Raw genomic sequence first — 62509 nt, 5'->3', positions numbered from 1 at the left:
TATAAGCTGGAATTCCAAACTGCCTTTTCAAGTTTCTTTTATTTTATATTTCTTCCATGTGTTGTGCACTGCACACATTAATAAAATGTTTTTTCTCTGGTCAATCTGTCTTTTTGAGTCCCAGATGAAAACCAGAGATGGGCTGAAGTAAAGCTTTGACTTCCCTAAAGAAGGTTCCAGGCTGAAATTGCATATTTGCAAGCAATTCTTGGAAGTTGTTAACTCATTAATCGCAAAATAAACGTGGCTTCAATAAACTATAAATTAATTTATCTTTCAAAAAGTCATGTCCTGAGATAAACAATGCAGGAATTGCGTATAACTTGTACATTCATTAGGGAGATTTGCTGTAACTCGTTGCTCTCCACCTTTTCAAAAGGAGGATTCCACTATGTAGTTGATGACAACACTGTGATATTTTCCAGCTTCTTCCTACCAAGAGCTGTAGGTCACTTCTCTCTATTTTGAACCTAGGGTGGCCTTAGAATCACATCAACTCTCATAGCTGTGTCCTCCCATCCCAAGGTCTTTATAATTACTTTTATTTCAGTTGCCTTTACTTTATTAAAGAGGATCACATATAGAATCCAAATAATTTATGTCCACACACCCCACAAGGAGGTAAAGCTTAACTCCCCATTCCTTAAGAAGCTACACTTAGTGATTTGCTTTCCAAGAGAACAGTATGAAAAGAGAGAAAAAGTCACTCTAGAGAGGAAAAGCTTGATAAGTACTCCTTAGGCAGGTGACAAAGGTTAACGATGTCAGCAGTGCCGATGGTACACATCCTTTGTGCCCTTGAGATAGTGTGTTGAGGCCTTCACCTGTATGGCCTTCCTTCCAAAAATCCAAAATCCCAGTCTGGTCATAAGAAATTTTCAGACAAACCCCAATTGAGAGTCATTTTACAAAATAACTGACCAGTACTCCTCAAAACTCAGGATTATCAAAAACAAGGCAGGTCTGAAAAACTGTCACAGTGTAGAGTAAGCTAAAGATGCATGAGAATAAAATGGAATATGATATCCTGAGAGTTTTCCTGAAAAAGAAAAAGAACATTAAGAAAATGCTAAGAAATCTGAGTAAAGTATGGACTTTAGTTATTAAAAAAAAAAAAAACAAATTCTGCATGTAATATTTTGGGACTGACTTTCTCTCCTTAATATATTATTGCTCAGATTCTCTCACTGTGGATATATCTATAATTTTTTGATGCCTAATCTGTTGTGTAAAAACATCAGTTTTAATTGATCAAAAATCCTATTGATTTCTGGAATTTTTATCTTGTTAGCTTTGCTGTCATCAATATCCTTACACATATGTTCTCCACTACATGTGTAAGATCTTCTCTTGGGTATCGGTTTGGGAACAGAGTTTTGTGTCATAAGATCATAAATAATGCTATAAGACGTAATGACAAATGCCCCAAATTTATTTACACTACCAAATGTAATGTAAAATAGAGCCTGCAGACCAGTCACAGACTCAATATTACTTTTTCATTGTTTCCCCCAAGAGCCTATTCTGTACATTTTTATAATCACCACCATGAAATGTTAACACTACAAACATACTGCATAACTGTTTGTATAATGTGTGTATATATATACTGTGCATATATAACTGCATAACTGTATAATGTATGTATATGTATAATGTTTCTATATATATAGGATTTTTATTCCATGTGTAAATTAAAAGGATATGATAAAAAGAAAATTTTTACATTGAAAAATAAGAAAAATAAGAACCAATTTTTTGCCCCCTTACAGAAAATACCCTCCTGTTGAAAATGTATGCTGTGGACCTTGTGTTCTCTAGCATTGAGATGGTCAGACTTTTTCATTTCTTTCTGATTAAATAGGGAGTGTCTCCTGGACCCGCAGGACTGCTGGCCACTGTGGCTCTAGGGGCTAAGTCAAGTATATGGCTTTTTCAGGATCTTTGGGGGTGCAGACGGAGTGTTTCCTGCTTAGTTCCTGTGTCAGCAGGACAATTGATGAACTGCTGCTGGGGCAGGCTGGAACCCTGTTGCAGAACTACTCAGAATCTACAGTCTGACCCATTTGGTGGGCTCATCTCCAGGGGCCCTCAGACTCTGGCCGGGAGGGACTCGATCTGGTTTGGCAGCTCCTTCGGGTCCACAGCTAAGTGGCGGTCTGCATGCCTCTTAACCAACCCGTGGATGGACATGATTCCCTCTGAGTGCCCTTCCATAAGGTACTGGTCACAGAGTCAAGTCAAAGGGGCTGTATTTGAGTCCTCAGGGGTATGGAGCTGATTCCAGCACTGTAGCTGGGACCCCGTCGTCAAGTCAAGCTGCTTGGGTGTAGGCCTGTGATCTCAAAACGGTTCTCTATGGTCTTGGGCTGCTGCACCAGGGTTGCACAGTCTCCTACCTGGATCCCTACCTCCCATGAGGGGGGCAGTTTTGTCTACGGATGGATGCCAAATTATCATTCAGGAATATAGAAAGATGATGGCTTATTTCATCATCTTCTGACATCACTCTTCCTTACTTTCTTCTTTGTAATTTTTGAATGATGCTTTTCTATTGCATAATCCAAAAAATTTTATAATTTTCCACTTTGAGATCATATACCTCTTTTGCTGAATTAGCTAAACCCTTGAGAATCTTGGATACACATATAATGGTGCAGGCTTTTAATTAAATATTTTAGTTGTTCGCAACAGTTCTAGAGATATGAAATTGATTTTTATGTTGGTCCAGACATCTATATAAACACTTCTTTCATTTTTTCTTTGGAAATAATCATGTTTAATAAACAGTTTAATCCTACTCTTAATCCCTTAACTTTAAACTTATTATCACGTTGCTCTTACTAGGTATAATAAAATGGTGAACTGCATTAGGGATAACGGAGATTTTGTCTTTTTCTTAATTTTAAAGAAAATACGTCTACATATTCCACTTTAGAATGTGTGTTCATTCAGTTTTTATAACTATAATTTGACAGATTGATGTTTTCTGATTTCACTGTTTTTAAAATCATAAAATAGAGTAAAAACAAATATTCTTTTATCTATGAGACAATATTGTTTTTATATTTAATCAACAGTAAAAAGTTATCATCTAAATAAGTCAAGTATATTGGAATAAGAAAAATCATCTAAAGAATCCTTAATATTAAAGTAAACAGAAAAATTATTTTTATAATACTGAAAACAAATACAAATCACATGGAAAACTGTGTAAAAGTTTTAAATATGTCATTAAAGTAAAAACAAAAAATTATTTAATCAAACATTCAACATATAAGTTCAGAAACAAAAATGTAATAGAACAAGAAGATCTTAAGTAAATGAGTTAAAATAATTATGCATATATACAAATGTATATACAGATGTTACATTAATGAATCTAATTAATGAGTATGTATCAAATTTATGAGTTGCAATTTTAGATACATCTAAGCAAAACAAAACTAGAAAAATAAACCTATGCAACAATTAGATATCACACTATAAACTATCTTAAAAATAACGACCAGAAATTCAAAATTCTAATGGCATGAAGTCAAACCCATGGCAAATTTAATTAAAGAATATAAATAGGATAAAGTTCTAAAGATTATTACAAATCATAGCTAACCACAGACATTGAAAGAATTAAATTATTGTAAGATGTGATTTTATGTCACTCTATGGCAATAAATTTTCAAATCTAGAGAAGAATAAGGATTTTTCAATCAGTATACAGGTTGGGGAAAATGATCCCAAAATATAAATAGACAGTAATGAGACCAACAAGCAAATAAGCATGAGTGATACTGGAAAGATTATCAAACATTTGTAACTAAGACCCCCATGACAAGACAGTTTTATAGCAACCACATCACTTTTATTTATTTTTTATTTAAGAATCATTCGTTTTTGGATGATAGAAGGATATTATTAAGGATATTATTGGTGTAATACTTTGTATCAATTTGTATAATTTAGAAAAAGCCAATAATTTACATTGCCATATCACTGTGAGTATGCATTTGCGACACATTGGACAGCGGCAAGCTTGGTTATGATTTGGAGAAAACAAAGAGCATAAAACATTCAGTAATGTCTCTCTCACATGTCTCCCTATACGTGGGGAGACATATAGATGGATATGTAAATATTTACACATATCTATATTTGTAAATATAAACAATTTATAGATATAATAAACTACAGGTATATATTAATTTAGTACACTGTATTTTTAAATTGTAACTTTGCATACACCTAAGAAAAATAAAACATAAACAGCAAACCTACATGGTAACTAGATATCACACCATGGAATAATTTGGTAGGATTATGAAAAATCTATGTTGATTTTTAAATTCATTCCTAAAGAATCTATTGATGTTATAAAGATAAAATAACCTTTGATTTTCCAAACTTTTAGATGGCTTTACTTGAAACTATTCTATAACACATTATTGAAAATATTGCTTTTAGTCTAACATACAGTTTTATACATGGCTGGCATCAATGAAAAGATACTTTTCTCAACAATACCCTTTTCACAGCATTTTTCACCTCCTTATTCCTTAGGCTATAAATCAGTGGATTCAACATAGGGATGATAAGAGTGTAGAACACAGCTATAATCTTGCTTTTCTCTGGGGAGGAGATGGCCCCGGGCTGGGCGTACATGAAGAACACGGTCCCATAGAACAAACTCACCAGAGTGATGTGAGGGCTACAAGTGGAGGTCTTACCTCTGCCATGGGGGGAGGGGATCTTCAGGACAGTGGAGAGTATGTAAGCATAGGAAACCAGGATGACACTTGTAGTGACAATGATGAGGGAGGAGAGAATGAACAGCACCATCTCGTTCACAGACCTGTCTACACATGAGATCTTGATCAGGGCTGGGACATCACAGAAGTGGTCCAGTCGGTTTTCTCCACAGAAACGCAAGCTGAAGGTGAATCCTGTCTGGACCATGGAGTTGATGCCTCCACATATGTAGGAGCCAATTACTAAGTGAACACAAACCTGTTGAGACATACGGACAGGATAGAGGAATGGCGAGCAAATGGCTGAGAAGCGATCATATGCCATCACAGCCAGAAGAAAGCCTTCAGTCCCAACACAGAGAGCAAAGGAAAAGAACTGTGCTGCACGGCCATTGTATGAAATTTTCTTGTCCTTGGACAAGAAAGTAGCCAGAGCTTTAGGAGCAATGACTGTGGAGTAGCAGAGATCTAAATAGGACAAGTTTCTAAGGAAGAAATACATAGGCGTATGAAGTCTGGAGTCCATCCTGATGACAATTATCATGCTGATATTTCCCACTACGATGACCATGTAGACCAGCAAGAAGAATAAGAATGAGATGATCTGTATGTCTGAAGCTGTTCTGAAGCCCAGTAGAATGAACTCAGTCACTTCTGAGGAATTCCTGTTCAGCTTTCTTCATAGCTGAGATCTATCTGAGAAGATGAGGGGGTGATCATGAAGCCTGTGGAATGCCTTTCGACTCCTGAAGTTCTCAATGAGAGAAAAAGTGCTAAGAGGTGTCCTTGGCAACGTATCTGACAGAAGAGCCTTATTTTTCTAATATATTTCTTGTCCTCATGCTGTGGGGAATGTAGATGGGCAGGGATGTCTGGGACAGTGATGACATCAGCCATCCTATGCCCTTTGCTCCAAGCTATGGAATCAGGTCCACTGAGTCTAAATTATACCTCTTTCAATCTAATAGATCTAAGATAACTACTTGAACTTCCAATGCCTTGAAATCTTTTCTCAGATGGAAGATACTAATAATACCTACATTAGAGGACCACTGTGAAGGTAACATGAGAGAGTAGGAAAAGAAACATTTCAGTTACTAGCACACCTTAAAAGCATAATAAATATTAGCCAAATAAATAAATCAGCAAATAGGCACCTAAAAATTATTTTTGCATTAGGAATGGAAAAATGAGTGAAACACAGATCATTTCCTTCCCCACCACAAAGGCAGTTAATTTGGTTCTCAAAACATTCCACTATTTAAAAGACATTAAGAGGGATGCCTGGGTGGCTCCGTGGTTGAGCATCTGCCTTTGGCTTGGGTCATGATCCCGGGATCTGGGATCCAGTCCCACATCGGGCTCCCGGTAAGGAGCCTGCTTCTCCCTCTGTGTCTCTGCCTCTCTCTGTGTGTCTCTCATGAATAAATAAAATATTTAAAACATAAAAAATAAAAATAATAATAAAAGGCATTAAGAAACATGAGGTCACTGCTTCATGAAGGCGAATGAAGCATCAGTCTCAAAGTCACGTGAAATGATCAATCAGACTCCTACATGAACATGCTCTGTTCAAACTCTACTTCCTACTTCATCTACTTTGAATCTCTGCTCTCTGATTCTGGTACCTCCACGCCCATGCTGCAGCCAAACTCCAGCAAGTCTTTTTTTCTTTTCCTGTCAAATGCTAACATCTTAGTTATGGAAATTATTCTGTTTACATAGAGAGACATAAAATGGTTGAAGTACAGGATTAACTTCTCTAACAAGAAGTGGTTTCTCTCCCTACATATATTGCTAATTTAATTGAAGACATTATAAATAGAGAAAAAAATATCAATATTACATAGGTTTTGTTTTTTTGCTTTCTTAAATGACTATCCATCCTAATAACAATAAAAAGACAAAGAAGCACATGGATAAAATATTAATAATTCTAAGTGTAAATAATATTTTTTATCAGAAGAAATTAAATCCATAAAAGAAATTTCATGTTAGAATTGTGTAGTTCCATTACTTTACTTAATTTCTGAACTGACAAAATTTTGTTTTCCTTTCAAGGAACTTATTGAAGTCACACTTTTATTTAGAAATTTTCATAAAATTAGAGTCAGAGGTGAAACTGATTCAGCTTCTGTTACTCTTTTTTGTGTATGTGAAGTCAAAATGTATTTTTAGTTAAAAGTACGGCACTTCAATTCATATAAATCTGAGTTTTATTCTTGTCCTGCCACTCACTGATTGACTAATCTTGGGTAAATTGCTCAAATTCCACAATCCTCAGTTTTCTCATTAGCAAACTGTGTCTTAGGACATTTACCCCACTGGATTGTTGTTATAAAGATTAAATTAAATGATGTGCATAAATTAAATGAAATATGTAACATCTGAGAAGAAAAAAGTGCTCAATAACTAATGGACCTATGAAAGATTGAACAGAAAAAAGAATGTTTGCTAAATTGAGAAAAATGGTCTTCAAAAAAAATTGATTTTCAAAAACCATGTACCTTACTTGGGATCCAGCAGATTCCAAAGCATCACTGAAGAATGTTAATAGCCTTTAAAAAAAGCTTTGAGGAAAGTGTAGTAAATTATAAAAATGCTTCATAGTGTATGTAGACTTATTCTACTGAGTACACTCAATCAGTAGATTTTTTTTATTTCTAAGTTTCATGTACCTCATTTTTACTTATTTGAACCAAAAGAGAATCTTAGTTTGGGTCTTCAGTTGGAAACTCAAGAAATATCTTACTCTTTATATTCTGCAAAGACTGAATACAAAAACAAAACAAAACAAAAAAAACAAAAAATTTTATCTGCCATAAGTTTCATCTAGCCACATAGTTTATTCTTAAACACAAGATGGGAGATTAGAAATACATATATGTAAATGCATAATGTTTATGAAAAGTAAGAAGGCCCAAGAGGTCAATTAGGTCAGATTTTGCCAAACTTCCCCCTACCTCAGAGTCACCTGGGGAGGCTTTGTTTTGCTCTGCTTTAATACTGACTCTTGGACCACATCTCATTCTTAATTCACCGAATATTGAAAATTATCTATTAGTGAGATGAGTGTAGAGAAACATTTGTTTATATTTTAAGATTTCCATCTGACTAAAAACAAATCAGTCCCTATGTAGAAGTTTGAGGATCAGTGAATTTGGTCTTCTTCTTACTTCCTGGAAGAATAGTGATTTTCTCCATCAAAGTCAATCAAAATTATGGTTAATTATAATGTTTCCTCTAAAAGTACACTTTTGACCCTTCATTGCATTGTTTTAAAATACTACCCCCAAGAATTTCTATCTTTATCTAAAACAAATATGTAATAAATACAACCCATTTCTTGCTTTTCTGTTGCAATGGATATTTATTTATTTATTTTTATGTATGATAGTCACACAGAGAGAGAGAGAGAGAGAGAGAGAGAGGCAGAGAGAGAAGCAGGCTCCATGCACCAGTAGAGGGAGAAGTAGGCTCCATGCACCAGTAGAGGGAGAAGTAGGCTCCATGCAACCGGGAGCCTGATGTGGGATTCGACCCCGGGTCTCCAGGATCATGCCCTGGGCCAAAGGCAGGCCCTAAACCACTGCGCCACCCAGGGATTCCTGCAATGGATATTTAAAGTAGATTGCTACAGGTTTATTTAAACCAAGTTCACTTTCACTTCCAAGGTATTCCTTTACTTTCTTGACATTTCCACTCTCTACATCTACTTTTATCGTGGGTTCTAAAAGATCATATAAATAATGCCATAAAAGTAGAAAGTATATTTTATATAAAGCAAAATGTCTTGGTCTGGAATATTTGAAGAAGCTCTGAGATTTTATGAAACCTCAATAATTTTAAATAAAATTCTGCAATTTAAATGACATATGTTTAATGATTTATATCAAATTCTAAAAACAACTCCTAATCTAAAATTATTAGCAATAAAAGTTACAAGTGAAGGGCACCTGGGTGGCTCAGTGGTTTTGAGTGCCTGCCTTTGGCTCAGGTCCTGATCCTGGATTCCTGGGATTGAGTCCCACATCAGGCTCTCCACAGAAAGTCTGCTTCTCCCTCTGCCTGTGTCTCTGCCTCTCTCGGTGTCTCTCATGAATAAATAAAGTCAAAGAAAGAAAAAGAAAGAAAGAAAAAAATATTACAAGTAGTACACCTACAGGTCAAGAATAATTGGACATTGAAAGCAAAGAACACATGTGATGTTTTTTACCCTACATAGTTGCAAATTAACTTTTAATATGCATTATTCAGTTAATTAATATCAACACAATACATGGTAAATGTCATATTAAATTTATTTTTCTTTTTTATACATTTGTTGTGTATATAAAATAATATTTTATAAAATACCTTATAATAGCTACCAACTATTTTAAAATTCTATAACACTCCTACTATACTGATGTAGTTATACTTGTGTATTCTTGCATAATATATTCATTATCTCAAACTGTTCTCATTTTGACTTTTTACTTAAATCCATTAATTTGGGGGTACTTGTTTATTAAACTCTACTAGTACTCATAATCTCTCCTCAATGCCAGGTATCAAACATATTTAAATTTCTTATATTTGCATATACTGTTCACAATCTCCACGTTTAAAAATTTTTTCCAATCACATATGTTCCTCATTTGGAAACTAGAGATAACAATAGTATCTTCTCATAGAGTTGTTGTGTGGAAGATGACGGAAGAGTAGGGTCCCCAAGTCACCTGTCCCCACCAAATTACCTAGATAACCTTCAAATCATCCTGAAAATCTATGAATTTGGCCTGAGATTTAAAGAGAGAACAGCTGGAATGCTACAGTGAGAAGAGTTCACGCTTCAACCAAGGTAGGAAGACGGGGAAAAAGAAATAAAGAAACAAAAGGCATCCAAGGGGGAGGCGCCCCGCAAGGAGCCGGGCTAAGGCCTGGGCGAGTGCCCCCAGGACAGGAGAGCCCCGTTCTGGAGAAGCAGGAGCTTCACCAATCTTCCAGGATGGAAAGGCGCTCGCAGGGAATTGTAGCAGGACCCCAGGAGGGCGGGGATGCCCTCAGGCTCCCTGGGACACTAACAGACACATGTGCCCCAGGGAGAGCGCCACACCCCGTGTAGAGCTCCCTAAAGGGCTGCAGCACATGCACGGCTGGACCCGGGAGCAGCTCGGAGAAGCTCGGGCGGTGGCTCCGCACATTGGGGCATGCATGGCCCCAGAGGAGCTCAGAGGGGCTCTGGCAGAGGCTCCGCGCGGAAGGGGCTGTGGGGCCAGGAGTGAATCCAACAGTGCAGGCCTGGTAGCACAGGACACCGGGGACACAGCTCAGAATCTAGCACTCCCCCCCGGGACAGGCAGAAACCAGGAGGGCACAGGACAGCAAGGACACACCTACCCCAAGCTGAGGAGGTCAGCGGCCCCCACCCCGGAGCATCCAAGCCCCTGCAGACTGAGAGCTCCGTAGTTACTGCAGGAGCTGAATCCAGGACTCAAGAGCTGGCCACCACCACTGTTGCTGTTCCTCCTGGGGACTCACCAGATAAACAGCTTAAACATCTTTCACTGAGCCCTGCACCAGGCAGGAGGCTGAGCAGCTCCCCCAAGTGCTAACACCTGAAAATCAGCACAGCAGGCCCCTCCCCCAGAAGACCAGCTAGATGGACAGGTAAAAAACAAATTATTGACCAAGCAGCACTGGAAAGTTCCAGGGGAAAAGGAGGGACTTACAGTATACAGAATCAGAGGATACTCCCTCTTGTGTTTTTGTTTGTTTGTTTGTTTTATTTCTGTCTGCTTCCCTCCCTTTTTTTCTTTTTTTCTTCTCTCTTTTTCTTTTTTTCTCATTTTCTTCCTGTTTTCTTTTTTGTTTTTCCTTTTCTTTACTTCTTTCTCTTCTATCTTTTTCTCATTTTTCCAATACAACTTGTTTTTGGCCACTCTGCACTGACTAAAATGACTAGAAGGAAAACCTCACCTCAAAAGAAAGAATCAGAAACAGTCCTCCCTCCCACAGAATTACAAAATTTGGATTAAAATTCAATGTCAGAAAGCCAATTCAGAAACACTATTATAAAGGTATTGGTGGAGCTAGAAAAAGCATAAAGAACTCAAGAGACTTCATGACTGAAGAATTTAGATCTAATCAGGCAGAAATTAAAAATCAATTGAATGAGATGCAATCCAAACTAGAAGTCCTAACGACGATTGTTAACAAGGTGGAAGAACAAGTGAGTGACATAGAAGTCAAGACAAGACATTATGTGGAGAAATATTAGATTAACAGCAGACCTCTCCACAGAGACCTGGCAGGCCAGAAAGGGCTGGCAGGATATATTCAGGGTGCAAAATGAGAGAAACATGCAGCCAAGAATACTTTATCCAGCAAGGCTCTCATTCAGACTGGAAGGAGAGATAAAGAGCTTCCAAGACAGGCAGTAACTGAAAGAATATGTGATCTCCAAACCAGCTCTGCAAGAAATTTTATTAATTTTTTTTTCTGCAAGAAATTTTAAGGGAGACTCTTAAAATTCCCCTTTAAGAAGAAGTCCAATGGAACAATCCACAAAAACAGGGACTGAATAGATATCATGATGACACTAAACTCATATCTTTCAATAGTAACTCTGAATGTGAATGGGCTTAATGACCCCATCAAGAGGCGCAGGGTGTCAGACTGGATAAAAAAGCAGGACCCATCTATTTGCTGTCTACAAGAGACTCATTTTAGACATAAGGACACTTACAGCCTGAAAATAAAAGGTTGGAGAACAATTTACCATTCAAATGGTCCTCAAAAGAAAGCAGGGGTAGCCATCCTTCTATCAGATCAACTAAAATGTACCCCGAAGACTATAGTGAGAGATGAAGAGGGACACTATATCATACTTAAAGGATCTATCCAACAAGAGGACTTAACAATCCTCAATATATATGCCCCAAACGGTGGCGCTGCAAATATATCAATTAATAACCAAAGTTAAGACATACTTAGATCATAATACACTTATACTTGGTGACTTCAATCTAGCGCTTTCTACCCTTGATAGGTCTTCTAAGCACAACATCCCCAAAGAAACAAACGCTTTAAATGATACACTGGACAAGATGGATTTCACATATATCTACAGAACTTTACATCCAAACGTAACTGAATACACATTCTTCTCAAGTGCACAAGTCAATCCCATTTACAATTGCATCCAAAAGCATAAGATACCTAGGAATAAACCTAACCAAAGAGTCAAAGGATCTATATCCTAAAAACTATAGAACACTTCTGAAAGAATTTGAGGAAGATACAAAGAGATGGAAAAATATTCCATGCTCATGGATTGGCAGAATTAATGTTGTGAAAATGTCAATGTTACCCAGGGCAATTTACACGTTTAATGCAATCCCTATCAAAATACCATGGACTTTCTTCAGAGAGTTAGAACAAATTATTTTAAGATTTGTGTGGAATCAGAAAAGACCCCGAATAGCCAGGGGAATTTTAAAAAAGAAAACCGTAGCTGGGGGCATCACAACGCAGGATTTCAGGTTAGACTACGAAGCTGTGGTCATCAAGACAGTGTGGTTCTGGCACAAAAACAGACACATAGATCAATGGAACAGAATAGAGAACGCAGAAGTGGACCCTGAACTTTATGGTCAACTAATATTCGATAAAGGAGGAAAGACTATCCATTGGAAGAAAGACAGTCTCTTCAATAAATGGTGCTGGGAAAATTGGACATCCACATGCAGAAGAATGAAACTGGACAACTCTCTTGCACCATACACAAAAATAAACTAAAAAATGGATGAAAGATCTAACTGTGAGACAAGATTCCATCAAAATCCTAGAGGAGAACACAGGCAACACCCTTTTTGAACTCAGCCACAGTAACTTCTTACAAGATACTTCCACGAAGGCAAAAGAAACAAAAGCAAAAATGAACTATTGGGACTTCATCAAGATAAGAAGCTTTTGCACAGCAAAGGATACAGTCAACAAAACTAAAAGACAACCTACAGAATGGGAGAAGATATTTGCAAATGATGTATCAGATAAAGGGCTAGTTTCCAAGATCTATAATAACTTATTAAACTTAACAGTAAAGAAACAAACAATCCAATCATGAAATGGGCAAAAGACATGAACAGAAATCTCACAGAGGAAGACATAGACATGGCCAACAATATCTCATAAACATGAGAAAATGCTCTGCATCACTTGCCATCAGGGAAATACAAATCAAAATCACAGTGAGATACCATCTCACACCAGTGAGAATAGGGAAAATTAACAAGGCAGGAATCCACAAATGTTGGAGAGGATGCGGAGAAAAGGGAACCCTCTTACACTGTTGGTGGGAATGTGAACTGGTGCAGCCACTCTGGAAAACTGTGTGGAGGTTCCTCAAAGAGTTACAAATAGAGCTACCCTAGGACCAGCAATTGCACTGCTGGGGATTTACCCCAAAGATACAGACGCAGTGAAACGCCAGGACACCTGCACCCCGATGTTTATAGCAGCAATGTCCACAGTAGCCAAAGTGTGGAGGGAGCCTTGGTGTCCAACAAAAGATGCTGGATAAAGAACATGTGTTCTATGTATACAATGGAATATTACTTAGCCATTGGAAACCACAAAGACCCGCCATTTGCTTCAAGGTGGATGGAACTGGAGGGTATTATGCTGAGTGAAGTACGTCAGTTGTAGAAGTACAATAATTATATGGTCTCACTCAAACAGGGAATATAAAAAATAGTGAAAGGGATTTTAAGGTAAAGGAGAGGAACGAGTGGGAAAAATTAGAAATGGAGAGAAACATGAGAGACTCCTCTATCTGTGACATGAACAAGGGATAATGGAAGGGGAGGTGGGCGGGGGGTTGGGGTCACTTGGTGCCAGGCACTGAGGGGAGCATTTAATGGAATAAGCACTGGGTGTTATACTATATGTTGTCAAACTGAACTTAATAAAAACAAATGAAAAGAGAAAAAAAAGACTATTCACCTCCAAAGACTGCACTCTTTTCATATATTCTATAAATGTCTCTTTTTACTGGGTTTCCCTGTAGCATTTTTAGTTCTCTAGCCAGCTACTGTGTCCTTATCTGATTTTGAGCTTAACTACAGGAATTAATTATACCTAGGGATCTTCATAAAGCAAAATGTACATCAAAATTCAATAAATATCAATTTGATGAATTAATCTTAAGACATAAACAATAGAAATGAATTATCCTTATTTTTGCTTCATTTTCATTACAGTTTTCTTTTCAAAAAGAATTTTCAAGAATTATTTAAGCCATGGAAAACTGTGAAATATGTGTGTCATTCATTGAGTCTCTAGACTATTAAGAGTGACTCGACTGTCACCCTTAGGACTGTGTGCACTGCCAAGTATCTGATTCTCTCACACAGCACTCAGAGATTATTTCAGTAAATCTGATATTTTATTCTTTCTTCTTATATCAGACTTTGTTACTTCTACCAATTTTATACATATTGTATAACACTGGTCACTGGCTCAAGATAAACAATACAAACCAAACATCATCCTCAGAGTACCAGCAACAAAGCTGAAATATATTTTCCCTAAACTTGAAATACACAGAAATCATGATCATTACCCAATAAAGATGAAGTACAGAGAAAGCCATTCCACTTCAAAATCAACAGGCAGGCGAATATCATCCAAATGTATTCTTCAGCTGTAAGGCTATGGGATTCAATAAATAAACTTTTTGAAATTAAGTATTTCAAAATCATTGGATGCATTCTTTGCATTGCTGCCTTCCCAAATTGTCATAATATCCAGATCTTTCAGTTATATCACTGTTAAGATAAAATTAAATAAAAATATTTTTCCCCAGGATCTTTCTCAGAGCTTCTTTGACATCTTTGTTTCTCAGGGAGTAAATCAAAGGATTCAACATGAGAGTGAATAATGTATAACATAAGGGGCCACTTTACTCAGCTCAGGGAATCTGTCAGGGATGAAATACATAAAAATGATGGCACTGTACAGGACGCTCACGACTCCTAGGTGAGAGCTGCAAGTGGAGAAGGCTTTCTTACATCCCTCAGTGGATCTTATCTTTAGAACTGTGGACACAATATACATATAGGACACGAGAATGACAATGATGGTAGGCAAAATAATAATGCTGCATAAGGGAAAGGAAACTATCCTATGAAAGTAGATATCAGAGCAAGTAATCCTTTGAAGTGGACGGTCATCACAGTAAAAGTGGTCGATGGCTCGGGAAGCACAAAAGGACAAAGTAAATGTCATACTCGTCTGAAGAACCGAGCTGATGCAGCCACAAAAATAGGAACCAGCCACCAACTGAATGCAGAGGCTCGTTGACATCTGGACAGAGTAGAGGAGTGAGTTGCAGATGGCAATGAAGCAGTCATAAGCCATGGCAGCCAGGAGAAACCCCTCAGCCACAATGAAGAGGGGAAAGAAAAAGAGCTGGGTCACATGCCTGCAAAGGAGATGGACTTGCTCTCAGACCAGAAGTTGATCATAGCCTTGGGTGCAATTACAGAGGAATAGAAGAGGTCAATGAAGGAGAGGTTGCCCAGGAGGAAATACATCGGTGTGTTCAGCCTGGGATCACTCAGGATAATGGCCACCATCCCAACACTCCCCAGCAGGATCATGGCATACACAGGCAGGAAGAGCAGGAAGAGGAGAATGTAGAGCTCGGGGGAGACCCTGAAGCCTACAAGAATGAAGCCAGTCACGTCTGAGTGATTGCTGGTTCTCCTGTCACCCATGGCAGAAACTGGCGAGAGGCACAGGGAAAAATACACAAATGAACCTGGGCTTTGAGCCTACCTACAAATAATCTCTTACAGTATTAGGATTTATAAAGTTTTTCTATAGTCATTATTTATTAACCTTGTAAATCACTGTGATTTGAATTTAAGCCAATTGCAACTCATGATGAAAACAAAGGCTCGTTTTATGTCTGTATTTTCTATAAGCAGTGGAATTAGATCTTTCTTAGTTTCTTTCTTTTGCTTCCTGCTGTCCAGTTTTCCCAACACCATTTGTTGTAAAGGCTGTCAAAAGGCCAAACCCAAAGTGTCTGCGTGGCACAGCATTTTTGTAGGGGTTTAAGGCAGTTAAAGGAATGCAGGGTCCATAAGATTTCTCTATTACATGCAGACTCAATGGTGTCAGCTATAGACATTATCTCAGTGTTTGGAGGTTGTGCAAGTGGGTTTGATTCCTGTTTCATAATGTGCAGGAGTGCTCTGTTCTTTCTAGGAAAGAATGCATGATCTAAACAAATAAAATGTAAAGACTATTATGTTAAAGGGAGGGCCTGAGGCTGCTTCAAGTATAGTAAGCATTTGGTTTACCTGTTGGTTCATTTAAATAAGTATCCAGGAATTTGGAGTAACCATTGTACTTGGAAAAGATTTCACTCCTGTGGACAAAACAAATGAGCAAAGGAAAAAAATTTAACTTTTTACAGTATATTTGTGTATCTTTAACAATAGTAAATGATACAATAGACTAGTGTCTACATATATTTTATGCATTCATGACGTACCTAATGTTTTCTTCTTTCTGATATTTCTAGGCTACAAAGGTTGGGATGCCTATTGTGGCTCAGTTTGTTAAGCATCTCACCCTTGATTTCATCTCAGGTCATGATCTCAGTATCTTAAGATCCAGTTATGTGTGGGGCTGTAGCTGCATGCTGGGCATGGAGCCTGCTTGAGGTTCTCTCTCTCTCCCTGTCTCTCTGACCCTCCCTTCTGATGCCCACATACGTGCATGTGCACTTTCTTAAAAGCAACAACAGAATCCCAAAAAACTTGTTTTTCTTTTTCTCTTATTAATCTGTTTTTTATTATAGAAGATAGTTTTCGTCAAGAACCTAGAAGAATAGAGGGGAAATTTTCTTTCCTCCCCTACATAATCAAGTTAGAATGATGTCGTATACATTAAACCAATTTTTCATGCATCTTTGTTAAATAACAGGTTCACATAAGGTATTATTTTAACTAATATTTTGGCCTACATACAAACATCATTAAAATAGAATTGTAACAATGTTTGTAATGAAACATGAGTATGTTTATGGAACATTATTCAAATTATTGACTTTTATCATTAATAGACTAATACACTGTTAGTTTAAAATAGCTGCTGTGTTTTAAAAATCTCCCCCAGTGCACTCTGCATTATGTAGCCATGTACTTGAGTAACTTCATGTCACCCAAAGAAACAGTAAAAATATCTTAATATACTTGTTCAGACAGGATCTATCATTTTAAGGTCATTAAATAATCCCAAATTTCATTTAATTTAATCTACTTCTATATCTTATGTAATTCCTTGATTAAGTAGCAACTAAATATAAGTCTAAAATAATTTATATAAAACAGATATTATGCACGTGATTTCAGATCAATGCAGTGAGAAATAAGATGATACAGGTGGGAGCATGGGATATTGCTTCAGTTGGACCTGAAATACAGAATCTGCAATTTCAGAAATAAATCTCACATTTTCCTGTAAGTGAAAATCATGCAAAAAGTTGTCTTTATCATCTCTGTATTCTCAGAACCTAAGTTTGAGCCCAACAAATAATAAGCACCTAAAAAGTAGTTATTGTGGGGAACCTGGGTGTTTGAGCATCTGCCTTCAGCTCAGGTCATAATTGTAGGGTCCTTGGATTGAATCCTGCATCAGGCTCCCCCCGGGAGGTCGCTTCTCCCTCTGCATGTGTCTCTGCTTCTCTATGTGTCTCTCATGAATAAATAAATAAAATCATTTTTAAAAATTAAAAAAAATAAAAGTAGTTGTTGAAAAGTAAATAAATAAAATTAAAAGATTTTTGAAGTAATTAATTGATGAGTAAATAGCAATAATTCTAATCATGATCAAGTTTCCTATATCATCATTCAGTAGAAAAATGTGAAACCATAAACACAAGCCTCACATCTCTTATGGTGTAGAATGATAGAGACCTCAGCCTCAGTCTAAATCATCATGGTGAATTCTTAATATTTTCCCTAAGATTGGAGAAACACACACTGATCACAACTTGGTCTGTTGCCCTTCAGATATTGCTAACCTCTATTACCCCATTACTAAGTTTCTTTTTGTGAATTTACAAAATATTAGAAAATTGTAAATGATTCTAGGAGCACTTGGGTGGCTAGTAGTTGAGCGTCTGCCTTTATCCCAGGTCATGACCCTGGGTCCTGGATTGAGTCCCACATCGTGTCCACACAGGGAGCCTGCTTCTCCCTCTGCCTGTGTCTCTGCCTCTCTCTGTGTCTCTCATGAATGAATAAGTAAAATCTCAGAAGAAAAAGTTTAAATGATTTTATATATTTTTCTATTCTAATTTCGGGCCACTCTCACCTAAGTATTCTATTCTAAATTGTGTACTAATTTGGACTATAGTTTAATGTCCGTGTCCTGAGAACGCCAGTCACCAAAGTACCTTCTGTTTATTCATTCACCTAACCCCCCTGAGTCCATTGTTAATGGAGCAGATAAAATTAGGCCTAGCCTGAATAACATCACTAAGATCACATCATTCTGTCCACTAAGCTTGGAAAGACAATATGTTAGCCTTTGTTTCAACTATAGCTTATTTCATTTTAAATATCAATATAATACTTTTTAAAATGACAATAGTTAGGGTATGCTAGACCTCAGATCCTTGGAGAAATTTGGGTTGATGGACAGAAATGGATTAAAAACCTTTTTATAAACAAGTAGAGGACCTCTCGGAATTATTTTTGATGATCAATATTTTGGGTATTTGGTTAGAGACCCAAAATGACAGAGGAGAAACAGATTGCAAAGGCTTTTGAAAAATCCCAAGCATTTATATTTAAATACATCAAGGAAATAGCATTGACTAAACCAGGCATATTTACCCTCAAGTAAGTATGTCCTTAACAGTTTCTTAGAGCAATATATTTTTGCTTATATATGTTTATGCTTTATATAAATATTCCTAATTATGCACAATGCTATATATGAATAAAACTGAACCACATAATTTATATGGAATATATAAATGCAGAAAAATTTAAACTACTTCAATCTTTTTGACATTTTTGTTTTGTAGAACAGATGTTTTGTGATTGATATAACTACATATTCATGATTTTTGTGTTCATCTAGATATGCTTAGATAACTTTTAATAATCATTTAAATATCAATTTCAGGACACAAACTGTATTATTTTTGTGCAAGATTCCAAACAATTTAATTGATATATCTTAACAATGAAGAGATATCTTTATGCTTTCGTTTGACACAGTGTGACTTTATACTCAGTAAAGGTTAGCTTCCATCATATAAAGGCAGAATCCAAAAAGACCCATATCTGATGACCACAAAGAGGGAGACAAAGATGATGGAAAGTCAGAATCATTCCGTGCAGCAATGAGGCAGGTAAAAGATTTTACTAAGTTCAGTAACATATTAAATTATTGGCTAATCCTCAGAAAATATTATTCCTTATGAAAGCTCTGAAACTGCTGAAGGGTAGAGAAAACAATGGAGACATTTCAGCCTTAGCCAGGCTGTCTGGATAAAGTATGTTTAAAAATGGTCTTAGATGACAGCACATCTAAAGCTTTTACGGCAAATAATAACATTAAACAGGAAAAACAAACAAATCCTGAACAACACCCAGGACTGTGTTAGAGCCAAAAAGAAAAGAAAAAATAATAGTAGCTTTGGCCTCCCAAAACATACCTTGAATGTTAACTATTCCCTTTTATCATCCCTCAAGAAAGAAAGGGTAATGTGCGAAGAAGTATCTGAGTTATTTGAGAAATAAGGAAGAACATTAAGAGTCTACAAAAACAAAATTAGGACTTAAAATAAAAATATTGCTTTATACAGGAGAGTGTCAGGATAGGTGAAGCGATAAGTAAAAATATACATAAGAAAAACATATTAACAATCTTAGAAGAGACTATTAGAACAGATCAGTCATTAACACAGGAACGTCTTAGGGCATAGCCCTTGGAATTAGATTAACTGTGTCTGTATACTATTATCAGGGACACTTTACTGGGTGCCTAAGTAGTGGTCCTATAGATTGTAGAAGTTTGAATAGGGAAAGAGAAAGAAATATTAGGCCAAAAGAGAAAAGTAAATATCTGAAGAGGAAAGCAACAACACAAAGTACCTTCAAAGAGTATGATGGGATGCTAGGAGCAAGCTCATGGATTTACTAAAGGAGGTTTGGGTCTCAGAGGTTTTAATCTCCATTTGTGTGTTTTCACGAATATCCTGAAATATTCAGAAGATAGATTTATAATGAGATATGTGAAAATACTATTAAAGAAATACAGAAACAATGAACCAACATATGATACCATAAATAAATTTAGAAGTATTTTGTCTCTTTTTAGTACAAAACTACTTTTCCCTTAAAGCAAAAGACAGCAATGATTTTTGAAAAGTGTGTGTGCATGCTTGTGCGTGTCCCAGTTTCTTTTCTGTCTCATCTTTTTTGCATATATTTTCAGCTAAAACAGAGAATACCATCATAAAGGAGGAAAATCATGAGAAATCACACAAAGGTAACAGAGTTTATTCTTCTCGGGTTGACTGATGACCCAAAGTGGCAGGTTGTACTTTTCATATTTCTTCTTGTTACCTACATGTTCAGTGTGACTGGGAACCTGGTCATTATCATCCTCACCCTAACAGATCCCCACATGAAGACTCCAATGTATTTCTTCCTTCGAAACTTCTCATTCCTAGAAATGTCATTCACCTCTGTTGCAATTCCCAGATTCCTTGTCACTATTGTGACGGGAGACAGAACCATTTCCTACAATGACTGTCTGGCTCAGGTATTTTTCTTCATCTTACTGGGGGCGACAGAGTTTTACCTCCTGACTGCCATGTCTTATGACCGCTACGTGGCCATCTGCAAACCTCTGCATTACATGACCATCATGAGCAGCAGAGTCTGCATCCTTCTTGTCTTTAGCTCATGGCTTGCAGGATTCCTGATCATCTTTCCACCAGTAATCCTGGCGCTGAAGTTGGATTTCTGTGCCTCCAATATAATTGATCATTTTATCTGTGACTCTTCTCCAATTCTACAGCTTTCTTGCACAAACACTCACTTTCTAGAACTCATGGCATTTATTTTAGCGGTGGTAACACTTATGGTCACCTTAACACTAGTTATGCTCTCCTACATATACATCATCCGCACAATTCTGAGAATTCCTTCCAGGAGTCAAAGGAAAAAAGCCTTTTCCACGTGTTCCTCCCACATGATAGTAGTCTCCCTCTCTTATGGAAGCTGCATCTTCATGTACATTAAGCCTTCTGCAAAGGAAAGGGTGAGTTTAAACAAAGGAGTAGCTGTGATCATTACCTCAGTGACTCCTCTCTTGAATCCTTTCATATATACATTAAGAAACCAGCAGGTGAAGCAAGCCTTCAAGAACATGGTCCACAGAATGGTCTTTTCTTCATATAAATGAATGTCATTATGAAAAAATGTATACATACCCTGAAAACAAAGCGGAATGGAAATCTTTGGATTTTACTACGTAAATTCTTGAAACCCTTCATTTCGTTCTTTCACTTAAACATTCTTCTATATCATTAATGTCCCTTTTCTTATTAGCTGAAAGTCAGGTCTTATCTATTTTAAGCTATATAGAAAATGGCCAGTCTTCACCCGTGTAACTAAATTTTAGATGTCAATAACCTTTATTGCTTCTCATATCAAAGCAGCTGATAAATTCATACAAAAAATTCAAATTGCTGTACTATAAGAAGCCTACCTGAAACCACAAACATGAAATTTATTTTATATAAGTAAAACTGTGTATCTTAAGTAATATCTCTAAGATTTCTCCTGTCACCAAGAAAAGAAAATCTTTTGCTGTAGATTTTCCTATTTTGCCAATCATGTTTTTAAAAGGAAAACCATGGTCGATAAAGGAAAAATAAGCTACCCTGAGAAAATTCATTTTTATACTCAGATAATTTCAATTGTTAAACATGGTCTTTTTTACTGACATGAAGAAAAATGACAAAGTCAGAATCTAGAATGCTATGAGATGCAGACTTCAGAGAGTATCTTGGAAATGATGACACATGACTTATTAGCTTTCCTTTATCAGCAAATCTCCATACTGTCTTTATCTTTCCATTGACTCTTTCACAGCAGGTCTTGCCTCCCTCACCCTTACTCAGGAGAGTGACTCCTGCAGGTAATGGTAAAAAATGTGTAACGTCTGGTTCCTGTAGTCAGGGAGCCCCTCAGCAGCAATGAATCACTAAACCAAATTTTTTGTCTTAGGACAATAGTTAGGAGTCTAACTAGATGCTACTGTGGTAGCATCCATAGTCTCTAAGTGCAGACTCTTCTGGTTGCTCATAGACAAGATTCCTCCATGAGCACTCACCTGTTTCTTATCATTTTGTGTTCATGGAATGTTACACTTTTTTCAAGCAGATTTAACACAATAAAACCATGAAGGGAAAGGTAAATAATCTTATTTGATTATACATTCATCAATGGAGTAATTTGTAAAGAAATGAAACAATGAAGGTTTGTTTTTGTAAGGCTGTATCAAGTAAGCAGAAGAGCAAAAGTTAAAATCAGGAATGTGGAAAAGAATATGCAAATGTTAACTAAATGAACATATACTGTATGTGTGTGGTATATATGATAGACTGCAATGTAGGAAGACAGGATAGAGAAAGGGGAAAATAAGAGGATAAAGGAAAGTTGATCCTCTCAATTGACAAAAACTTCTCTGAGGAAATTGATTCTAACATTCACATTGTCAGTAAGATGTGAAAATCCCTATAAATCTTTCCAAAAAATATTAAATGCTTAAATTGAAATATTATTTTACAGTGTTATGAAATAATGAATTTTTACTGCAAATGTAATTTTGGTAAGAAAAGTATGAGATATATGTTGGAGGTCATGGTTTTAGAGGCTTTCAAAAAGTATTTCTGCTCATATTTCACGCTCACACTAATATTTCAAAAATACATTTCCTTTTTTTAAAGTACTAAGCAGATTATAAATAAGCATTAATAATATTATTTTAAGTAATCCACTGATTACATAGCTGAGTGATCTATTGATTTGTAGCATTTTTAATGAGGGGCAAGTATTCCCAGTTGAGAGTAATATACAACCTGAATGAGGCAAAAGGTTATATCATTAACCATGTTACCAGAGTCCACAATATAATAGACTATGGCTTTCACAAACAAATAAATGACTGAATGGATGAATAAGCAGTTGGCTCTGGCAATAATAAAAATAAACCGTTTTTAGTACCATCTTTTTCTCCAGATTCCTAAGGCGTCATTCTCACTGCTATGTGCCTTGTTAGTTTCCATTTTCCAGAAGATATAGATCCACAACCGTATTTATGTCTTCTGTGGTTTCACTGGCATTCCACTTCTAGAGTCTTTACTATTCTACAGTCTTTAATTGTTTAACAACAATTTACTTTACAAATTTCAAAAAGGACCAATGGGCAGAACTAGAGGGAGAAGCAAACTCCGCACTCACCAAGGAGCCCAATGCAGGGCTAGATGCCAGGACCCCAGGACTATGACCTGAACCAAAGACAGACACTTAACCAACTGAGCCACAGAGGCACCCGATACATATTTGTATTTAAGAATATGCATATAACATATACAAATCCATACACATATTTGTGTTTGTGTGTATAGAATCACAAACATTTTAGAACTTGAATTAAAGCTTTACATAATATTTGAGAGCAGTATCTGTACTTGCACACATGTGTTTCTGTCAGAGTACAGCATACTTTATTGATGGTACAAGACAGGATAGGGCTCCCTGAGCCCCACTCCGTCTGCAAGGGGTCTCGATAGAAACCATGTAGGGGACAGGAGATTCTCAGTGTGTTGGGGGATGAGTTCGGGAAAGGACTTTCCACCAGCTGAGGGTCTCTCACCTTTTCTTCTGATGTCAGTGGGGCTGGTGGTCCAGGGGGTTCTTACTCTTTGGAGGCCGTGTGGGCCATAATGTCCAATATCATGTTGCTGTAGCCAAATTCACTATGGCACAAGGAAATGAGCTTGGTAAAGTCACCATTGAGGGCAATGCCAGCCCCAGCATCAAAAGTAGAAGAGTGTCTACTTTTAGTGTCACTGTTAAAGTCACAGGAGACAACCTGGTTCTCAGTGAGGCCTAGGATGTTCTTGAGGGTGCTCTGTGTTGCCTACTTCAACACTTTCCTGATGTCATAACTTTTGTCAGCTTTCTCCAGGCAGCAAGTTAGCTGCATCACTGACCCATTGAAGGTGGGGACATGAAAGACCATGCCAGCGAACTTCCCATTTGGCTAGGGATGACCCTGCCCACAGCTTTGACAGTGCCAGTAGAAGCAGGGATGATGAGGATCCCTGGGTGGTGCAGTGGTTTAGCGCCTGCCTTTGGCTCAGGGCGCAATCCTGGAGACCCGGGATCAAATCCCACATCCGGGCTCCCGGTGCATGGAGCCTGCTTCTCCCTCTGCCTGTGTCTCTGCCTCTCTCTCTCTCTCTCTGTGACTATCATAAATAAATTTTAAAAAAATTTTTTTTAAAAAAGAAGCAGGGATGATGTTTTGGGCAGCTCCTCAGCTACCACACCATGTTCTCCCAGGAGGGCCAGCTATGGTTTCTGGGTGGCAATGATGACATGGACTGTGGTCATGAGTCCCTTCATGCTGCCAAGGTGGTCATGAACGACCTTAACCAGAGAAGCCAAGTAACTGGAGGTATTTCTGACACTCTGGAGGGAATTGTCCCATGCTTCACAACCATCACAAACACGAAGGCATCAGAAGAATGATGGGTGGAGAGGATGACACTCTTGGTGCCACGCTTCACATGAGCCCCAGACTTCTCCATGGTAGTGAAGTGAATTCAGCAGCAGTACCATCCCATTTGATGTTGGCGGGTTAGATGGAGATGGGATTTCAATTGATTATAATTTTCTTATTCCCAGTCTTTACTGTGGCATTGCTATTGCTATGGGTGGAATCATACTGGGACATGTAGATCATGTGGTTGAGGTCAATGAAGGTGTCATTGATGGCAACGATATCCACTTGGCCGTAGTTCAAAGTAGCCCTGGTGACCAGGTGCCCAATATGTCTTAGTCGGGTTACTCCAACCTTCACCATGTCTCTGAGACCTGGCACCACATAAGAAGATGTGGCTTTCTGACAGAAGAGGAGGAACAGAGACACCTTGCATTCGCGTACTTTTGAAATGAATTAGGAATTTTAGTACAAAGGATGTTTCACTTCTAAATAAGGAGAGGAACTACTCATCTGTATATTCAAAAAGTCATACATTGCCATGACAATAGTAAGCACATTAATACCTTCCTCACCCCCTTGCTGAAGTTTAATATTAAAAATTACCATTCCTAATTTCAGATATAACTCCTAAAAGTGTTTCCAGACATCAGCCTGCATTTTCATCCAGTAACAAGTAGTCATAGAAGGCTTTTAGCATAGAGAAAAATAACTGCATGTGAGTAAAACCATATGAAAATTATCTTTTTCTGATTGAGTTATTTCACTCATAAGACCCTCCAGTTCCATCCATGTCGAAGTAAATTGTAGGTATTCATCTTTTCTGATGGAGGAGTAATTTTCCATTCTCTCTCTCTCTCTCTCCCATATATATATATAAATAACACCAAAATTCTTTATCTTTTCCTCTGTTGAAGGACATCATGGCTCATTCCACATTTGGGCTAGTAAGGAGGGCATATGATGAGATGAGCCCTGGGATTTATACTACATCTTGGCAAATTGAATTTAATAAAAAAATAAAACTAAAAAAAGAAAAATTCCTCTGGTTGCAATGCACACAATACGTTAAAGGGAAATCAGGGTTTGCAAGGTTGCATCAGACAAACAAAAAATAACAAGATCCCTTCAGTAGATGTATGGATAAATAAACTTTGATTTATTTGGTACATCTAGACAAGAAATAATTAGGAATATTAGAGCAAAGAAAGAAATCATTTAAGGGGAAAATATAAAAACACTGAAAGAAAAAAAATATCTGAAAACTAATTATCGAGGAGGGGCAAGATGGCGGAAGAATAGGGTCCCGAAGTCACCTGTCCCCACCAAATTACCTAGATAACCTTCAAATCATCCTGAAAATCTACGAATTCGGCCTGGGATTTAAAGAGAGAACAGCTGGAATGCTACAGTGAGAAGAGATCGCGCTTCTATCAAGGTAGGAAGACGGGAAAAAAGAAATAAAGAAACAGAACTCATGCAAGGAGGAGGGGCCTCGTAAGGAGCTGGGCTAAGGCCGGGGCGAGTGTCCCCAGGACCGGAGAGACCCGTCCCGGAGAAGCAGGAGCTGCACCAACCTTCCCGGGAGGAAAGGCGCTCCCAGGGGGTTAGAGCAGGACCCCAGGAGGGTGGGGATGCCCTCGGGCTCCCTGGGACACTAACAGACACCTGCGCCCAGGGAAGACCACGCCACACCCCGCCGCCGAGCTCCCTAAAGGGCTGCAGCCCGCGCATGGCTTGACCAGGAGCAGCTCGGAGGGGCTCGGGTGGGCGGCTCCACAGAGAGGGGGCTGCCGGGCTGGGAGCACGAATCCAACAGTGCAGGCCCGGGAGCACTGGGCACCGGGACACAGCCCAGGATCCGGCCTCCTCCCAGGACAGGCTGAGGCCAGGAGGGCCCAGGACAGCAAGGACGCTCCTGCCCCAAGCTGTGCAGATCAGCGGCCCCGCCCCCGGAGCATATAGGCCTCTGCAGGCTGAAAGCTCCATAGTTACTGGGGGAGCTGACTCCAGGGCTCCAGAGCTGGCCGCCACCACCGGGGTTGTTCCTCCAGGGGCCTCACGGGGTAAACAACCCCCACTGAGCCTCACAGTGGCCTCACCAGTAAACAGTATAAACATTACTCACTGAAGCCCGCACCAGGCAGGGGGCTGAGCAGCTCCCCTAGTGCTAACACATGAAAATCAGCACAAAAGGCCCCTCCCCCAGAAGACCAGCTAGACGGACAAGTACAAGGGGAAGTCAAAGGACTTAAAATATACAGAATCAGAAGATACTCCCCTGTGTTTTTTTTTAATTTCTGTTTGCTTCCTCCACCTTTTTTCCCTTTCTTTCTTTTTCTTTCTCTTTTTCTTCTCTTTTTTCTTTTTTTCTTCCTTTTTTCTTTATTCTTTTTCTCTTTTCTTTCCTTCTTTCTCTCATCTCTTTCTCTCCTTTTCCCAATACAACTTGTTTTTGGCCACTCTGCACTGAGCAAAATGACTAGAAGGAAAACCTCACCTCAGAAGAGTCAGAAACAGTCCTCTCTCCCACAGAGTTACAAAATTTGGATTACAATTCAATGTCAGAAAGCCAATTCAGAAGCACTATTATAAAGCTACTGGTGGCCGTAGAAAAAAGCAAAAAGGACTTAAGAGACTTCAAGACTGCAGAATTTAGATCTAATCAGGCAGAAATTAAAAATCAATTGAATGAGATGCAATCCAAACTAGAAGTCCAAATGACAAGGGTTAATGAGGTGGAAGAATGAGTGAGTGACATAGAAGACAAGTTGATGGCAAAGAGGGAAACTGAAGAAAAAAGAGACAAACAATTAAAAGACCATTAAGATAGATTAAGGGAAATAAGAGACAGCCAGAGGAAGAAAAATCTACATTTAATTGGAGTTCCCGAGGGCACCGAAAGGGACAGAGGTCCAGAATATGTATTTGAACAACTCCTAGCTGAACACTTTCCTAATCTGGGAAGGGAAACAGGCATTCAGATCCAGGAAATAGAGAGATCCCCACATAAAATCAATAAAAACCATTCAACACCTCAACATTTAGAGTTAAGCTTGCAAATTCAAAGATAAAGAGAAGATCCTTAAAGCAACAAGAGACAAGAAATCCCGGAATTTTATGGGGAGGAGTATTAGTGTAACAGCAGACCTATCCACAGAGACCTGGCAGGCCTGAAAGGGCTGGCAGGATATATTCAGGGTCCTAAATGAGAAAAACGTGCAACCAAGAAATCTTTATCCAGCGAGGCTCTCATTCAGAATGGAAGGAGAGATAGAGTTTCCAAGACAGGCAGGAACTGAAAGAATATGTGACCTCCAAACCAGCTCTGCAAGAAAATTTAAGGGGGACTCTTCAAATTCCCATTTAGGAAGAAATCCAGTGGAACAATCCACAAAAACAAGGACTGAATAGATATCATGATGCCACTAAACTCATATCTTTCAATAGTAACTCTGAATGTACGGGCTTAATGACTCCATCAAAAGACGCAGGGTTTCAGACTGGATAAGGAAGCAGGACCCATCTATTTTCTGTCTACAGGAGACTTATTTTAGACAGAAGGACACCTAAAGCCTGAAAATAAAAGGTTGGAGAACCATTTACCATTCAAATGGTCCTCAAAAGAAAGCAGGGGAAAAAAAAAAAAAAAGAAAGCAGGGGTAGCCATCCTTATATCAGATCAACTAAAATTTACCCCGAAGACTGTGATGACAGATGAAGAGGGACACTATATGATACTTAAGGATCTATCCAACAAGAGGACTTAACAATCCTCAATATATATGCCCCAAATGTGGGAGCTGCCAAATATATCAATAATTTAATAACCAAAGTTAAGACATACATAGATAATAATACACTTATACTTGGTGACTTCAATCTAGCACTTTCTACCCTCGATAGGTCTTCTAAACACAATATCTCCAAAGAAATGAGAGCTTTAAATGATACCCTGGACCAGATGGATTTCACAGATATCTACAGAACTTTATATCCAAACTCAATGGAATACACATTCTTCTCAAGTGCACATTGAACTTTGTCCAGAATAGACCACATGCTGGGTCACAAATTGGGTCTGAACCGATAACAAAAGATTGGGATCGTCCCCTGCATATTCTCAGACCATAATGCCTTGAAATTAGAACTAAATCACAACAAGAAGTTTGGCAGGACTTCAAACACGTGGAGGTTAAGGACCATCCTGCTAAAAGATGAAAGGGTCAACCAGGAAATTAAGTAAGAATTAAAAAGATTCATGGAAACTAATGAGAATGAAGATACAACCGTTCAAAATCTTTGGGATGCAGCAAAAGCAGTCCTGAGCGGGAAATACATCGCAATACAAGCATCCATTCAAAAACTGGAAAGAACTCAAATGCAAAAGCTAACCTTACACATAAAGGAGCTAGAGAAAAAACAGGAATTAGATCCTACACCCAGCAAAAGAAGAGAGTTAATAAAGATTCGAGCAGAACTAAACGAAATCGAGACCAGAAGAACTGTGGAACAGATCAACAAAACCAAGGTCTGGTTCTTTGAAAGAATTAATAAGATAGTTAAACCATTAGCCAGCCTTATTAAAAAGAAGAGAGATAAGCCTCAAATTAATAAAATCATGAATGAGAAAGGAGAGATTACTACCAACACCAAGGAAGTATAAACGATTTTAAAAACATATTATGAACAGCTATACGCCAACAAATTAGGCAATCTAAAAGAAATGGACGCATTTCTGGAAAGCCACAAACTACCAAAACTGGAAAGAGAAGAAACAGAAAACCTGAACAGGCCAAAAACCAGGGAGGAAATTGAAGCAATTATCAAAAACTCTCAAGACACAAATTCCAGGGCCAGATGGCTTCCCAGGGGAATTCTATCAAACGTTTAAAGAAGAAACCATACCTATTCTACTAAAGCTGTTTGGAAAGATAGAAAGAGATGGAGTACTTCCAAATTCATTCTATGAGGCCAGAATCACTATAATTCCAAGACCAAACAAAGACCCCACCAAAAAGGAGAATTATAGACCAATATCCCTGATGAACATTTGCTTATACTCTAAGCACAGGTACCATGCAAAAATTCTCAACAAGATACTAGCCAATAGGATCCAACAGTACATTAAGATTATTCACCATGACCAAGTAGGATTTATCCCCGGGATGCAAGGCTGGTTCAACATTCATAAAACAATCGATGTGATTTATCATATCAGCAAGAGAAAAAACAAGAACCATAAGATCCTCTCCCTGGATGCAGTTAAAGCATTTGACAAAATACAGCATCCATTCCTGATCAAAACTCTTCAGAGTGTAGGGATAGAGGGAACATTCCTCGACATCTTAAAAGCCATCTACGAAAAGCCCACAGCAAATATCTTTCTCAATGGGGAAGCACTGGGAGCCTTTCCCCTAAGACCAGGAACAAGACAGGGATGTCCACTTTCACCACTGCTATCCAACACAGTACTGGAAGTCCTAGCCTCATCAATCAGACAACAAAAAGACATTAAAGGCATTCGAATTGGCAAAGAAATCAAACTCTCCCTCTATTGCATAGTCAATATTTAATCATTATATTGTGAGACAGTTCAGTAGTGGAAGACAAGATTAACATATTGCTTTAAAACATTCCATTACTTTCTGCATCTGATTACTGATAATAAAAGACACAGCTGTTCTAAACTAAACACACTAACAGGTGTAAAGTGCTAATTTGGCATTTTATGTAAAAGTTACTCCTCATTTACTTTTGGAATACTCTAAAATTATACTCTAAGCTACCAATAACTTGAAGAATTTTTTATACTAACTTGGATTATTCTACTCATTGAAGAAAAGATGCACTTATTTCTCCATGAATTCAAGATTATTTTTAAACAGTACACATCCTGAACTAATTATAATTACCCCAGATGTTTTCCATAAAAATGGTCACACATTTTAACATGGTTTCTTTAGCAACTGTTCTATATCAAATTTACTGCAAAGAGCATCAGAATTATGAAGTAACACTGTATCAGATTTGTTATGTTCAAACTACAAATGATAATGAAGCTTGAGCTTATAATTTATTTTGACAAGTTTTCAGCTAATCTGTAGCTGTATGTATTTAATCCAAGGTCACCATAAGGAAATTCAATATTTTTATGATAAATCTTCAATAATAACTCACCTAAAGGAAGTCAAAGTAACCATAATTTGTGAATAGCATGTAAATGTAACTATATAGTTTTGGCTTTTTTGTTTGTTCTTAAAACATTAATATACTACAATCAACTTAAAATATCTCAAGTAGGGGTGCCCGGGTTGCTCAGTGGTTAGGGTCTCCCTTTGACTCAGGGCATGACCCCAGAGTCCCGGGATTGAGTCCTGCATCAGGGTCCCTGCAGGGAGCCTGCTTCTCCCTCTGCCTGTGTCTTTGTCTCTATCTCTCATGAATAAATAAATGGAATCCTTTTTAAAAATATCTCGAGTAAAAGAACTCCATTCTAGTAATTTAATACACTTGGATAAATACTTTTTAAATATCATAAGATATAACAGTGATATTATGAGACAATTACGTATTCAATGTCAGTGAAGATATTAATGTATTGGGGATAAGAAAGAGCACTGAAATATTTTAATTTGGCAATTATCTTTACTTAATATATAAAACTTGGAGAGGAAATGTTAATGTAGAATATGAAAGGAGTCCAAAGCATTCCAGTCTCTTTCTCTTCTTTTCCTAAAATAAACATATTTGTCGAATTAGCTGGGCTAATTTTTCTAAAGAAAAAGAGGTTCACTAACATTTACAAATACGTAAAGAGTCCTTGACACTATGTCTATATTTTGAGATATACCACTTGAGGAAAAACATATAAAATATGTACATATTAATGCTTTAAGACTTTTCTTTGTTAGTTCAGGTACAAATGCAAATAAAATACTCTACAGCTTTGTAGTAAAGGTTTCTCTGTCAGGTCATTTAGTTACAACAGCTTTCCTGGTCCTTATGGAAACAAGTTATGATCAATTAAAACTATGAGTTTGCTGCTTACACTTTGGAAAGAAACAGAAGAAGCAGAATTTCACATCAAAAGAATAAAGAAAAATCAATTTTACCGTGGAATCTAATAAAGCTTAACTCTGCCTATAATGTGGTAAAACTATGTTATGTAGAAACATAACCATGGGATTTTCTGGTTTGTAACCTAAGTCAAGGTATGTAGCCAATAAACCAAATCATATGATAATGAAACTGTGAATTGTTTATATAGATTTCATAAGACTATCAGTCTTTGTAAACTTAATTACTGTATGTAATGATTTATTCAAGCTATCTTAATCTTTATCATATTTAATTATCAAGGAAGGAGTTTATTACTTGGAATTGCATAGAATTACATGCTGTGATATATCAACTACAAAAGTACAATGCACACCTTAAAAAAGGGATTTTTAAATTCTTTTCCCATACAAGATTATATTCAATTGCTTAATTTTTATTATAACCAGATATACATATTTATTTTGCATTCTTTTGTTTTCATAAGGAAAGGTGGACCAACCAATCTGTATTATTAAAAGAAACAGGTGAAGTTGATATAAAAGAAAAACTAGGAGTAGAAAGAAAAATAGAAACTTCCTTAGAAAACTGAAATTTGAAAACTCGCTAGAGCAGTTAAGTCCAGTAATTCAGGGAAATATAAGACAAAAGAGCAATTTACAGACAAAATGACTTGCAATTCATTAAAGATAGTAGCAACAAGAGTTTAATGCCTTAAAAAGCATCAGCCATTAAAGGAATTACAGGATGAGTGTTTCTAACAATGAAAAGCTACTAAATTTTAAAAACTGATATGTATAAATTTAGTCAAATTTGTGTTACATTCTTGATTCTTTTTCTAGTATATATTAGTATGGTTAGAATCATGAGACACTGGCATAGGGTCTTACATTACACATCACTTGAGTAGCTACTGCACTTCATCTAAAAATCAAGTGATGAGTTACAGCTGTGGTCTGAAACATTTCAGGATGGTAAGAAATCAATAAATTCTCTAAATCTCTTTCATAACTCAATAATCTTACTCCATGTATCTCCTCGATCAATCTTAAAAACTGATATATTTCCTCCAAAACTAGTAGCAAATACATAATCAGAATCGTATGTTCAAATGGATTTGAATAAAGTGGTATGTTAAGACTAGCAAAGCTCAACTTCTTTGTTCTATAGAATTTCACCTAAAAATCTGTAAGTATTGATTCTAATTCCTACGACCATGATGTGGCTACCCATCTGGTAAACTGAGGGCGTTAATTATTAAGCCCAACTAGTCTGCTATCCTTCCATCTTCTACTATGCAATATTTCTCAGATGAAGTAAAATTCTTCTCATTCATTCTGTTTTTCAAAACTTCAAATAAAAGTTTGCATCAATCTGTAAATCCTTGTGGAGTAATACATAGGAGATTTTATTTAGGAAGGATATATTAGATGCTTAACTTAAAGCCATGGAATGAACTCTCCCCTTCCTTTGCTTGAATGTGAACAGTGCTTAGAAAGGAAACAGAGTGAGGTATGTACAGTGTATGTCAGATTACCTCCAATCTCTAGTGAAAAAATTAGTCATAAAACAGTGCTTATAAATATCTTTTTAAAAGTTACATGTTACATATCACCTTATTTTACAACCTAAAACAAAAGCTGTGTCTTTGTTCTCACTGCAAACTTAAATATCTTTATTGCTACCATATAAACAATTCAGTTTCTGATTTCAAAACTGATTAACTTAAATACTGATTAATAGTAAAGGAAATTTGATTATGCTTTAATCGTTAAAGCATATGACGTTTAATCGTCATAAATATTTATAATAATAGACTACTGATGCATATTAATCCATACTACTAATGCATATTAATTCAGCATAGTAAACTATTTAAGTAGTAAATAAGGGAATTTTAAAGAACTGGAATCTCATTCTTAAGCACATAGTATCAGAAGAGGTCCAAATATTACCTATTAAAAATTAAAAGAGATTTTCAGATTGTTCTATGACTGAGTGGTTTGAATTTTTCCAGATTTTAAAATACAAACTCAGATCCTATATATGACATGTTTACACAAAATGGAAGATCTTCAATGTATTAGTTTGGGTGTCAATGGAGAAAGATTAAGAGAGAGATTGAGAGAGATGGGGAGGGACAACAGACACAGACTTTGAAGTAAACTTTTTTTATTTGATCATTTCTGCATACATTCCAGATTCTTATGATAGTACAATTTAGGAAAGTAGAGTTCGGTATGGAACTGTTGGCTTAAATTCAGATTGGCCTGCCCAAGTCCACTTTCAGTAGAGTACTCAGATGAGTGTAACAATACTGTGAATCGGGGTAGAGCCCATATCAAGCTCCCTGCTTGGCAGAGGGCCTGCTTCTCCCTCTCTCTCTCTGCCTGCCACTCCCTCTGCTTGTGCTCTCTTCTCTATTAAGTAAATAAATAAAATCTTTTAAAAAAAACTAATTCTAAGAAAAAAACAAACCTGACAAATAATTCAGAGAGAAAAAGATAGTTATGAGAATCAATGGCAAACACAGAAACTGATATGAATTTTGGTATTTAACTAACATAACACTACTATGTTTTGTGTTAAAATTATTGAAACAAATTCTAGATACTTTTAATAAGAAATTGCCTTAGGACCTCTACCGGTAAAGTTAAATTTGTCTTTTTTCAGAGGGAAGAGAGATGCTGACTAATTTTGGCAAAATGATTCACAGTCAAGAATATATTTTAGAAGGACTCTCCAAGATGGTGACGGAGTAGGAGACCTTAGTTTTGTACGATCCCAGGAATTCAGTGAGATGGCTAGCCAATCATTCTGAACACTTGTGAACTCAACTGGAGCTCTAAGAGAAGAACTGCTGCAAGGCAGGAGGTGCAGAGAAGGGAATCCAAGGTGATCCGTTGGAGGATAAGCTGCAGGGGGTGCTCCCTAACCCGGCTGGCGGACAGTGAGGCCTCAGCGGAGCACAAGAGCAGAGTTTTACGGGTGTTGTGGTGAGGGAGGCCCCAGCCTGAGCGGTGCTTAGGTGTCCCAGAGGGGCGGAATCCCAGGGGGGACAGTGTGGTGTCAGGATACGCAGGGTCACAGAGAGGAGGGTAGGGCCTCAGGGGGCAGACCTCCTGGGCATGCACACAGGGACACAGGCTGCAGTCAGGAGTCCAGGAGTGGGCTTGCAGCTCGGGGTGCCACAAACCAGGGGCCCAGGCATGGTATGGGGACCTCTGGCTCTCCAGGCGCGGGCCCAGCAGGGGGCAGCACTGCAGTGAGAGGCCCCGACCTACCCAGGCATGAAGAGTGCAGGTACACACTGCAGGAGGCTGCAGGGCATGGGGACTCCACCCGGACCCTGGGCCACAGGTGGGCGAGCGCGGGCCGCAGACGGGCCAGGGAGACAGTATGATGGCCCGGCTCCCAGGGGGCGCTGAGCAGTGGCTCGAGCTCCCAGCTCCAGGCCTGGGCCTGGGAGGCCGCCGCTGTCCCTCCCAGCCTCCAGAGTGGTGCGGGGGGCCGCCCCCCGGGGACAGCAGCCACACGGAGCAACCAGGGCCCCCTGGGCAAGGGCTGTGAGGTGCCCCCCCCCCCACCGGGCAAAGACGACAGGACCCGCATGACAGGCAGCTCCCACAGAAGACCAGCAGGATGTGCAGCTAAGGCCAAGGTGATGGCTGACAGGTGCACAACCCCAGCACTAGGGGAACGCAGCATACAGCCTTCGGGGTTTCCCCACAATTCTTCAGTCTTTCCATTTTAATTTTACTTTTCTTATATATAAGATACATATTTTATATATATATATATATCAATAAGAAACAACATATGCATAAAGTTATTCATTGAGGCATTAACCATATTAGGATACTAGCTGAATAAACTGTAAGGTATCCATATACTACTACATAGCCATAAAAAAGAGTAAGCTCTCTATGTACTGACTTAGAATGATCTCCAAAATATGTTAATCGAAAAAGAACCAGGAGGCAATACAAGATATCTCAAAAAAACCTCAAACAATTTAATCTTATACCTAAAAGAGCTAGAACTAACAAAGCCCAAAGCTAGTAGAAGGAAGGAAATAATATTAGAACAGAAATAAATGAAACTGGGGCACCTGAGTGGCTCAGTAGGTTAAGCATCGACTTGTGATTCTGGCTCAGGTCATGATCTCATGGGTTGTGAGATCAAGCCCCATGGTAGCCGACTTCACACTCAGCAAAGAGTCTGCTGTAGAGTCTCTCCCTTTGTACCCCTACTCATGTATGCACTCTCTCTCAAATAAATAAATAAATCCTTAAAAATATGCTACCTTTTATCTCAGAAAGTAAGAATAAATTACTTTTATGTATGTATATATGTACATATTAGGGTATATTTTGGAAAGAGAAGCAATGGAAATACACAAACTAATTCAGGTGACTATAATAATATCTATATGAATGGGATGGCAGAGAAGAGTGGAGGGGAAGCACATAAATATACCTTTTAAGTTTTGAACATGAACATTAAAAAAAGTTTTAAATAGCTTAAAATACAACTAAATATAAGTAAGCCTTGAAAATGAAAACAACCTGAAGCAAAAAAACAAAGCAAAGCAAAAAAACCCGAACTGTTACAAAACCATCAGTAAAACTGGAGAAAAGGCTTATCAAATATTGTTAGAATAGTAACTTTTTAGATATAAAGATAAACAAAACATGTGAAAAAGAATCTTAAATTTCCATCAGTATTTTCACAAATGGCAATAACTTTGGTATTGACTTTTATAAGCTGTTTTACATATATTGTAAAAAAATAACATTTTAATGTCATAACGCAGATTTTTTATTAAAATTTTTTCAAAAATTTTAAGCATGAAAACAGTAAAGGAAAACATGTGAAATATTTTAGTTGAGTTAGAAATATATATCTGAAGTCAGGTTTATAAAATGATATGTGTGGTATGTGCATATAGGTATGTATTTCCACCCATCCTAGTTGCAGCCATTGAGAAACCCCAGGATTCTTAATACCATCCCAGTAAACAATGAGTACAACCTAAAATACCTGCCACTGGTTTCTATATGTTATTCTAACAAAAAGGAACCGGGAAAAATGGCTGCTTTTGAGGGGCACGGAAAATACAAGATAAGCCTGGGGCAAAGTCACAAAGAACATCTTTCCCATGGTTGGACCATGCAGATACCAGAAACAGATTTGTGCTCTGCCTCTCAGAGTTCTTGTCCAGCAGGTAAGAGAGAAATGTCCTCGTAGCAAGAAATTTGGTCGCAAGAACTCTCTCGCTCAGCCTGCTATCGATCCAGTATGATGTCCATCAGTGGCCTGTGAGAGAGGCAGTTTGCCAAGAATTCTTTCCCTTCATCCTTTAAGCATCAATCATATTGGCCATTAACTTTGGGGCTGGTTTTACATTTCTTAATGGTTGTGTCACCAACGTCCGGTACCATCACTGCCTCTTTGCCTTTAGGGATAAAACTAATCAGCTTCATACTTAGAAAGCAGTATTTTGCTTTTCTTCCAGAAAACTCTACATGGATGCTAGAAAGGTCACTGGCTTGTTTGAAAATGATACAAAAGATTTGATGGCTTCATGTCTTGGGGGAACAAAATTTCAATGCAGAAAGCGCGCTAGGGACAAAGAGCGAATGGATTACTAGTAGAATGAAAATTCAATTTTCAGATACCATAATCCTGTTTTATTCGCACTTTTCTTTTTTTCAAAGTTTGTGTGAAATCATCACCTTCACAGATTCACCTGTCCCACCATGCACAAATCGTCACATTTACACTCGCAACTGGAATCTTGCGCACTCCATATGGGAACAATGCTTTTCTGAGCTGTACACAGTTTCTATGTTATTATTTCATTATGGTTTTTATCCTTCAACAAACCACTCTGGGTCACTGATCCCCTTTTGTGAAATGGAGCTACCATTCAAGATGTGGATGAAAAAATAAAAAGGCATGTTTGATTAAACAAGAGGTACCACGGAAATGATTTGGAAGCACATAAGCTGGAATGTAGTAGATCCTCTTTGCTGAATAGTGCTTCCTCCAAAAGGATCAACACGGTTTGTGGCTTATGTGCAACCCCTAACCCCATAATATTTTTAGGACTTTATTGGCATTTCTGTGAAAATCATAGTTTGTCTTATATTTAAAATTTATGACGTGTATATGAACAAAATCAGTGTGTAGCTTTCCCTCTGCCGATGCCTGCGGGCTGCTTGACCACCTGTGGTCTGTGAGCCACACAGCTCTGTGGGTTTTGCCTTTTCCATCCCAGAGATGATATCAGTATCAACTTACATTTTTTAAAATATTTATTTATTTATTCATGAGAGACACAGAGAGACAGAGGCAGAGACCCAGGCAGAGGAAGAAGCAGGATCCATGCAGGGAGCCCAACGCAGGACTCGATCCTGGGACTCCAGGATCACACCCTGGGCCGAAGGCAGTCACTAAACCACTGAGCCACCCAGGCGTCCCTACTTACATTTTTAAGAGATTGTTTTCATAGTTGCATAGTTTACATATAATTCTTAATTCCTGGACTTTATTTTGGGGTATGAATAGATATAAGGATAATACCCCCCAACCTCCAAAAGTTACCTTATTATCTTAGTATTATTGGCTAAATGCTTTTGATTTTCTCCACTTATTTCAAATGTCGCATGTATCACACACACTCCCTTAAGTGTCTTAGGCACAATTTCATGGGTTCCATTCATATGATCTTTCTTTACTTTCTGTTCTGTTCATTGAGCATTCTATTCTCGCTCCTGTATGATACAGCCTTACGGAAGTTTAGGATGTTTTGATATTCGGTAATGCATCCACCTAACTTCTCTCCTATTTTAAAAATTGTATTGGCAAATTTCATTCTCTCCCAAGGGGATATATGCATTGCTTCGTGGTTTTTTGTTTTGTTTTGTTTTGTTTATTTGTTTGGTTTTGGTTTGGGTTTTTTGTTTGTTTTTTGGTTTGGGTTTTTTTTTTTTTAATTAATTTTTATTGGTGTTCAATTTACCAACATACAGAAAAACACCCAGTGCTCATCCCATCAAGTGTCCACCTCAGTGCCCGTCACCCCTTCCCCTCCAACACCCGCCCTCCTCCCCTTCCACCACCCCTAGTTCGTTTCCCCGAGTTAGGAGTCTTTATGTTCTGTCTCCCTTCCTGATATTTCCCAACATTTCTTCTCCCTTCCTTTATATTCCCTTTCACCATTATTCATATTCCCCAAATGAATGAGAACATACACTGTTTGTCCCTCTCCGATTGACTTATTTCACTCAGCATAATACCCTCCAGTTCCATCCACGTTGAAGCAAATGGTGGGTATTTGTCGTTTCTAATTGCTGAGTAATATTCCATTGTATACATAAACCACATCTTCTTTATCCATTCATCTTTCGATGGACACCGAGGCTCCTTCCACAGTTTGGCTATTGTGGCCATTGCTGATAGAAACATCGGGGTGCAGGTGTCCCGACGTTTCATTGCATCTGAATCTTTGGGGTAAATCCCCAACAGTGCAATTGCTGGGTCATAGGGCAGGTCTATTTTTAACTCTTTGAGGAACCTAAAGGGAACCCTCTTACACTGTTGGTGGGAATGTGAACTGGTGCAGCCACTCTGGAAAACTGTGTGGAGGTTCCTCAAAGAGTTGGTTTGGGTTTTTATTTGAAAGGCTGTGGAACATGTGGGGAGCCCTCTACAAATATATTTTTATTCTTGTAGTCTTACTATTCACAGGTATTTTATGAAATGAAATAAAAAGCATTATCTGATTTCTGACATCTCAGGTGCTGACAGTCCTGCCAATATGAAATATTTTATAAGAACCCCTTCATACTGAGGCTCTATATATTTTCCTAGTCTGAGATGCTGAACATAATGGACTCATGGGGATAGCACCAATCATTGTAATAGGCCAATATTTTTCCCCCGGGGGACTGTGCCGGACATACTGCCACAATATGGAAATTAAAGCAATTATGGTTCAGACTACATTTCTGGGCTGCTAAAACTGCCAATTGGAAGGTAAAAATTCAGTCAGCCAATCACTCTCTTTGTCTCTGTGACCCTAATTAATTGTTCCCATCCTCTTCCCCCCACCTCAGCTAAATGAGTGGATCTGCAAGATCAGCTTGGGCACAGCTTCCAAATAGCACCTTATTAAAATCACACGCCCTAAAATGATCTGTAGAGCTTACTTAGCGTTTGCACACTTTATGCTAGCGTGTCAGAGCAAATGTCTTCTGGATCCAGATGGCTCACGAAGCACCTCGTGATTAAGTGACCTGAAGCAAAGGACCTATTGGTGGCTTTGTATTGTTAGTAGTTCAACATAATTTGGCTTCTGTAATCAGAATTCATAAAACAAAAACAGAGCAGGTACGATGGTTTCTACTTGTTGTGCCAAGTTAGGTTTCTCTGCGGACTTCAAGAGATTTTTTTTAATGTAGTTTTATTATATTTGTAATTAGCCCTTGTGAAGAAAGACTCTTTTAGATTCTGCAGTGATGCATTGCAGATTTCATTATAACAAATATCCATGACCCCTGGTGCCTAACTGTAAACAATGATAGTTACTAACCTCATTAGGAGACTACCAGATGGCTTATAAAGTCCTCCTTAGAGTTTAAATCCATTGGTGCCTTGCGGTGCACAAATGTTTATCTTTAAACAGTATAAAATATGTCAGAAGAGGTCTGGTTCTGTTCTCATTAGTATTAATGTATTCTGATCCTAGCAAGAAAAAATTCTGATTACATTTTCTGTTTGCTTGCTTACTCTACATGAAGCGATTCTCAGGACTTTTTTTTTCTGATTTTTTTTTTTTTTACCTTTTTGGAAGAACAAAAGTTTTTGTCAACTTCTTACTTTTATCTTTTACTCATTTTACAAATCTTTCTTGCATTCCCACCATAAGCTGAGCTAAAACATTAGCGATGCAATGATGAGTACAACATAGTAGATGCTCAATGAACACCTGCTGGAAGAAACTCAAGTTAGAAGGTAGTTTTATTTTGGGGTTCCTGGATGGCTAAGTCAGTTAAACATCTGCCTTTGGCTCAGGCCATGATCTCAGGGTCCTGGGATCGAGCCCCACGTCATGGTCCAGGCTCCTTGCTCAGCGGGGGGAGCCTGCTTCTACCTCTTCCTCCACCACTCCCCCTGCTTGTGCTCTCTCACTTTCCCTCTCTGGCTAATAAACAAATACAATCTTTTAAAAAAAGACGTTAGTTTTATTATATATAATGATGTTTTCCAGCTAAATAATACTTCAACACTATTTCTTAGGTACGGAGCATATAATTTTTGTCTATAAACATTTCTTTTAAACTGCAAAATGTTAGAAATTGGAGAAGGTGCTGCAGGCTGAAGACTTTTCTTAGACTAACACAAATGAACTTCTCAGTGATAAGAGCTACCCCAGATAAAATAATAATAATGGTGAGTATTAATTAAGCACTTACTATGTGTCAGCACTTATCTGTGGTAAGAACTTTAATACTTCAATTCTGTAAAGTATAATCAATCCATGCGGATGGTACTATTTTCCTATCTTACAGACAAAACTAGAGCTTAACGATGTCAATCAAGTTGCCCAAATTCTCCCAGTGGCAGAGCCCAGATTTGAATGGAGGCAGTCTGACTCTAGACTCCATACAAATTTTAATCATTATGCATTAGTTGAAACAACTTTCATGTCTACATGAACAACATCCATATGCCTACAACAGTCCATTCCTGGCCAGAATCTTCTGGAAAACTATATTTTTTAGGACTTAACTGTTCAAACTTTGGAGCCTGACTTCTTGGTTTAAATCCTACCTCTGTGACTTAAAGCTGTGTGACTTTGGGCAAGTTACTTGACCTCTCTGTGCCTTGTCTTCTTCATTTAGAAATTAGAGATATTTATAGCACACACCGCATTGTGTTGATGTTTGGATTAAAGGATAATATATGCAAAGCACTTAGGATAGTATGTGGTGCACAATACATGCTGTTATGATACAATTAGCTCTCGTCACTGTTACTGTTACCGGTGTTATTAAAGAGTCAGTCGCGCTCACTGTGGCCGTATAATGTTGCCCAGTATTGCAATTTCTGATTTTTAAGAAGATAGAAATCTAGATATTTTAAAATGTAAGGTCTCACTGTTTTAAAAACAGGGAGCATCTAATGTAAATTTTCAATCCTGCAAGTGAGCCAAAGAAATTTATGTCTGTGGGCCATCATCAGCCCACCATAGCTGAGTTGTGATCTTTGGTGGAAGAACAGTAGTGAAGACTCACAAAATGAAGGCCAGGAATATAGACATCGGGGTGGGGAGGGCCACTTGGAAGAGCCCAGCAGCTCAGGGTCTTTGGGAGACTCTGTCACTCTGTATATAGTTGTATGGGCTTGACCAGGTCGGCCTGGTTTGATCCACTCTACTGTGTCTCTAGCTGGTAAGACTTCTACAAGGTACCATTTTCTTCACTTCTCTTCAAGGTGATCAATTTGAACCAATCACTTAAAACCAGAGAAAAATGAATTGAATCATGAAAGCTGTAAGATTTTTGTCTCCAAAAATGAAATTCCTTAAACTGTCCACAGAGAAGGTGCCCCTTTAGAGTGAATAAGCCAGCGTTCTAAATTTCCTTGGAAGTAAAATGATTATATTCTGGTTTCTATTCTGATGGCTGCCTATCTTGGAGCACTAGGCTCTGTCATAATCTACTTTCATCCGTAGGACCTCACTTAACTATTTTTATAAAGATTTTATTTATTTATTCATGAGACACACACACATAGAGGCAGAGACACAGGCAGAGGGAGAAGCAGGCTCCATGCAGGGAGCCCGATGTGGGACTGGATTCCGGGTCCCCAGGGTTATCACACCCTGGACCGAAGGCGGTGCTAAACTGCTAAGCCATCCGGGCTGCCCTTACTTAACTATTTTAACAAGATTGAATTGAATTTCATTTACCTGCCAGGTATACCAGCACCCGAGTCCTTCACAGCTTTGTCAGCAGTCACAGCACAAGACACTCTGGCCCGAACTCCAGCCCCCAGAGCTGTTCCCTACACCTGCTCTAACTGTTCCAGCAGCTTCCCAGGGATGCACTCCCGGCCATACAAATATCCGGAGATGGATGTGTGGTTCGAATAACTCAGTCATGGTCAATGACTCTTCAAGTTAACTTAAAGAATGAATAAGAAAAGGGATTCATAGGATTAAGTTAAAAAAAAAAACACTGTGTGGTCAGAAATGTCATGAAAGGAAATAGAATGGGCCAACCACACCCTTCCTTCGCAGTGACATGTCCAGGAGGGCTACATACCCTTACCGCTCAAAGGGACAAACCTTCCACAGTGGGTTCCAGTCTCAGTCTTCTCCGTTGAAGAATATCCCTCCCAGCATTGCATTTTTATGTGAAATAACGTGTACTTTTCATTCATTTGGTAACAGACTTACTGGTTAATTTCCTACCATGTCCCAGGCACCATGGGGGGGTACACAGTGGGAGTGGGGTGGGGAGGGAGGGCACTTGAGAATATGACAGTGAGCAAGATACAGTCCCCGGTGGGGGGTTTGCAGACAGGTGCAAACACAAGGCGGCGGGATGAGGGCTAAGAGAGGGAGAAATCAGAGGAGGCTTCACAGAAGAAGAGGCATCCCTCCTCTTTATCTTGCAGTGAAATCGGTATCTTCAGAGGCAGCGCACTCGGTGTGTCTGATGAGAAAGCAGGATGGCCGGGCCCGGGGTCTCCTGCAGTTGGGGAGGAGGCACCCGAGCAGCACCCTCTGGCTCCCGGGGCCAGGTCCTACCTAGCAAGGTCCTGAGGCCCGGGTGGGTCCTGGGTGCACAGGGAGGGCACCGCAACTTCTTCCTCCCGCCCCTGCTTGCACCCATCTCAGGGAGCATGGTCCCTCTGCTGGCTCTGGCCCTCCGCTGTCTCTCTTCTTCCCCCCTTTGCTTTCCTGTCCATTTGGCACACACTGTCTTTCCCTTTGGATCAGGGCCCGGAGGTTTGCAGAGCCCCAGGTCGCAGGCCGCTGCACCCAGGCTTGCACCCTGCCAACTTTTCAGGAGAGGGCCGGGCCTGCAAGTGGAGGCAACCTTCTCTCCGCCTGCAGGGGGATGAGAAACCACAGCGGCTCCAGAAGGGAGCCAATTATTAAATTTCCACCAATTATTAAAACTTGCATCATTGTGGGATGTTTGCAGAAATTCTGTGCCAGGGGATAAGGATATAGGGCAGCTGTTTATATTACTTGTTCAATTATTCTGACTTATTCTAAATAATAAAGTCTATTCATTAAAAAAGATAAAAGAAGGGAGCCCAGCTGCTGGGCAAACGACTCACTTGGAAGAGGAAAGTGCTTGTCTCAGCTTCTCCCTGTGCTGGACATGGACGGTGATGGGCAGAAATAGAAAGTGCATCTAGGCAGCGGGCCGGGGAGCAATTCCACTGTTGCAAAGGGGACAGGCTCGTGGGGGGTCCCTCCTGGGCGCACGATTGTGCTGACTGGCACTCGGAGAAATGAGTGGCTATTTTGGACTAAGCCTCTTCTTAACCTAGGATGGCCCGCTTGCTGGGATTTGCAGGAAGATGGCAGGTTCACAGGAAGGTAGGGCCATTTGGGGTGGCCGACAACATGCGGTGCAAGGGTGAGGACGGAGGGGATGCAGGGGGTGCTCGGGCACTAATGACTAGAGCTGGAGTGGAAAGAAGAATAAAGACTTTGTATTCAATTTCCATTCCCTTGAAACACACTGCCCCGTGGGAGCCATGCATAATTAATGACATTACCATGCAATGGTAGGACTGTACGCTAATATTGATGAGCCCTCTTTCATTTATGATTGCACTTTCCCAGGATGCCAAAAAACATTAAAAGTTAATAAAAGGAAATAACTTGCCTTAATCGTGACTGATCTCATACCTGAAAATGACCCATGGTACCACAGGCTTACCAGCCATCCACGCTAATTGGGACAGTCCCATTTTTCACTGTCTGACATCCCAGATGTCTGGACGTTCCAGATAAACCCTTGGGTTTGGGTATTGGCTTTTACTAGAAGCAGTGCAGTCTTGGTAGACAAAATCCGATTTGATACCAGAAATACCCTGAGCAAGGAAATGGACAGTGGTAAATAAGATACTGAATTTGTCAGTTCATGAGTATTTGTTATATCCAGCAATATCCACTGTCCCCTTACGCTTAAGATTTCTCAAATTGTGGCTTGCATAGAGCAGACTACACAGTAGCTGAACTCACAGCTCCTACTATTCAAGCCAACTGTGTGGGGTTTTGCTACTCCAAAGCAGGCAGGCTGCATATCTTTCTGGGCTTATACATTTGAAAGGGAGAGGGATTTCTAGTCCTTTAAGAAATAATTCTAGTAAAAAAAAAAAAAGAAAGAAAGAATTCTAGTTAGCCTCACTCCCCACAAGAAAAAACAAATCAGTAGAAAGCATAATGAGAGGGATCCCTGGGTGGCGCAGCGGTTTAGCGCCTGCCTTTGGCCCAGGGCACGATCCTGGAGACCCGGGATCGAGTCCCACGTCGGGCTCCCAGTGCATGGAGCCTGCTTCTCCCTCTGCCTGTGTCTCTGCCTCTCTCTGTGATGACTATCATAAATAAATAAATAAATAAATAAAAATTAAAAAAAAAAGAAAGCATAATGAGGAGGAACCCATCACCTGACAAGGGTGAAAGCTAAGCTAGATTTGATGAAGCCTACCTGTGTGTGGCAGGGACAGCAGTGCCCATCAACACACCCACCCCCTGTGATTCCCTGCACACTCGGCCCCTGTATTTAGGTGGGGACCAGTCCTAGGCAGAAGTGTGAACTGGGGGACACCTGGGTGGCTCAGCGGTTGAGCGCCTGCCTTTGGCTCAGGGCTTAATCCCAGATTCCAGAGGATCGAGTCCCACATTGGACTCCTTGCATGGAGCCTGCTTCTCCCTCTGCCTGAGTCTCTGCCTCTTTCTGTGTCCCTCACAAATGAATAAAGAAAATCTTATAAAAAGAAAAAAGAAAAGAAGAGAAAAGAAGTATGAGCTAGAAATGAGCCTTAATTAGACCCTAAGTCACGGAGATGTCAGGATTTATTAGTTACCTCAGCGTATCATCACCTATATATGCTGTAGACTGCTTATCATTCCAAACTAAAATTAAACCCACAAATCAATAAGTATTTGTTGTGCCCCTATTACGTGCAGAGGGACATAATAGTGAATTATCTCCCTGGGGAGTGTTTTCTTCTTGGGAAACGGACTCACCAGTCACTGTTCCCAGGGATGCCCAAACTCTGATGGCAGGTAATAATCCAAATCAGGAATATTTGTCACTCACCGCCCACTCTTGTGGGGGAAGCATTGGCTCCAATGCCAGAAACTCATATTAGCTTTTGATATTTCACGATATTTAACTTTATCTATTTTCTTATTTAAAACAACTGTGACTTTCTTCATTTTAAGCAGCATTAAGGTACATTATGTACTTACTGGCAGATTGGTATCTCTTGAAACACACTTTTGGAAGCCATTCTAGATGCCTCATCGTCTTCCCAAATTAGACTGCCATTAATCGCTACTGCTGCCATCACAAAACGTCCAAAGCACCCCCATCCTTGGCATAACCCCATCAACAGGCTCAATTTAAAAACTCTGACTTTTGGGTGTGTAGTGTGGGGTGAGTGGGGCAGACTGGAGAAAGCCAGCCATCTTTGAAACTTTCATCTGAGAGACTTGCTTGTCCTAAAATTCTTGAGTGGTGTCCCCAGTGGAGCCCACCGTCAGAAAGAAGGAACTCTTTTTATTGACATCCTCGGCCAAGAAGTCCTCAGTAAAGACTTGTGAAACTTGACAGGGAAAGGAAAGTAGGGAGAAGTGAGAGATTAATGAGCTCAATTTCTCAAGTGCAAAGAAATTTCAGGGAGCTGTAAAGTGTGGGTATGTATATAACTTTTTATTTTCCCTTGATGTATGATTTGGGTTTACTAGCGCCAAGTAGTTAACATTTCCACACCATTTCCACACCAGCAGCAACACATTGTTCATTTGCAGATCAGTTTCCAATCTAGCGTATCCCCAGGAAAGAGAATAAAGTCTTACTAAATTAGAACACCAAATAGAGACGCCTGGTTGGCTCAGTGGTTGTGGGTCTGCCCAGATGGTGATCCCAGGGTCCTGAGATCCCATGAGGAGCCTGCTTGTCCCTCTGCCCATGTTTCTGCCTCTCTCTTTGTGTCTATCATGAATAAATAAATTAAATCTTAAAAAAGAGAACACAAAAAATATCCCATAAACCAAAAACATGATATTTTTGACAGAAACTAAAGAGATGAGGTCACTTTTTGCTATAATACACATTTCACCATTTATTTCTTCCTGTACCCCTGAAGGTGTAAATTATCCCTGCTTTATAGATGAGGATACTGAGTGTTGAGAGATTATGAGGATTTCCTAAATTCCATCAGCTGGTCCCTCTAGGAAATAATAGAGCTGGGGGCAGGTCCTGATGTGTCTCACTCCAGCGTCAGCCATCCTGCCAGGTGGGCCACAGCATGATGCCTCATGATACATTTTGTCTTCAAACCACATCGACTGCAACTGGCTCTCTAAAGGAGTGAGGGCAAGCATTTCAACATGGGTGATATTACCCCCAAGGGGGCAAAATCTGGTTCTTGGGAAGGGATAGAAGCCTTATTCTTATGAGAAACCACAAGTGTATGCATAGGACTGAAATAGAGATATCCAGTATACCTGTGCTTTTAAAATTTCATGGAGGGAGGCACTTAGGAAAAAGGTGTCTTAAAAGGCGTGTTCTGGGCACAATAATTATTTAAAAAAGAAGTTGGGAACACCGAGCAAGGGGAGGAGGCCTGAGAAGTATAGGTGACTGTGCAATCTACCATGGTTGCCCTTGGTGATCTGGGGCCATCCTCTGGGAATAGTGATCTAGAGCCCTGGCTCCTCCTGCTTTTTCTCACCCTTTTTGAACACGACGTCCAGAGAAGGCACAGGCCACAGCCAGTAACAAGAGGCAGTGACTAGATCCCCACCCCGACCTTTCCCTCTTCAACTCCTTCTTGGGAACTTCCCTGGTGTATTTATCTCCCAAGCAGCAGGAGCAGAAGGCTTCAAGGGGCTGAAGGATCATACCTCTTTCCCTTGAGCTGTATGAGGCCACTTGAAGTGGGAACGCTCCCCAAGGCAAATATTCCAGCCCTCACATGGTTCAATTCACGGAGCCTCCAGGTGGGAGTCCTGTGTAGAGCCCTCTGACCGCTCTGGGGGGACTGGAGCCAAGGGTTGGGTAGGTGGATGGTTTCTCACAAGATGCAGCTAATCTTCAGGTCTACCTTGAGACCACCTCCTGGGGGCTCAGGGCCTACCCTCCCACTCCTCCAGGAGACCTTGGAAGTGGTTTTAATGACTGAATTCTCCTGTGTCACTTCCTTGGCCACAGAACGTAAGGCAAGCCTGCTCTGGATTGAGGTCCTGCTCAGCTGGCATTCAAGAAATTACATCAGCCATCGTCCTAGAAACAATTAAAAAAAAAGAGGCAAGAAAATGATATCTAAATATCAGCCGCCAACGTCTCCATCTTCTCTCTCCCGTGACAGGGCATAATTGTCTTCTACTAACTTTTTTCTTTATCTTGAAGAAGGCAAAGGAATATTTAAGATTTTTCAATGTGAGATAAAGGAAGAGCTCTGCTAACTGTGGGAGGAAAACTATACATTTAGGTCATTCACTAACACGCTTAACAGAAAATGTCTCCAGTGACCATAAATAATTGGATTTCTTACAGGGGGCACACAATGCTTCAGATAACTTCTTTCCCTTTATCTGGGTTTTTGATACCTGGTAGGAGGGAGTGGATGGAGGTAGATAAAAGGGAAAGATCCGGCAGTTGCTTTTATGACCGAGCTGTATCATTTACCTCAGCCAGGAGTCACTGACATGCCAGGTCACCCCCGAGGTCAAGGGCAAGATGAGAAGTTTACACAGCCACGTGGGGAGTTTGCCTGCTGGAGGAACACATCATAGTGTGACAACAAACATGAGATTTGTTTAGGTACAGAGATCAAGCTAACAGTGCTTTCTCTGCAATATCCCACCACTTTGGTGGAAGGGATGCCTCACGTTTCAACATCAATTCTTTCCGAGGTTTTAAGCAGGAGCAAACATAATTAAGGGGTTAGCGAAATATCCGGTTTCTTTAGAAGTGAGCTCTTCCTCATAATTTATTGTTTCACTAATGTCTTCCTCTGTGCCAACCTCACATTTGAAACAAATCTTCCCCCTTTCCGACTGTGATAAAATATTGCATAAAACAAAGTTGACTGGTTGAAGTGTTCTTAAATGTACAGTGAGGTTCTGTCCCGTGCTCGTGCAGCCATCACCATCGTCCGTCTCCAGAACTTTCTCATCTTCCTTAACTGGAACCTATACCCATTAAACAGAACATACCCTTCCTTTCATAACCCTATCACCCCCCCAGCACCTGATAACCACTGTCCTACTTTCTTATCTCTGTCAATGTGACGGATCTAGGTGCCACCCAGGGCCTCTGGGTTCATTTCTTGATGGGTTCATTTGTTCAAAATGGTAGACACAGATGTTTTTGTTTTGCTTCTGATGTTCTTTCACTTTCTATGATGAGTAGTAGGACTTCAAGCAGTCTCAAATTTCTGCAACGATGAATAAAACTAGCAAATTTAATGTATCACAGCATTAGGGAGGGAATGGTATGATAAAGAATAAAACTCTTGCATGACTGCTGCTAAGGGGGCATTATATCATGTTACACTAAAATGTAAAATACAAAAAAATAAAAATAAAATAAAATGTAAAATACAGCAAAGTATATAAGACGCGTATGTGTCATTTAAGGACTAATGTTCCAAGGAATCCATCACCCAAATGAAAACGTGGAACATTTCTAGTGTCTTGGAAGCCCCATGTGCCCTTCCTCCAGCCCATGCTACTCTATCCTAGAATAATGGTTTGTAACTCGGGCTACTTACACAGTGGAATCACCTGATGTCATTACACATTACATGTTAGAATGGGGAGATAATATAATATAATATAATATAATATAATATAATATAATATAAATATAATAACAGGTTAGATTCTAATATATATATATATAGCAGGCATCTGAGTGTAAAACCCATTGAACTATAGAGTTCTAAAACTTTAATTTTTAACCTAAATATCTTTTAAAATTTAGTCTCTAGGGATGTGGGCGGGGAGATGGGGGGACTGGGCAACAGGCACTGAGGGGGGCACTTGACGGGATGAGCACTGGGTGTTATACTATATGTTGGCAAATCGAACTCCAATAAAAAATATTTAAAAAAATATAGTCTCTAGAGGCCTTGAATATCTTTTGTTAGATTTCTCCCTAGGTATTTATATTTTTGTTATTATTGTGAAAGGTATCTTAACTGATTGTCATCAGTGTATATTGGATTTTGTGGATCGATATTATCCAGCAAGCATGCTATATATTCTGGTTAATTTTTTTAAAGTATTTTATTTTATTTATTATTTTTTTAAGATTTTTATTTATTCATGAGAGACACACACAGAGAGGCACAGACACAGGCAGAGGGAGAAGCAGGCTCCATGCAGGGAGCCCGACGTGGGAATCGATCCGCGGTCTCCAGGATCACACTCTGGCCTGAAGGCGGCGCTAACCACTGAGCCCCCGGGCTGTCCTATATTCTCGTTAATTATGATGACTTATCTTCATATCTCTTTATGTTTTCTATGTAGATAATTGTATCACCTCGCAAATAATGACAATTTTATTTATTTCTTTTTCTATATTTTTTATAAATTTATTTTTTATTGGCGTTCAATTCGCCAACATGTAGAATAACACCCAGTGCGCATCCCGTCAAGCGCCCACCACAGTGCCCATCACCCAGTCACCCCCACCTCCCCCTTCCACCACCGCTAGCACTGTTCGTGGGAATGTGAACTGGTGCAGCCACTCTGGAAAACTGTGTGGAGGTTCCTCAAAGAGTTAAAAATAGACCTTCCCTACGACCCAGCAATTGCACTGTTGGGGATTTACCCCAAAGATTCAGATGCAAAGAAACGCCGGGACCCCTGCACCCCGATGTTTCTAGCAGCAATGACCACAATAGCCAAACTGTGGAAGGAGCCTCGGTGTCCATGGAAAGATGAATGGATAAAGAAGATGTGGTTTATGGGGATCCCTGGGTGGCGCAGTGGTTTAGCACCTGCCTTTAGCCCAGGGCACGATCCTGGAGACCCGGGATCGAATCCCACGTCAGGCTCCCGGTTCATGGGGCCTGCTTCTCCGTCTGCCTATGTCTCTGCCTCTCTGTGTGTGTGTGTGTGTGTGTGTGTGACTCTCATAAATAAATAAAAATTTAAAAAAAGAAGAAGATGTGGTTTATGTATACAATGGAATATTACTCAGCCATTAGAAATGACAAATACCCACCATTTGCTTCGACATGGATGGAACTGGAGGGTATTATGCTGAGTGAAATAAGTCAATTGGAGAAGGACAATTTTATTTCCTTCTGACTAGTTCTTCTATATTTTCCTGTTTTTTGCTTTTCTTACTGCTTGGCTAGGCCTCTGAAATAATCATAAGTAGGAAGAATGATGTTTCTGATCTTATATTTTCAGCATTTCATGATTATGTATGATGTATTCTTAGGATTTTTTGGGGGAGGGATGTCCTTTATAGAGATTAAGAATGTTGTTCTTCATTTTCAGCTTCCTGAATTTTTATTATGAATGGACGCTGTCATCATATGATTTTTCTGGATTACCTTAAATTTCTCCTTTGATGATTTGTTATTGTGAATGAATTAAATTAATTGGCCTTGAATTCTTAAAAATCAGCCCAATGAGGATTTATTACATGGCTGCATTTGGTTTGCTTATATTTTGTTCAAAACTTTTACTTTTCTGCAGGCTAGACTCACAATCTCTTTTTCCATTATCCGGAAGAAATGGAAATTATCTACTCCTTGACTCTTTGGTAGAACTGGAGCTAGTTAGTTATTTGAGCCTGCTCTTTATTTGTGAGGAGACTTTTAAATTACAGATGTATTAATGGGTAAGAATTTTTTAAGGAATATTTATTAGTTTTCTAGAACTGCCATACCAAATTACTGTAGACTGAGTGGTTTAAATAACAGAAATGTATGTTCTCCACGTTCTGGAGGCCTGAAGGCTAAGACTGAGGTGTCAGCTGGGTTGGTTCTGTCCAAGGCCTCTCTCCTTGGCTTGTAGACCACAATCTCTTCCCTGCATACTCATACCATCTTTCCTGTGTGTCTGTATCCTGATCTCTCCTTCTTTCCTTAGAATTAATTTTGAACTGTCTGTAACATTGATCTAAGTATCTGTCTTTGTATTAAAACTACATTACTTAATAACAGCAGCTCTGTAGGAGAGCAAGTAGGTAAGTCTTCCAAATTTGCTCTTTTTCAAAATAGTTTTGGCTCTTCTAGGTCTCTTCATTTCCATATACATTTGAGAATCAATTTTTCAGTTTCTACAAAAGAAGATTCTGAACTAGAGATCACTTTGGGGGGAATTAACACCTTAACAGTATACAATTCAGGAGCAAGTTTATCTCTCCACTTATTAAGATCTCTAATTTTTATCAGTAGTGTTTTATAGATTTTTAATATGTATAAAGTATGTCTTGGATATATCTTATTAAATTTATCCCTAAGTCTTTTGTGTCTTTATGCTATTATCTTAAAATTTCATTTCCAGTTGTTTATCGTGATATAGAGATATAATGGCTTTTCATGTATGGATATGTCTAGTGGCCCTGATACATTAACAAGTTAGGTTGCAGTAACCTTTGGCCAGTGGAGTCGTCCAAAGGCAAGATAACCAAGAGTGAAGAGGAAGACCAAAGAAATCTATCATACTTCAATTGTCATTTTTTGACAGATTTAAATTTGCCTATTTATATATATGAACAAAAATGTTTGCTTATTTGTATTTTATTTATATTAGCTACTAAATATAAAAATTCATAAGTTTAAACAAATTCCACAAAATATATATCGTCATATTTTGTCAATACTGCAGCTAAGAATTATGGCCAACAATATCAAGATCCATCTTCCCTCTTGTATTCTTCTGGAAATGCCAGAAGCATTTTTTTCCTGTTGTGCTTGAAACAAATCCTAGAACCATATAAAGCAACTATTCCTGAGATTCCCTAGTGTGAAATTTTATTTTATAGAAGTGAACTCTAATATATATGACTGAATGGGTTCTTTTGAGAGCTACTTTATAATGCCATAATATAACTACTTGCACTCACAGGTTCAGTCATTCAGGTTTTTATATTTGTCATAATGTCAGAAATTACCCCGAGGTGTCCAGAGAGTAGAAATACTTTGAATATGATGGAAACATATTCAGAGTTCTCAACACTGTCACATAAACATTGAACCTAAATAATTGAATGAGAAAAAAATCCATTTAAAAAGGTTTATTCCATAAGTTAAGGTTACCACAGCTTATAATAACCACAGAAAGGATGCTGAATCTAAATCTGGGATACAGGTTTTTAAGGGTGAAAAGACAAGTTAGTTGAAACTCAGAAAATTACTTGTTAGATGTTGGGTTCACATATATGTGCATGTGAGTGTGTTGGTTTTATGGGATGTCTACCCAATGACATAACTAGAGACTTAACTCTTAGTCTTGCCTAGCATATGCTGAAATGCTTAAAGATGGAAGATCCTGTGTTAATATGACATAAGAAATGAGCTAAGGAAAAATAGTTACTGCAGGAAAAAGAAGAGATTACTAAGGAGCAAATTCCTTGAGATGGGATGGGAGCCAGAAAACACGTGGACGGATTAGACTTTGATAAGAAAGGAAGCATTCCCTCAGTTGATGAGGAAAGGGAAAGATAAACAACAGAATGGATGCAAGTAAGTTTGTGAATCTGATGGTGGAAAGTAAGGAAGTAAGCATCTGATAGCTCCCGCTTTCTCAACCAAGTATAAGCTAAGGTGATGAAAGATTGGAGCGAGCACCTGGGAAGAGTAGAAGGTATTAGAGGAGAGAAAAAAATGTTTCTCCTGGAAACAGGGACAGTAATCTTACCAGCAATAAAAACACTTGGGTGGTAGGTTACAAAGAGGGGTCATCTGGGCTGTGGGATCACGAATTGTAAAGCTGATTTGCCCTGTTGTGCATATCTGGCAAAGTTCAACATTTGGGTGCAGACTTGGGGCTGTGGGCATCCAGGTTCAGACAAGTGTGGTGGAGAGAGAGAGAGGTGCTAGGTCATTACAGTGATGGGCCATGGAGCCTAATGAGGAGAAGAAATGTGAACAAAGGAAAAGGCAGATGGAGATGGAGAAGTCAACGGATTTTATGTCATGATAAATGTGAAATATGGTGGAAATGTCATAGAAGATGAGTTGGGGTTACTGTGTGTAATATTTTGAAGGTGATACAAGTTTTGGTGAGGTGTATACAAAATGGGAGAGGATGACAGTACTGGAGTGGAAGTAAAGGTCATTCTTTGGCCATAGGAACCCGAGGAAGTGAGGAGCCAGGGCATTCGGCAGGTCATCCATGTAGATATTGAAGCTGTCAAGAAAGATGATGAGGACCGAGGATGGGGGGAGACACACGAGGGAAAGAGACCAGCTTTGCTAATGACAGCCAACAGTGGAGGAGAGAGTAATGCCAAGAGCTGCCATGAGTCTCAGGGAGGGGACAGTGATGATCTGGAGTGGCCTTAGTCCCCTTGTACATAGGAGCTCAAGGTAGCAGTCATTTATTCTCACAGGTCTCCAGATCAGCTGGAATGGCTCTGTTCATATGTTTGTCAGACTCATCTTGGGACCAGTGGTCTAGTCTGAGCATAAGGGTGATGGTAGAAATAGGAGATATCAAGCCCACCCACCTGAGCCATTTCAAGTCTCTGCGTACCCTCCCCCCCAACTGCTAACATTTCATTGGCCAGAAAAGTCACATGATTGAGCTCACAGTTAAAAAGAAAGAAAATACATTCCCAATCAATGTAGTGGAAGGAAATTAAAATTTAAATGACCAAGGATATGGATACAAAGAGAGGTGAAGAGACGAAGGCTGAGCGGTCGCAGCCGCGTCGTCGCCCTCGAGCAGCACTTGGCTTCTCCACGTAGAACCCGGGAGTGGGAGATTCAGAATCGAATCCCTTCTCCCTACCCCCTCCTGGTTACAAATCTCTTGAGATAATATAAGTTAGTGGAGCTTTCCTTTCAGTGAGATTTTTTTGATCTTCAGCTACATTTTCGGCTTGTGAGGAACCTTACCATCAAAGACAATGGCCAGCAATGTTACCAACAAGACAGATCCTCGCTCCATGAACTCCCGTGTATTCATTGGGAATCTCAATACTCTTGTGGTCAAGAAATCTGATGTGGAGGCAATCTTCTCAAAATACGGCAAAATTGTGGGTTGCTCTGTTCATAAAGGCTTTGCCTTCGTTCAGTATGTTAATGAGAGAAATGCCCGGGCTGCTGTGGCAGGAGAGGATGGCAGAATGATTGCCGGCCAGGTTTTGTTTTGTTTTGTTTTGTTTTTAATTTTTATTTATTTATGATAGTCACACAGAGAGAGAGAGAGAGAGAGAGAGAGGCAGAGACACAGGCAGAGGGAGAAGCAGGCTCCATGCACCGGGAGCCCGACGTGGGATTCGATCCCGGGTCTCCAGGATCGCGCCCTGGGTCAAAGGCAGGCGCCAAACCGCTGCGCCACCCAGGGATCCCGCCGGCCAGGTTTTAGATATTAATCTGGCTGCAGAGCCAAAAGTGAACCGAGGAAAAGCAGGTGTGAAACGATCTGCAGCGGAGATGTACGGCTCCTCTTTTGATTTGGACTAGGACTTTCAACGAGATTATTATGACAGGATGTACAGTTACCCAGCACGTGTACCCCCTCCTCCTCCAATTGCTCGCGCTGTGGTTCCCTCAAAACGTCAGCGTGTATCAGGAAACACCTCACGAAGGGGCAAAAGTGGCTTCAATTCTAAGAGTGGACAGCGAGGATCTTCTTCCAAGTCTGGAAAGTTGAAAGGAGATGACCTTCAAACCATTAAGAAGGAATTGACCCAGATAAAACAAAAAGTGGATTCTCTACTGGAAAGCCTGGGAAAAAATTGAGAAAGAACAGAGCAAACAAGGAGTAGAGATGAAGAATGATAAGTCAGAAGAGGAGCAGAGCAGCAGCTCCCTGAAGAAAGATGAGACTAATGTGAAGATGGAGTCTGAGGGGGGTGCAGATGACTCTGCTGAGGAGGGGGACCTACTGGATGATGGTGATAATGAAGATCGGGGGGATGACCAGCTGGAGTTGATCAACGATGATGAAAAAGAGGCTGAGGAAAGAGAGGATGACAGAGACAGCGCCAATGGCGAGGATGACTCTTAAGCACATAGTGGGGTTTAGAAATCTTGTCCCATTATTTCTTTACCTAGGCGCTTGTCTAAGATCAAAATTTTCACCAGATCCTCTCCCCTAGTATCTTCTTCAGCACATGCTCACTGTTCTCCCCATCCTTATCCTTCCCATGTTCATTAATTCATATTGTCCTGCGCCTAGTCCCATTTTCACTTCCTTTGATGCTCCTAGTAGTTAAGTCTTACCCTGTAATTTTTGCTTTTAATTTTGATACCTCTTTATGACTTAACAATAAAAAGGATGTGTGGTTTCTACCAACTGTCTCCAAAATAATATCTTGTTATGCAGGGAGTACAGTTCTTTCCATTCACACATGAGCTCAGTAGTTGCTTCCCTAACTGCAAAGGCAATCGCATTAGTTGAGTAGCACCTGAGAGCAGCTTTGAGTTAGAGGTATGTGTGTTATACTCCACATAAGAATGCTATGTGGGGCTGTTCAACACAAATGTAACAATGTATTTTTGTGAATGAGAGTTGGCATGTCAAATGCATCCTCTAGAAAAATAATTAGTGTAATAGTCTTAAGATTTGTTTTCTAAAGTTGATACTGTGGGTTATTTTTGTGAACAGCCTGATGTTTGGGACCCTTTTTTCTCAAATAAACAAGTCCTTATTAAACCAGGAATTTGGAGAAAAAAAAAACAAAGAGAGGTGAAGAGTTGAAGCAATAATATACTACATTCTGTTACTGTGGTGAATTACATTATGTTTATATTCAGTTGTTCATGTTAAGATACTACTTGCATTCCTAGAATAAACTCAACTTTATCCTGATTGATCATACTCTCTGTATTTGGACTATGACTTTCAACGAGATTATTATGACAGGATGTACAGTTACCCAGCACGTGTACCCCCTCCTCCTCCAATTGCTCGCGCTGTGGTTCCCTCAAAACGTCAGCGTGTATCAGGAAACACCTCACAAAGGGGCAAAAGTGGCTGGATTTGACTTATTAATATTTTGTTAAAGATTTGGAACTTATGTTCCTGAGAGACTGACTAGTATTTTTTAAAGCCAGTTTTTAATATTAATATATACCTGGCCTCATAAAATGAATTGGAAAGGTTTTCCTACTTTCTATATTCTGTGTATAAGGTTGGTGGTATTTTTTAAATGTTGGTAGAATTTATTAATAAAGCCATGCATACCTGGGGGTTTTTTTGTGAAAAGGCTTTTAACTATGGCTTGAATTTATTTAATGTTTATAGGATTTCTCAGACATGCACATTCTTCTTGCATCCATTTTGATATTTGTGCTTTTCTAGAAGTATTCCATTTATGTAAATTTTCCAGTTTATAGGCAAAGTTGATATAATTTAATCCTTTTAATGTCTGTACCATCAAGAGTTATTCTTCATTCTTGCTGTTATCTACCCTTTCACTTTCTCTCTTATTTCACCACTTCCTTTTTTAAAAAAAATTTTTGCCACCTCCTATTTTTATTGTCTCTTCTATCTTGTCATACATTTGCTTTACAGAGGCAATTCTTTTTGCCAGATTTTTGCATTTAAGGTGATGTGTTGTTAGATTTTTCATCTGCTCTATGGTAATATTTTTGTGGTGAGTGTTCTTTACCTACTTTTACTTTTCTTATTTTTTTCTTCCTTTATTTTTGTGGTATCCTTTAAAAAAAGATGTTCTGCTGGCTTCATTTTGATCATTCATCTTTAAATGAGTTGAGACTGATTTCCTGTACCAATGCTTTGAGAAGTAGGGTGGACCCAGAGCCATGTTTCAATTTTGTAGACATTTTCCCTATGTTCTTGCATTTTCATAAGTGAGTAGTCCTCATCTTTTCCCCAACCAATAGACATCAAGAACTATAGGTCTACTTACCATTCGAAATTATTCTTTTCTCCCCATAGATCAGTTGCTTTTTGCTAATATGGCTTATTTATATGATTCCACATTAACTCTCTTTTGTTTATTAGAACCAAACTGGAAAAATTGAAGCTTTCATCTCTAGCATGCTTGTAGTTTTGTTGATTTGTTTTGTACTTGAGAGTGTATCTTTTGGAGATGCATTCTGGAGATATGTACTTTGACTCTTTTTTCTGCTAAGACAGTGTTCTTGTCTTAATTCTTCCTCATACCTTACTTCATCTCTGCTTGAGCCTTTTTTCACCTTTTTCATCTTATTAAATTTGGGGAAGATTAATTATTTTGCTAATTTTTCAATGATGCATATTGTTTTTCTTTCCTTGTTCTGTTTGCATGTAGCTTTCTTTCTAAAAAGGTAAGGGGAAATGCCAATTTTACAGAATGAATCGAAATTATGAACTGTGTTGACACGTGTCTGATTTTGTTTGAAGTAACCTTTTGTTGGTGCTCTGCAGGTCAAATCCTGTGCTCTTTTCTCATTAATGCACAACATTTGGACTCAGGTGGATTAGAGACCAGCTGTTTGGGTGGATCTAAATAAATCCAAATCCATTTTTGAAAAACAATTTATAATGAGTTTTCCAATGAAAAGAAACATCATTTTTGCATTTGAAGAACTCTTTCCATATCTATCTATCTATCCAGCTATATGTATATAGAAAGAAGGGAACTCTTTTATAATCATATGATAATAAAGAAAAATAAATGAGTGTTCATGATTAAATCATTAGATATATGTTGGTTGAGATCCTAGCGTATACAGAAATCATATGATGTAACCCTGAGGAGGAGAAAATATGTATAGATGGTACCCAACTAACACAGAGAAAAGTTAGAGTAGATCTCGGCAGCTTGACTAGGCTATCTGAGTTCTAATCCCATCTCTGCTCTGTCCCAGATGTGTGACTTGAAGAAGCCACTTAACCTCTCTGTATTCTCATTTGTAAATATGGAGAAATAGCAACATCTTCCTGATAAAATTGTGGTAAGAATTGAATTGATATATGTGAAGAGCTTAGAATAGTATCTGGCATAGACTAAGCACACAACAGATGCTTACTATTATTGTCTGATAGTTGACCTTTTGCCCAGTTTTCCATAAGTCAGTTTTTTGTGATATATGTGCTTTTATGTATATATGTACTTCAGCCAGATAGTAGATTTGTGTGCATGAAATGAAGAATAAATTGGCAGACTTTTACAGTTTTAATTATACTTTTGTTTTATTACTTTACAGATACTTGCTTTCAATTTCTCACAACTTCTGACTTATATAAAAATGATTTTTTTAGAGAGAGAGCTTATGCTAATTATTGCTGTATTTGAAGAATATATTTTCTAGTGTTCAGAAGATCAAAAAATCTGGTTCCTGTTCAGGGCATACGCACCTGCACATTGTTCATTGACAACCCAAGGGGGGCCAAGCTCTGTGCTGCTTTATTCAAGAAGCTCCCTATTTCCTGTAAGACTGTGAGTCTCTTACAGTAGTCTGCTATCTTGCAACTGCAAACAAGTGAATGCCTTAAGAAAGAGACTTCAACAGTGGTGGTATTATTGCATACAAAAGTTCTCGAGAGAGGCAGCTCCATATTGAGCTCAGCAGCTTTCTGCTATTTTTGAGAGCCTATCTTCTACTTTGTTATCCTCATAGTATTTCATGAGTCTAAAAACCCTGTAGAAAACTGCTAGATACCAACTCAACGTCTTTCCTCCTCTGCTCCTTTTTGTTACTAACAGAATGACAATTTTATTTGCAAAGGCCACTTGTCTAGCTTAAAAAAAAAAGTCAAACTCCCCTTGGATGCTACTGACAGTCAAATAAATTCTATAAAATATCACTGCTCTTTGTTTTAATGTCTGAAGATACTCCTTGGAACATTTTAGGGGCCTTGATTTCATTATAAAAGTGATTCATGCTCAGAGATAAACACTATTAAAATGGAAAACCTTAAAATAAAATTAGAAATGATCTCCCCCGATCCACTCCTGCATTCCCAATTTCCACTCATCAGAGAGGCTTCTGTTAACTTCTGTTAACAATTTCTTGTATATTCTTTAAATGACATCACTTTATTTTGTTTTATTTTATTTTATTTTATTTTATTTTATTTGTAGGCTCCATGCCCAGCATGTCTTGAACACAAGTCTTTAACTCATGACCCTGAGATTAAGACTTGAACACTAACCAACTGAGCCATCCAGGAGCCCCTAAGTGACATCATTTTAAATGTCTTTTACTTACTGCATAATTTCCTTTTTAGCCTTTTATTTTTCTATTACAGACACCCCAATTCATTACTTGTCTATGTATTCTAAGGTAAGTAGACTAGAAATCACTTTGGAACTCTACAGAGACATTGGCTTTCTTTATCAAAGAGATTGTTTAGGAAAATAATTCTAATTAACAAGACTCCCTTTTGAAGCTCTAAACCCTGGGATGATTATAGTTGTAATGATGATAATCAGTGATGGTGTGCATATGTGCATTTTCGCAAAATAGAGTCTATCATTTCACCTCTGTATTCTCCATTGCTAATAACTATGGCAGCGAGATGTGCTGGTCAGTCACAGATTTTGTAAATGGTCTGCTATCTTTAGTGGCAGGTAATATTTTATATTTTGTTTTAGCACAAAAGGTATGAATGATACCTCTTCACTGAACATTATAAAGCAAGATGCAAGATTTTTAAAATTCAAAGCATGTTATGGGTACATATGCTGGAGGATTATAGCAGAGAAAAATGACCGAGGCTAATGCATTGGAAGCTTGCTATAAAATACAATGTACTTTAAGGTAGGACTGTTTTGGATTTCTTCCAACTCATTTATTTCTAGAGAACCATAAGAACCGTATTAAATAGAGGTTATCCTGGGCAATGTTATACTGTCCTTTCAAGTCTCTCAGCTTACTTTTCCCACACAATTCTCCCTTCCCTCCAGAGACTGTTTTATCCAGTCCTTCATAAGCTCTCAGATTTTCTCCCTACCACTTCTCTAAAAGTATTAGCATTCATTTATATCTTAAGTCATCATGTTGGGATCCCATCATGTGTACAAGTGTCTTTTACCTTAATCCCTTAATCATTTTTTTAAAGATTTATTTATTTATTTATTTATTTATTTATTTATTTATTTATGAGACACACACACACAGAGAGGTAGAGACATAGAAAGACAGAAGCAGGCTCCTCACAGGGAGCCCAATGCGGGCCTTGATCCCCTGACCTGGGATCACGCCCTGAGCCCTGAGCTGCTCAACTGCTGAGCTACCCAGGTGTCCCCCTTAATTCTTTAATGAAAGGAATATACACCATTCTTAAATGACATGAGAGTTTCTGAGCCCCCTCAGCCTCATTCTGTCACTCAAGAAGGAAGACCCTTCATTGTATATGTTGTCATTTCAAAGACAGTCTCACAGGTATCATTTTAGTAGGGTTTCAGATTGATGTATAGGTCCCTAATTTTTGCTTATCATCAAGTAACTTGGTAAAGAACACCAAGGAAAAACATCTCAATTTTTTTAGTGACAGGATAGACTTTTTTTTAAGATTTTATTTATTTGAGACAGAGATGAGCAGGGGGAAAGAACAGAGGGACAGGGACAAGCAGATTCCGTGCTGAGCATGGAGCCTGACATGGGGCTGTTATCTCACAACTCTGAGATCATGACCTGAGCCAAAACTAAGAATCAGATGCTTGACCGACTATGAGCCACCCAGGTGTCCCAGAATAGATTTTGGTTTTCGATGACTCCCTCACACTCAGCTTTGCTGTGGTTAGCTGCTTAACTTTCTGCTTCAAAAAGATGTTCTTTCTGCCATGGCTTTAGCCTTATGCTGGTGAAGGTGATGTATTAGTGAATTGGTGACAAAGCCACATTCAAAACTGACAAAGCATAGGGCTGTGATGATTGCCCATCTTTGCCACTCTGATTTGTTTGCAATTATTCTAGAGTGTGAAAAAAATCTCAAATTTAATTTACAAATAAATGGCAGTTGAAAATACTGTTGTGAAATAAGAGACACTATGATAAAGTGTCTCAGCTCCTCCAAAAAGGGTTGTCAATGCTATTATGCATCTTTCCAGGGATTAAGATACAGTGGATCTACTTTAGGATCTGAAATTCCATCAATGACATTTATGATTCTTTCAAGCATTTTGTAATGGGGGACACCTGGTGGCCATAGAACATGTGACTCTTGATCTCAGAGTTGTAAGTTTGAGCCCCACATTGGGTATAGAGATTACTTAAGTAGGAAAATAAATAAATAAACTTTAAAAAACCCAGCAGAATCTGCCAAAAAGAAAAAAAAAAGTTTGTAAGGTACTTGAACTACTGGATAATCTGATTTGTGGGAAATTATTTTCTTATTATTTATCCAAAGTCTACTTGAAGATTTTTCAATATGTACCTTTGTGTGACTGTCTTTTTTGAGAATTTAAATTGCTATTTCATAACTCTTTTGATTATGCAAAATCATTTGCCTGTCAGAAAGGACTTAAAAG

At 38.9% G+C, this 62509-nt stretch overlaps 2 protein-coding genes and 2 pseudogenes across 2 annotated transcripts; 2 read left to right on the top strand and 2 right to left on the bottom strand.

The window, feature by feature from the left end:
- Positions 1–4491: 4491 nt before the first annotated feature.
- Positions 4492–6439, bottom strand: LOC121488825 (olfactory receptor 12-like). The gene is made up of 2 exons (XM_041751106.1): positions 6374–6439; positions 4492–5418 (listed from the first exon to the last, which is right to left on the bottom strand). Exons 1-2 carry the CDS (start codon positions 6437–6439, stop codon positions 4492–4494), a joined length of 993 nt encoding a protein of 330 aa, XP_041607040.1.
- Positions 6440–14571: 8132 nt separating this feature from the next.
- LOC121489063 lies at positions 14572–15549 on the bottom strand (annotated as a pseudogene).
- Positions 15550–20291: 4742 nt separating this feature from the next.
- On the top strand, positions 20292–21230 carry LOC121490151 (olfactory receptor 6C75-like). The gene has a single exon (XM_041753837.1). The coding sequence runs from the start codon at positions 20292–20294 to the stop codon at positions 21228–21230; it is 939 nt and encodes a 312-aa protein (XP_041609771.1).
- A 33521-nt stretch (positions 21231–54751) lies between these two features.
- On the top strand, positions 54752–56282 carry LOC121489511 (annotated as a pseudogene).
- Positions 56283–62509: the final 6227 nt, after the last annotated feature.

The sequence above is a fragment of the Vulpes lagopus genome, chromosome 4 (genome assembly GCF_018345385.1).
Source record: "Vulpes lagopus strain Blue_001 chromosome 4, ASM1834538v1, whole genome shotgun sequence".
NCBI classification, from domain to species: Eukaryota; Metazoa; Chordata; class Mammalia; order Carnivora; family Canidae; genus Vulpes; species Vulpes lagopus.
This window is presented reverse-complemented; position numbering and strand designations above follow the sequence as displayed.

What these genes read in the sequence shown, in the direction of transcription:
- LOC121488825 (XM_041751106.1), bottom strand. Translation starts at nt 6,439, where the DNA reads ATGTTAGCATTTGACAGGAAAAGAAAAAAAGACTTGCTGGAGTTTGGC. An exon ending in GCTGCAGCATGGGCGTGGAG is followed by an intron (nt 5,419 to 6,373) that starts GTACCAGAATCA and finishes CTATGAAGAAAG; the next exon opens with CTGAACAGGAATTCCTCAGA.
- LOC121490151 (XM_041753837.1), top strand. Translation starts at nt 20,292, where the DNA reads ATGAGAAATCACACAAAGGTAACAGAGTTTATTCTTCTCGGGTTGACT.